Below are 72,089 nucleotides of genomic sequence, written 5' to 3'. Positions count from 1 at the left end.
GGATCGATCCCAGATCGACCGCGCATCAATCGAACACTTTACCACTGGGCTACGTCCCGCCCTTATAATGGAGTGATATACGAGTCTGTGACGTTAAAACCTGGAAATACCCTCTAAAATAGACTGGAGCTCGTCTCTCTATAACCATTACCTCTCAGACTTACGTGCGTTTTTAAAACCTGGAATACCCTCTAAAATAGACTGGAGCTCGTCTCTCTATAACCATTACCTCTCAGACTTACGTGCGTTTTTAAAACCTGGAATACCCTCTAAAATAGACTGGAGCTCGTCTCTCTATAACCATTACCTCTCAGACTTACGTGCGTTTTTAAAACCTGGAAATACCCTCTAAAATAGACTGGAGCTCGTCTCTCTATAACCATTACCTCTCAGACTTACGTGCGTTTTTAAAACCTGGAATACCCTCTAAAATAGACTGGAGCTCGTCTCTCTATAACCATTACCTCTCAGACTTACGTGCGTTTTTAAAATTATGAAAAATTTATTTTGTGGCATTACAAACACCAGGATGACAATGAACACTTCGGATGTATGGGAGTGGATATTCTAAACAATACAATCTAAGTAATATCTGATTTTAATAATCAAAAATGGCTTTCATAGGGACAAATAAGTACTGGTATTTAAAAACTGACACTTTAAAAGAGACTCCTAATTTGTTGAGTCTACACTGATGTAGGTCTACAGCATTTATTTTAATGCAATATAATATATATCTATTGTGACTATATGAACTACATGCTTGTGACCCTAGCATTTTCAGTATGTGTGTGTGGGGAGGGGGTGTTACGGGAACCCCCTAGATCGTGTTCAAACAACACACCTTCATCGTATCCTATATTATCTTATATCATGACCTGCAATTTGCATTGTCCTATCTGTCTCTCTCGCTCTCGCTCTCTCTCTCTCTCTCTCTCTCTCTCTCTCTCTCTCTCTCTCTCTCTCTCTCTCTCTCTCTCTCTCTCTCTCTCTCTCTGCTTCCCTACTCTCTGTCTTTCCTTTCCTTCTTTCTTTTGTTTTTCCTGTCTGTTTGTCCGTCCGTCCGTCCGTCCGTGTTGTACATATTGTGTTTTCCTCACATTTCTTCTATTTGTTACATTAACGTAATTAAACATAATTGTATCTATGTCACATATCGGCATATATTCTGACGCAGTCCAGTCACTGCCAAATCCGTTTTGCTCCTTCTGATAGTGAAAAGATATCGAGAGTACCCAACACGTGTAACCGCTGTACCCTATTGATCTGTCTGGGCGTCCGATGACGTAGTCATCCAGCCGAAGTTGAATTGACGAAAGTTCTCTTATCACCTACATCAACAGTAACGTGCATCTCGACAGCGTAGCTCGTGTATATAAAGCAAAATGCGATTGTCTCAGTCAAATGTAAATCGGATTTATTGGACCAACAGAACTGTCAAATAGAAAGTTAAGGATTCTTTTTTTTGCAAGATGTTTGTTACGTCAGTACTAGTTTTTGTGGCAACGTTCCTGTTCTCGTGTTTTTACCGGTACGTATAACGTTTTTTGTTGTTGTTATTTTTATTTTTATTTTTTATTATTTATTAATTCATTCATATTCATTCATTTCTTTCTTTCTTTCTTTATTTATTTATGTTTGTTTTATTTGTTTGTTCACTTGCTATCATGTTTAATTATTTGCATCTGTCTATACAGGTATATAAAATTTGGTAATTACTACGTTTATCTGCACATTTTGCTGTGAATCTTTAACAATACATATCAAATCTTTTGACACAAAACTATAGCTTCTAGTATTTTTTTTGTTTGGAATTTCTGGCTTTGTGCAGAAATGGCGATTGCTTTGAATTACTTGAATACATCAAAATGTGTTGCTAAAGTGACACATACTTGCATCTAATATTAGTAATACTGACATTAAAAAAAAAATAGTTTCAAGAACATATTGGGGTTTTCACCTTCTCTTATTAATGATTAAATCTATTTGTTTTTAGCCATCGATGGAGAAGAATGCAAATATTCAACGACATGGGCGTACACGGACCTACCCCAAACTTCTTGTTTGGAAATCTACTGTCATTACGCAATATGGTAAGATTGAATTAATAATTCATGTTACTATTACCACTGATAATAATAATAATAATAATAATAATAAATAATAAATACATCAAAATAAATAAATCAATAAATGAAATAAATTAAAAAAAAAACCGGTTTAAAGGTTTTTAGTGGGGAGTGCAATTTCGAAGTTGGCTGTGTTTTGGGGGATTTGGTTTCATATAGGCCTACAAAGCACGATAGAGTTGCTGATACTTTTATTATATTATTTTAAAACTTGCACCTCTTCCATAGAAAAAGTTGCATCTGTCTCTGCTGCTGTTGCTACTACTACCACTTCTACCTTATGATTAGTACTCCTTTTTTTTTTGTTGCTAGTGTTTTGTTGTTTGGGGAATGTTTTCAAGAAGAAAACAAAACACCAAAAAACCTACTTAAGTTTCACAAATGTTGTCAAATTATATTAGTGAACTTGATACCTGGGCGGTGTGTAGAATGTGCTACATGAGTCTAGCTCTGTTAGAGATGCAGAAAACGTTCATCAGTGTTTATATTGGTATCGATAGCCAGAACCTCCTGCACACAAGCCATTGCCATTCACCCAATTCTCTGTTGACACGGCAAACAGGACGACATCTAATATTGAATCAGTTATATAGAAGGTTGTATCATCTTCCCTTCTTCATCCACAATACATTTGTGATATGTGCATGGAAGGCATGACCGTCGATACGACACCACCAGTCCTCTCCCATCCACCCCACAAAACAACCAAGAATGAAAGAAACAAAACAACTTTTAAACTGATAGAAAGACAAATTTAAGATATTCTAGAATGCATCTAGAAAAACATTATTTAAAATGTTTCGTGGGCTCAGGAGGGTGTGCAGGGAATTGATTGGGCTGTTCGGAAAAAACATTAAAAAAGAAAGAACATTTGCTTGATGTAGGTGGGTTCGACACCCAAAGCCCCCACCCCTCTGCATACGCGTCTGGCACTACGTCCGCTTTGCTGATTCACCCAAGTAGCTCTTGCTATGTTAAATATTTATGGATATGATACATTATAATTGTACATCTAATACAGTGTATTTACTTTTTATATTTTCAGGGTTTTCACAAGATATATCAAGTGTGGAACAAGATGTACGGAAAAACCTTTGGGTAAGACCAGTGGAATTTCTTGTGTTAATTTAACCATACTTTTTGTTGTTGTTGCTTAATGACAACAATTATTATACACATGTATTAACTTTCTATAAAACCAATGCAATTTTAAGATAACCATATCTTGTTTATTTGCTTAATGAGAACAATTATTATATAAATTATGTATATTTCTATAAAACTACATGTACTTCTAATTTTTGTTAAAACGGACTAATTAATTATATTAGGATCAAAACATGGGCGAGTACAATAGGCCTATTGTAATTTACAATTATTATGTACATTCATTCTCATACGTGTACTCAAGAACGACTTAATATATTGTTCTGGTTTTGTCTTTTCTCTGCAGTTACTTCGAAGGGCCGAGTCCAGTTTTGGTGACATCAGATGAGAAGATTCTACATCAAGTGTTTGTGAAACAGTTCAGCAAGTTCCACGCTAGAAAGGTAATCACACTATTCGACTATGTTCAGAAGGGCGACCATACTTGGGGAAAAGGGGGAGTTAGGAAACAATTTGACTGGTTTCCACCGTAGCCCCCATTCTGCACTCAGAGGAGGATGTGGGCCAATCGTGAGTCGTGGTGTGAGGCGACAGAAAAAGATACAAGGAAAGAAAAGAGGGGTGATTGGAATAGGGACTATTCCAGTGTTTTAAAGCCCTTCACCCTACTTGTTAGACAATATAAAATATTTCAAGTCAAAACGGCTTTTTAAAATCATTAATATACAAATCATTTACAACGTTTTATTTATAGTCCATCCCATTCTCATACAAAAATGTTGGCGGTTTTTTATAAATAATTTCAGTTTGGTTTGACATAAGAAGAAAAGTAAAAGTGTTTTGGAAATAACAATTTTTACAAACTATTTTTGAGTGTAGTTTAGAAATCAATCAGCTCAGAAATAAATAACTTGAAGTAAATTCCATAGTAGGAAAAAAAAAGGCGTTCCCTGTGGGAAATACTATAAATTATCGATTTTTGGCAAATCTAACGTGTTTCTGGTTAACCTGGAATTTTTTCTAGCTAAAAATTAATTTTATGCTAAACAAAAATGCACACACCTCGGTAACCAGGTTTAGTGACTTGAACATGATGAATGTTTATGCAGTATTATCCATTTCATCTGTTGCTACTCAAGCCAGGTGAGGTGCTTAATGTAATAACAGTAAAACAGTGTCCGTGTATTTTTAATTTATAATGTATTGCTGTTTTGCAGGTATTCCCAGTTCAGGTGGACCCGGACTATGATGAAAATGTTCACATGTTTTTCGCCCGCGGCGACCGATGGAAGCGACTGAGATCGATTGCCAACCCGGCGTTTAGTTCCGCCAAACTCAGAAAGGTCAGTAGGCCTACTTTGACAGTCCTAGTAAAATGTGCATGGTAATTAATTTTCGTGATTATATTTTAATAGTGGTTCAAACACATTGCCCTGGGTATACACCTCAGGTATCTAGGCTGTCTACTGAGGGCAAATGGTATGACATTAACAACAGATACTGCTATTAGTCGGTTTTGGTTTACGTTTCCTTGTGCATTGTTACGTGAGTCTCTCTATGTTAATTTACAGGCCTAAACAATGTCATGTTGAAACGTTCTAAATTTAATTAATTTTAATTTGTAATTAATTGTAATTGTAATTGTAATTTATTTTTTATTTTATTTTATTTTATTTTATTTTATTTTTAATATTAGGCCTATTACTCCCCCCCCCCCCCCCCCCCCCCCCCTTTACAAGAAAGTAGTTTATGGGAAGCCAAACATGTATTTGGTTCCTTGGAATTCTTGTTTATTTGACGAAATGATCTGATGTGTCAGACAAAACAAACACGCATATTCATGTTAATATGATTTATTTTACAGATGGTACCCATTTTGAATGACTGTTTTACTACATTGGTCGCAACGGTCAAGTCTACCAGCGACGCCGTGGCTGATGTTGATATTCGAGAGTAAGTAATCACAGTACATGATTATTTATATATATATATATATATATATATATATACAGTATATATATATATATATATATATATGATTTTTAAAAAGTGGGTTTAAAAAGAAAGGAAAAGTATTTTGAGGGGTTTTATTGTTGTCCTTCCTTGCATTCCACTTGCATACAATTTTAAATGTATTGTGTGGTTAGAAAAAGTAATGTAATCGAAAAAGAAAATTGTGCAACATTTTTCAGTATGCCCATACAATGTCATGTAGCTTCACAAAAGATGGGTGGGTAGTTAGGCCTATTACAAGTACAGGAAGTTTATTATATGTCGGTTTCACGTATACTATTAACGTTTCAAATTTCTATATACTTGTAGTTTATTTTGTATGTTTGATATACATTCATCTAGTAGACGGTTTAAACTAGTTATTAAATTACTCGCCTAATTTACCGGTCGTAAAATACGCCAGGCGCTTATAAATAAGCGTCTTTTTTCACACCCCCCCCCACCTTCCCCCACATTTTAATCTTTTTGTTTCTTTGTTTTGTTTGTTTTGTTTTAAAAGTGCATTATTTTTATTTTACAGTTTGTTTCAACGTCTCACGCTAGACACGATTTCTCGTTGTGGTTTTGGCTTGGACTCTAGGTCAATAGAAAACCTGGATGATTCTTTTTTCAAACACTGCAAAGGCGTTATTGCTGACACGACGAAACGTCCATGGTTGTTTTTGTTTGGATGTAAGTATAACGTTTAAACAAAACAAATATTCTCTAATTACTTTGCTCAAATAGCTGCGGACAGAGTGAATGAACTCTAACCTTGTAATCAAGTAAATAAAATTGTAACATACTTTGGGGGAGAGAGAGACGGAGAGAGAGAGAGAGAGAGAGAGAGAGAGAGAGAGAGAGAGAGAGAGAGAGAGAGAGAGAGAGAGAGAGAGAGAGAGATATGCTGAGCTTGGAAAATAATGGTTAAAATATGTTTTTAATAATTTCTTTTCAACATGTACTATTTTCATAGTAACCTGTGTCGCCACAAGGCATGCGTATTTATGTGTTACCTGTCTGATTATTTGCAGTTATCTTCCCGGCCCTGCACGCCCTGTGGATAGCCATCTACAAACTGCTGGGCTATCTCCAGTACAACCCTGTGTTCTGGCTGGAGAAACAGCTTGGGGATGTCATTCAGGACCGCAAAAACGAAAACTACGTGAGTAGCTTTATACTTAAATAAAACTCATCTACCTCATATGGTATATTATAAAATCATAATGTTTTGCATGTTTTCGAAGAATAGTCTTTCTGGACTTGGGTGGGGTCGGAGACTCCCATGATTCACACATGCACGCACGCGCACTCTCGATAGGGCCAACATGGAGAGTGTTGATGAGAGTTGGCAACATTATTCATCACCACTGGCTAAGTTATGTTTGCAGGGTGTATTGTCCAGTAAAGAATCTCCTTGGGGGTGGCTATCCTCCAATAGACGAGGAACCAGATAGAGATTCATGGAATCAACGACTATTTTGCCAAATGCCCATTCGACTTTGCATTAGGCAGACATTAAGTCTTGATAACGGATAACGGCTTTGTCATTCAAATTAATATAATGCTTTTCAGTGTTGTTGACAAACAAGACTCCTCACATTACACAAACGCAAACTTAATAAGGTCTACTTGACCAAAAACATGGGGCCAATGTCTCTTGGATTCTAACGCATTTCCTGTTGGAGGATCCACGGACATGCTTGCCTTTTAGAGTTTTGAGTGTGGTCTTATGGCACATAGTGATCTAATCATTGATACTGATTTTTGTTCTAATTATGTTTTCCAGCGAAGAGACGATCTGCTGCAACTTATGATTGACGCCAAGTTTGTAGACGAGAACTGCAACGTCATCCCGAAAGAACAAGTCACGAAGGAAATGATAATGAAAAAACTGACAAATGACGTAAGTTGTTTCATAGTTATGATTTTTTGCTCACCATTAGTGTGTAATATGTTTTGATAGTACTGTACAGTCAAATCTTCTATCAAAGCTACCCACATGTCCTACGATATTTAGCTTTTATGAGATCATGAGATCTGTATTCAGATGTGACAAGGAGCAAATGTGGGGTTTATTACCAGTCTCATATTGATTCGTCAATTATAATATTTATAATATTACTAGGTTGTGGTGGATTTTTTTCAAATAACATAAATCGTTATTGGGGATGAAGAACGTATTTGTCAAAGTACGTAACGTTTTCAAAACTATTTCTGTTTTATTCATAAAGTAAAATGCAGTCATTTTTCGGCCACATTGATTAACAGATGATATTTTTAAAATACAGTAAACCAAGGAAAGCAAAACGAAAACACAAAGTTAGAATCCAATACTGATAGCGATACTGAATAGAATGTTTCCTAAGAGGACTTATACTCATATCTCGTTTACTTATATCCTGGATTTTGCTTGTATATTTTAGGAAATCATTGCCCAGTCGTTTCTATTCATGCTGGCCGGCTTTGAGACGACAAGCACCACTCTGTCTTACGTGTTTTACGAATTGGCCACCAACCCGGACGTCCAGAAAAAACTCAGAGATGAGGTCGACCAACATTTCCCCACTAAGGTTTGTAGCACCAACATGCTTTTGTTAACGATAGTCTTCCAGTGTCCTGTAGTTTAAATTAACTTCAATCTGGGTTTTTTTTTACACACCTGCTGAAGAACACGGTGTTTTGGTATTACACTACGATCTCCATTGTATATGAGATATCGATATCAAATTGATAGCTCCATTGGAATGACTCAAACGCCAAAGCCATACCATTCTATGAAATTAGCATGACCAAACCTGATTGCTCTGTGACGTATAACTTGACACCAATTGCTATTAATAAGTTAAAAGTTATACATATAAGTTAAATACAAGCGCTGTAAATATATTTTTAATCGATGTTTGTATTTCTTTTAAACCTGGTTTTGAGGATATGTAAAAAAATCTTTTTTATTAAATTTGTATCCATTTCGCTTTCGCCTGCTAAATATGTTTTGAAACTGAAACAATAGGTAAGCAGTGGTATTTTGTAGAATTATCTATGCACTGTACGTACATATGCTTTTGATGATCTGAAACAACCAGTGTCTGATGGTTTCATTATTCTTACAGGATGATAAACCTTGCTATGACAGCGTCAGTAAGCTACAGTACCTGGATATGGTCATCTGTGAAACGCTGAGGAAGTACCCCTTGGCTAGTGGGTAAGTTGGTTTTCATGTCATACTTCCACTTTAATGTTAGGGTTGTCCAGAAATAGTGACAGGGTATGTTAGAAAAAGCACCTTTTTCAGAAATAACTGTTTGGACTAATATTTGGCTGGCATAAAAATAATAATTTGAATATCTCCCGCAAATGTCCAGGTCAAACTGGGTGGGATGCGGCATGGTGAGTTGCATAATTAGAAATAATTAGTAATAGTGAAAACATTTAGAATGCTCCAGACAGCATGAGTTGGGGGTAGCGGTGGGGGTGAGGGTGGGGAAATATGTACTGTGTATTTAAGTCGTTGTTATTAAAAATATGCATTTTATATAAAAATGTAATTAAAGCTGCTGTCACTAGTTAATAAGGAGTGTAAAGTATAGAAAACAACACAAGAAACGCTAATACTTTTATATTGTATATATTCATAATGTAATTAATTCGGAAAATAGACTGTCAGAATTGTTCTAAAATGCTCACAACACATTGCTAATTTTAATAAACACAAAACCTAATGTGATTGCAACTGAGAAATTGAAAATAACTTTAAAGAAAATTAAATTACTATTCGCGTACGATTCTTTATTGTTCAGTATATTAATATGTTCGGCTAATATACAATTTTACCGTTAATTTGCAAAATATTTACATTATATTATATTATGTCAATTTTTTTTCAAATCCAACGTGTTTCTGGCCGTCCTGGTGTTTGTAGTAGATCAAAATTATTTTTATGCGAAACAATTTAAAGGTATATACCCCAAAATTAAGGGCCATCAGCTTTTGAAAAAATGCACTATATATATATATATATATATATATATATATATATATATATATATATACCTGGTCGCTGTACTTTACAATGTGCATTGTTTGTATTTGCAGGGTGATCGCTCGGAAGTGCATGGAGACGTGTGAGGTGGAGGGCCTGATTATCCCTAAAGACACCATCGTCCAAGCTGACGTGTGGAGTCTGCACCGACGTCGTGACCTGTGGGGCGATGACGTCGAGAGTTTCAATCCTGAACGGTGAGTGTCATGTCTTCACCAGTATCCCATTTATAGAGGTCAACTAAATGACCTACTTTTAAAGGAAGATGCCTGACTAAAAACAGGTTATTTGTTATTTATTCATCTGGTTAAAGTCCATGCTTATATCCAGTTAAAGTACATGCTTATATCCGGTGAAAGTCATACTTATATCCGGTTAAAACTGTCCTGAGCACACATCCAGTGCCGTCTTATCGCATGGGCCCACTGGGCAGTTGCACGGAGGTCCCGCGATTTTAGGGGCCCTGGAATTCAATTTGAAGTACATTGCTTTGCCCGGAGGCCTCTGATATTTTTAAGACGGCCCTGCACACATCTCAGAGGCAATATGTTGGTGTATATTTTGGCCGTTCATTTTGGCTAATGTTAGGTTAATATTTAGCTAAATATTTAGCTAAATAATAATAATCATTTGGTAGCTGTTTTAAAAGATAGCGAACATTCTAGCTAAAAAGGAGCGATTTCGTACGACTGCCTATAAGTGGTACTAGTATTGCCATACGTGCAACTATCTTTAATTCTGAGGTTTGTGTTGTTCGAGCAAGTTTGCTTATATTTTAAAAAATCCTCCTCCTTTCTCATTGCAGATTTACCCCAGAGAAGAAACTCGAGCGACATCCGATGGCTTGGATGGCATTTGGCGGAGGTCCGCGGTCCTGCGCAGGTCTCCGTTTTGCGCTCTTGCAGATGAAGATGGTAACGGTGGAGCTTGTGAAAAATTTCATTCTCCTTCCCGCGAAGAATCTCGAGAAACCGCTCACACTCACAGAGGGAGCCACAGTCATTCCTAAATTTGGCATCAACCTGAATGTCATCAGTCGCGGCAAGTGAAGTCATTAAAGACGAACTAGATTCGTCAGACCTTTCTGGTGTCAAAAGAACTCTATGAACAGCAAACGTGGCAGGAAGGACGTACATGGGCATTGTCCACCCACCACGTGTTACAGAGGAAGGTGAATATGCGATGACGTCTGCTGTGGTACTGACTGGTCAATGATGATCACATCGGGAGTACCAAGTAGGAAAGAAACTGGTAGGCCCCTGTGTAAGTGTGCATACAGCAGTGTTGTGAGGGATAAGTATGTGAAAGGACAGGTATGTGAAGGGACAAGTATGTGAAGTGGCAAGTATGTGAAGGACTAGTATGTGAAGGACGAGTCTGTAAAGAACTGTAACCCAAGGACGGAGATGTAAAGGACTTGTGTGTGGAAAACATGTCTCCAAATAAATGACGAACAGCGCTATTTCATTGCTAGCAGAAAGACACGTGTCAGCACTTAGTATTTCTGCTACTATAACGACACACTGCTAACACTAAGTCTACACGGGATTTCAATATGGTGTGTAATAAACGCACGTGAATGTGAATCGTTCCAGAAAACAAGCACTCTTGACAGTCTTATTGGTGCTTTCACCTTTTAGTATTTCTACTGCTATGTAAAACATCTACTGGTCTTACATTATAATTCAATTAACAATATGAAAAGGTATTAAGGGCTTACTACTGCGCAGAAAACTTGTGGCTTTGCAGGCAACAAATAACGCGTGACAGTTTATGGTCAGTGACCAGTAACCATCGCTTCTAAGAAGCTAATTATCATATATTAATTTAAGTTTAAAAAAAAAGTAATTCAGAAATGTAAAGTATAAGTTAAACTTGGTGTTCTAACTGTGATAAGGGACGACTAATTAAAGTGTATCTTTAAGCATGGAATTTTATCCCTCTGCAGAAATCTAGGATATCAGTATTTGACCTTTCGGGACGGGACGTAGCCCAGTGATAAAGTGCTCGCTTGATGTGCGGTCTGTTTAGGATCGATCCCCGTCGGTGAGCCAATTGGGTTATTTCTTGTTCCAGAAACTGCACCACGACTTGTATATCAAAGGCTGTGGTGTGTGCTCTCCTGTCTGCGGAATGGTGCATATAAAAGATCCCTTGCTACTAATAGAAAAATGTAGCGGGTTTCCTCTTTAAGACTATATGTCAAAATTACCAAATGTTTGACATCCAATAGCCGATTATTAATAAACCACTGTGCTCTAGTGCTGTCGTTAAAACAAACACATTGCGAAAATAAACCCCAATCTGCATAAGAGCAGAATTCGTTTGACATTACTCACTGCCATATTGAAGCGGATTAACAGTAGAATTTCTCATTTCTAAAGAACACTAAGGCAATGGAACTCTAGATCTGAACAATGTGATAGTCATATTTGAGTAGTACCCTGTACTTTATAAAGTTCATTTACCATAATATAGAGAATTTGTTATACTCATGAATCATTTTTGTTATTGTAATAAAATAAAATGTTCATATTTAAAAATTTGCATTGTGGTTTGTGTTTTTAATAGTAGTAAATGTTGGACCCATTGAAGGTTTTCAGTTCCAACCAGTGCTCCACGATTAAGCTTTGAGAAGTTCATATAAAAGACCCTTTGGTGCTAACGGATACTGAACAATGAAATGTTTGAGTCCCAGAACAGATGTAACATACAACTTTGACCTCTAAAGAATACAGCCGGACCGGATGTAAATTTATTAATATGGAAAATACTGATCCTAGAGGGCGAAGGTTATATTCTCATACACAACAAACTCGTGCAGTAAATTAGTCTACATACACGACCCGTTGCTGTTGTTGCACACTTGGTCAATGTACTAGAATTAAAATGGCTATATAAAATAAATTATTAGTCTAAAACTGTCCTTTAAAAGCAAGCTAAAAAAGAAAATGTGTTGGAGGTGGGTACAGACATTTCAACCATTATCTTTGAAAAAAAACTGTTAAAGGGACATTCCCGAGTTTACTGCATTGTAAGATATTTCCGACTAATAAAATATTTTTACGATTAAACTTACATGTTAAATATATTTTCTTGTTTAGAATATCAGTGTCTGTATATTCAATGTGTTTCTGGTCGTCTTAATATTTGTAAGAAGCCCAAACTGGATTTTGTCTTCAAATAATTTCGTACGTACGAAAAAAACATTTTTAGGAAATAAAATGAAATTTAACTTAGTACAAATATTAGAACGACCAGAAACACGTTTAATATACAGTCACTAATATTTATGCAGAAAAATATATTTGACATGTAATTACAATCGTTAAAAAGTCTCTGTTAGTCGATAACATCTTTAAAATTGCAGAAAACTCAGGAATGTCCCTTTAATTGATCATGATCTTTTGCTGGTCAACATTGGATCGTGTGTGTGTGTATGTGTGTGTGTGTGTGTGTGTGTGTGCGTGCGCGCGCGCGCGTGTGTGTGTGTACGTCAGCGTGTGTGTGAATGTATGTATGCATGTGTGTGTTTATGTGTATGTGTATGTGTATGTGTGTGTATGTGTCTGTGTCTGTGTCTGTGTGTATGTGTATGTGTATGCGTTTGTGTGTGTATGTGTGTGTATCTCTATATATATGTGTGTGTGTTTATGTGTATGTGTATGTGTGTGTATGTGTCTGTCTGTGTCTGTGTGTATGTGTATGCGTATGCGTTTGTGTGTGTATGTGTGTGTATGTGTGTATATATATGTGTGTGTGTGTGTGTTTGTGTGTGTGCGCGTGTGTGTGTGAATGTGTGTGTGTGTGTGTGTGTGTGTGTTGGGGGGGGGGGGGGGGGTAAACCTATATCAATATTTGTACGCAACAGGTTATTCGCAAATAATAACCTCCGGGTGAGAGATAATGCTTTACAGTTATTGGCATTCTCCCTGAAGGTTATTGTTTGGGAGTACCCGTGTACGAGAAGGTTAAACTGAACAGATTTTCCTGTAAACAGTATATTTCCACACAATTACATTCGAATATGATGTCACCACAGGTGTCCCACAAACCACCTCTGAGTGGTATGCTGTTGGGAAGACCCTGTGTATTCCACCAGACCAATATGATTATATCTGTATTCTCATTGAGAATCAGGAACTTTATTAACGTTCCCTATTATTATCTGGGCGCAACTTAGCCCAGTGGTAAAGCGTTCGCCTGATGCGCGGTATTGGGCTATTTCTAATTCCAACCAGTGGATCACGTCTGGTATGTGTTATCAAAGGCCATGGTATGTGTTATCCTGTCTGTGGGATAGTGGATATAAAAGATCCCTTGCTATTAATGGAAACATGTAGCGGTTTCCTCTCTAAGACCAATGTCAAAAATGACCAAATCTTTGACATCCAAATTCCGATAAATAATAAATCAATGTGCTCTAGTGGAGTCGTTAAATAAAACAAAATTGTATTAATATTTATACATTCACGGTTCGGGCACTTCCATCCCAGGCACATCCAGTGACTATGTTTGGGACGGAATCATCGTTGGGATACGAAACATAATAAGTCGAGTAAAACCTTCCGTAACCTTGGAACAATTCTCAATCTGAATTTGTTTGTAATCAGGAAAGATTATCATGCTGCATGAAAGAAGCCATTAAAACCATCAATATACGTACCTTTTCTGTTTGAGCTACTACAGACACTACGATGAACCGAAACATATTAATTTGTCACACTTTATAATGGATTTTTTTTTTACCATTACAAATCAAAATTTGACGTCCAATAGCCGATTATAAGATGAAAAAATCAATGTGCTCTAGTGGCGTCGTTAAATAAAACAAACTTTACAAATCAAAATGACTGCCATATCAAAGGTGGTGATATGTTGTGTGTGGTCTGTGTGGAAATGTATACAAACATTGACATGTATTGACCATGGAATAACCTGAGTTATGTGAAGCAGAGTTTCGTACCCATGCTAAAATGCTTGAACCTTAGTTGAATATAAGCACTAACCAGCAGCTGCAAAACAATAGCAGTTCTGAGCAACAAGAACAGCATAAAAAAACAATAAGACAGCACAAAGCAGGCGTGTATGCATGGGGAGGGGTTTGAGGGACCGAAACTCCCTCCTTGCTCATGCAGTTGCTTTTTTCAATGTACTTTCCGGAGGAGCATGCCTCGAATCATCTATAACTTAGGTCATCACAGTCTAGACTCCCTCTCCCTGCTACGATTCCTGAACATATGCCTGACAAAGCCGTACGGGCTCCCTGTTTTTAGAGAGGACCGGGGGGGGGGGGGAGTAGGGGGCAGGTTGGGTTTTGCCCGAATTAAACGAAAATATCAGAATCTGGATAACAACGTTTATTCATATTTGCATTATTACCAAACAGCTACCGGTATACTGGGTTCCAAACGACTCACTAAGCATTTTTACATCGATTGCAACTAATACTGTGAGTAGAATGATGGAAATACATCGTGAAAAGTCTTCAGGCCTGATTATTTTTTATATGTCTCAATCATTTGTGTACGAATGCAATGCTTTGCTTCAATAGTGCGGGGGGGGGGGGGGGGCAATTGCACCTTCCGACCCCCCATCCCGTATGCTCATGTTACAGCTTTGCACATCTCAGTTGTAGAGATATAAATATGAATATTAAAAGCACCAATTCAATTGTAGGCAAACTATTTTTTGTTGGGTTTTGGCGTTTCTTTTTGTTTCTTTCTCGTGTTTTTTATTCTTGTTTTTAAAGGATAAACATTGCATTGACCTCTTTTTGTTCTAAACCACGTTTTAGTTTTAAAAGAATGCACTAAATAATTTAAATACTAATTGGATTCAGGTAAACATAAATATGTGAATATTTACAGTCGTTATCTAGCGTTTGTTTGATAACAATAATCATGTGCGTAAGTGAGTTATCTGCCATTGACGTCATTGTGGTGAATTAACGCAAAGATAACTGGGTATGACGCTAATGGATATACTAGTGGCGCACGTTTGCTTGACCCTGGGTCACCAGCACAGTAAGACAGTAGATGTTGCATTGCACTGGCGTTTGATATCATATCTTCTTATCAAACGGACATGCGGTATTATCAGGACCATCTCTTCTTGATTTGATGCTATGACGTTCGAAGGGGGTCCAAGCTCATTTTGCTGACGTAAATGCATGACTTGTGATATGTAGGTGAAGCTGGACACCCGATATGAGAGACAGGAGCATCCAGTCTAGTGTAGTTCATGAGAAACAATTTCAGTTCAAGGTGATTTTGCTGATGGAATACATATGAGACAGAAGAATGAAACAATAAGGATGTCCATGTCCACAGTCACGTTAAATACTAATGCATCAGAACTGACGTTTAAAAACTCGATCATATTAAAGCATGACTCACATTGTTATTTAATGATAAAATTTCGTGTGTTTTTTTTTGTGTTTTGTTTTAATTTAAAAAGAAAAGAAAAGGAAAAGTAATATTTCTGCAAACATCATTAACATAGTCATATAAACGTATCATATTGTTATTTAATGATAAAATTTCGTGTGTTTTTTTTTTTTTTTTTTTTAAATTTAAAAACAAAAGAAAAAGAAAAGTGATATTTCTGCAAACATCATTAACATAGTCATATAAACGTATCATATTTTGATAAAAATTGCCGTCCGGTATTTCTTTTTGTATTATTTTAAATGCAAAAAAAATATTATTAATCACTTTTCATTTGCAATGTAACTTTCCATTACCTAGCTCACAGTGCCATGACTTCGCTTTTCACAGTCTAGACCTCCCCCAAAAAACACCCCCACCCCCAAAAAACCAACAAAAAAACCCCAACCGCAACAACAACAAACAAACCCCCAACAATTTCGGCGATTATGGTAAAGTTATCTAAAAGATGGATGTCAGATGTTTGTACAGGGGCGCAATTTCAGTGCTTGTCATAGGCGCTATTTTCCATAGATACGCCACTGGATAAACACCATTCCAAACGATGCCGTTGATGGTCTTGGGTCAAGAGAGGTCGTTTAATCACTCTTCTAGATCTCAATCCTGCTTCTCGGAGTCGAATCCGAAGGTTTCTTGACGATAGCGGTTAATTTGGAAGCCACTGACTTCAGGGTATTGCTTGTTGAAAAGGGATCTCGCCTTACTAAACGTCGCAGATTCCGATCGTCCTGATCTTGAACGTTCTTCAACATGATTAGTTTGTCTGTGTTTTTGGACAAGTCTGCTAATTACCGAATGGTGAAACCCTAACTGACGACCAATGGCCTTACAAGACATACCGGTAGCGTGCATCCCTATAATTTGCCATCTTTTCCCTTCTGATATCTTTCGTCTTGCCATTGCCTGATATTAAAGTGTGAAAACCCACACAGAATGTGTTTTAATACCCCAAAATACTAAACTATTTCATACTGTATTTTGAGAAAAGCAACCAGCACGTTGTGCAATTGTAAATATAGGCGCGTTTTGATGACACAGAAAAAACAAATCAATTTTGTATTTTTGTTTATAAAAGGTTGTTTGTACCATATCATTTGAAGCCATTTCAATTTATAATAATAGTAAGATAATAATAGTAAGTCTTTTCTAAAAAGTATTGTTTAAGGTTTACTCTTGATTATGACTAATTGATCATTATATATTGCAATATTCATAAAAACTAAGGGGAATCTAGAATGAAAAATGTATTTATTTGACAATATTTATTTCGTGTGACACATCCTTCCCCAAAAATTTTAATGCAGGTTTTAGACCACTATCAATTTGTATAATCTTTACACGTACCACTATGTATGGTTGGATATAGGTCTTCCCACATATAACTCAGTGGCATCCTTGCTAGATGGAAGTATTTCAGACCTTCTGGGTTGGTTTTTTAATATCCTTAACCTGAGTATCAATCCCAACATCTGATTGAGTAGCTCCATACACACAACATATATATATATATATACCTCAGTTCAAGAGGTTCACAACAGTTCCATTCTTTAAGAATGGCAAGAACACTGCTGGTTTCATTAATAATTAACGAAACATTGGAACTACACGTGTGCCAAATGAATGTCACATCTATAATTTTGCAAAATTTACCTTTCTCTTTCTCTTACTCCTTAGATTTTTGTTGGTGACTTTGTGTATTGTTTCTCAATATGAGTGTCAAAGATAATGTCATCTTTTCTGGTGGAACCATCAGCCTTTCCCAAAACTATGGTGACAAATGTGTTTGAAATTGGTTTGTTTAATGCATAGATCAGGGCATAACCATCAAACATGTAAGGTAAGAAAACTGTCAGTCTACAAATTATCACTCTACGTAGCATTCCCTTTCCCAAGTAGTATCCCAGTTGATCATGCAGGATCAAAGTAACAATGTTTTTTTTGTTTTCTATTCAGTATTCTTTGGAACATGGGGTTACATTAGTTTGTAATTATGGGCTCATCATTGGAGATGGTTGATGATCCAAAAATGGCACATTCAGTTAGATAAGAAATTATGACGCAGCTATATATGCACACATTTTTATCCAAGCATGAAGCATATTCTCGAAATGTGGTTGAATTCAGACAGACACACAACACTATTAATGGTTTGGTATCTTGGTCACTCTAAAGACGAAGCTTTTGTACCATTTGGGTGGTCATCAAATACTGGACATACTTCACTTGAAACACACTGTCACGGATCGCAGTAGACATTGTGGATTTCCTGAACCAGTTGATAATTTGTATGGTGATACGGATTCATTAATAAAGCCAGGAAGGAGAGAAAGATCTGGATGTGTTTCCACCATCAAGAATACCTCGGTTACATTTGAAAAGAGTTAATTTCTAAACATACTTTTAAAGCATTCCATAATTTGACAGTAGTCTACCTCCTGCTTAAGGAGATTGGAAAAATAATTCAAATGTAGTACCAAAAAAAAAGCAGATATGTATTCCAGGATACACATGTACTGCAATCCAGTGCTGCTATATATCAGTCATTGTATGAAGCCGGTTAGTTATATGGCAATTGTTCATACTGAATGATAAGTTTAATCATAGAAACCAATTAAGGCATACCATTTTAATTGTTGCTAGAATAAACAGTGATATTGTCTTTAATTAGATAATAACATTATATCTTAAATATTAATGAAATTCAACAATTACCCCTCCCAAAATCCCCCCCCCCCCCCACCCCCACCCCCCCCCAAAACCCCCCAACAAAAACAAACAACAACAACAACAACAAAGAAACAAAACAAAACAAAAAAACAACAACAAACAAACAAACAAACCCAAAAACAAAACAAACAATAATAATAATTATAATAATAATAATTTTCCTTAATTTGTTCCAAATGACTTTAAATGATCTTAACATTACGGGGTACCTACCCTCTTCGTAAACCTTACACTATATAACATTAAGCATGTGTCCCCCATTTCTATCAAAACGTGCCTAAAATTGTATTTGCCTAGTCGTTTGGAAAGACAGATGGGATCTGTTTTAATCCCCAATAATATTATATGAAGCACATTTCATTTGATTCTACACCAAAACCAAAGATTAAACAAAACATATATAAATTTATATTTCATATTTTTATTCATAAACATCTTTCGAAAAATTAGTTAACTTAAAATAGCATTTGACTTTAATTCGCGTTGAGAAACAGTCAATTTAGTGAATACTTCTTTGTCTTTGGGTAGTGGCTGGCAGAGGAAACAATTTCGACATACTATTAAAAACATGCACATTCCAAGGTAACGCACAGGTTAATTTTTATAACTGCTATACCGATGCAAATTATAATAGCCTGTCAGTTTGTATGCATTGTAGAGCCAGTTATCTACATACAGCATCTGGAAGAATGTATTGCACGAAATTAGTATTCTAAAATAAATACATTTTTCGTTCCAGATTTCCAAGTTACATACAATATCTAGAAGAATGTATCGCACGAAATTAATACTGTAAAATAAATGCATTTTTTATTCCAGATTTCCCAGTTAACATGCAGATTATACTGACTAATTAGATACATATAATAATCAAAACTAAACCTTTAATAGCGCTTTCTGGAAAGAACATAGACTTACTGATAAACAAAATTAAACATTTCGATTTTGACCCCAACTAGCTTCTAAAAGAATACCTTAAAGTTCAAAGTGGCACGAGTACCTAACTTTACCATAAACCATACTCTACATAGATCTCAATAAATGTCAATTTAGCATGGGTACCTACCCTCACCATAAATCTTACCCTGCACAGATCTCAATAAGCATAGGTACCATTAATGTTTTGAAAGACATGTTTTAGATACTTATAAACACATTGTTTCGAGATAAATTGATTTTAATACCAACATTCCCCATAATATGCCGTGGCATGTGCTATCCTGTCCGTGGGATGGTGCATATAAAAGATCACTGGCCATTAATTGAAAAATGTAGTGAATTTCCTATCTAATGTAATCATGTCTATGAATAGTGAACCTCATGTAGCATATTTGTAAAAATCCCTACCCTCAAAGTTGTGACAAATGTAAGAACTTAATTTTCCCTAATTTGACCCTAAATGACCTTAAATGACCCCCAAAATGACCTTTAACGGTCACTTTTGCATGGGTACCTACCCTCACCATAAACCGCACCCTGTGCAGACCTCAGAAGGCATTGGCACCCATTTCTAACAAACCATGCCCTAAAGTGTGGACGTAACCTTTTCCTAAACATCTCCCCCTTTCGTTAAAATATGGATCTGCCTCTGAAATTTCAATCAGGAAGCACCCCTACTAGATGTGTAATATATATCTATCTATCTATATATATATATATATATATATAAACCAGTCATAATATGAACATTATTGATCAATATTATTGGAAAGAATTAAAAGAAACCAATGGTTTGTGTAACTTACAGCATATTATATATTCACAAACAATTACCTTCATTTGACCTTGAAAATGTAGGTAAAATTGACCAATTATGAAAGTCCAGCAAAACAAAATGGAAAGTTTGGATATTAAGCATCACAAAAAAACATTTTTAAAGAGTTTAACCTCCCCTATAATTGAAATTTGGAGTCTGTCCCGTGGACTGTTGTTTTGGGGAAGCGACAGATTAAAAGTATGCAAGTTCCCAATTAACGTACAGGTTTAGGCAAGTAAGAGTTACATATCTGAAATCTACACATATATTTCCATAAGAATCAATGTTCAAACCTTCCCGACTCTCCGACATAGATAAACCGACCTGGCTCCTGGACTAATTCTATAGCATCAACTCCTTGTAAGGATCTGCTTATGTATCGCTATAGTCCCTTGCAAACGACGATAAAATGTTTGGGTTTTGGGGGTGGTTTTTTTTTGCACTTATATTATAGGAAGGAAATGTTTTATTTCAGGACGCACTCAACGCATTTTATTTACGGTTATATGGCGTCGGACATATGATTAAGGACCACACAGATATTGAGAGAGGAAACCCGCTGTCGCCACTTCATGGGTTACTCTTTTCGATTAACAGCAAGGGATCTTTTATATGCACCATTCCACAGACAGGATAACACATACCACGGCCTTTGATATTCCATTATATTATAGTGCTCTCATCGCCAATATACAACTTCCCTTAAAAAAATCCTGAATCCGCAATGAGGTGAATGTGCTGCACAGCCAGCATTGTCCTATCTCTGGAAGGATGCACTACTGTTCTTAGAAATGAGTCTTATCAGGGACGTTGCTTGCGGGGGTGGGAGAGGAGGGCAGTCCCCCCCCCCTCCCCCTAAAAAAGTCGACAAACCCCCCCAAAACAAATCATGTTAAGTTTAAATACAAACGACATGACCAATTTACTGGTTATTGATACTGACGTTTTAAATATGTAATGTCCCTGAAATGGCTTCAAAATGGTATTTCAGAGCCTCTAGATTTAAAACTCGTAGTTTCTTGCGCCTTCGATCCAAGAATTCATCTGCCCCTCCCCCAACAAAAATTAAAAATGCCTAGCTACGACCCTGCTTATTTGCAAGCAAAACGCTTGGAAGTGAGTATGGTAACAGCTACAATACCAATACAACTTTTAATAGTTTTGTCATCCAGAGACTCGCAGAATGCATTCGTGTATGGAATCGTGGGGGAACTTCGAAGAAAGCATGAGCAATCTTCTCATAATATAGCTATAGAATCACTATTATATATTCATGCTATCTCTGGTCCAAATCCTGATAGGAGTGCTGGTGTGCGACTGTGTAATGGGGGGGGGGGGGGGGGGGGGGGGGGGGGTGTGCAATTTTATGGTCGGCTGAGTATTTCTGGGATAAACTTCTAAATTCTATAGCATATATAATGCAGGTTGTGTACTATAAAATGTTCTAGGAGAGCTTTAAAAAAAAAATCAAGTTATATTCTCTCCCTAGAACAATCCTGCACTTCCCCATTCAAACTTCTCTCCCAAACATAAATACGACTTGACTCCAACCTTCTCTTTAAGTGAACGGTAGCTGAAAGCTGCGCAGAGTTGACCTTTAATAACAAATATTGTTAATATGCCATGGAGATACATGTATTAATTAATGGGTTTAAAAAAAAAAAATGGTCATGGTCTGCCCAATTGCCATAGACAGCATGGACATTTAAATACTTTGCCATATCTTCCGTAGTACTGAGAGCTGAAACAAACTATTTAGGTTATGTGGTTTTACACTAGAACCCATCCTGTAAATAGGTGTATGAGCAACATATGGGATGGTGTATTAAGGAAATGTCACCTGCATTGTTTAATTTAACATGGAATTACCCAGTGCTAAATAACACACACAATTCAACACATTAATAAATTTATTGCAAATACAAATATTTAGTATAATAACATTGGAATATACAGATACATGTTATATACACATACATTGTTATAAATGAGATGTCCAGAGTGTAGTAAATAACATATTGTCTCTCCGTCAAAGTGGATTGTTTCAGGCTGTAAAAAGTTATTTTATTCAATTTAATACATTCTTCTTTAACACATTGTGGTGACTAAAGGACCTAACCACCCACACAGTATATCTCCAATATACTTGCATGAACACTACAACTGTCCTATTTTCTCTAAACACTTGGTTGCATCTTTAAGTTTGCCCACAAAATCCTGAAGTTGTTCCAGCGAACATGAAAACTGGATATCTTTGATTTCAGACGATTCTGGAACTTCTGTCTTTAAACACACAAGATACACTGGTTCATTAACCTTCTCCAAGTGGTTATTTTTAATATAGTAATCTAAACGCCAGTCGACATCTACAATATGCGGTGGGCTCCTACCAATACTTCCCAGAAGGATTTGAATGTACTGCTTCTGTGACATGAAGATGTTGTTGAAGGTATTAATTCTGTCTGGCGAAAACTTGCATTCTTCGAGGAGAGATCCAGTGGCTGCTGCTTCACAATCGTGTTTGGCGGCTTCCAGGATGGTCGTCACAAGACCACTGTACGCAGCCTTTAATGTCGCCTTGTCAACATCCTTGACCGCCGGGTCAGTCTCGGGGACGTCTCTGTGTTTAACGTCCAACACTCCTTGGCACGCCCGAGTAACCAAGACGTTAAAACATTTAGCAGGGATCCGCACATCATCTCCAGCGAGGGTGAGATTTTCTAACACACTGTTCGCCAGTTCCATCTTCAAAAGTCAAGTCTTCAATTCAAAATACAAAATTGATTCGCATGCCCCGCCCACTTCGCTCTAATTGTTTGTCTGTGCGTCAGATTTATCTGCGTTCTGAATTGTTTGAACAGTTCACTGTTTGTTTTAACAGCGCTCTGTCTATTGAACTGCTATGATCACAACACACTTTTGTGAGATGATTATCATGACAACAACACAAAATCAAAAAGAATCCTTCTCATGAACGATGTGGGTCTAAAATCCGGAAGTTTCAGAATGGAGAGAGTTATTTCCTCCAGTTAAAAAGAGCTAATTTCCGGTCAGTGCTGCTTTGGCTTGGGCTAAGGCAGTTGAAAGAGTTGCACTTTCGTTTTGGGAACAGTATTTACTGCACTGGTATATATATTTTTGTAATACGTTATACAATAAAAACGCCTCATAATGATTAAAAGATAGGTCTTATAAAATAGGAGTTGCCCTCAAATATATCCCCTACCGACATTGAACATTCGGCGATTCGCTGGCTTTTGTTTGGTCCTGTGTCTGGCTTGGAGACTTCGGAGATAATGTTCCAATGTACCAAATAAATTGTTATTGGGTTGTCAAATACCATTAAAGGGAGTAGATGAATGTTTTTATTAGGCAAGATAAGACAAGATATTTATTCAGTTATTGAGGCCACATGACCAAGATAACAATTGTGCGCTACGCGTGTACAAATTACAATACATGTAATGATGTATAATGATGATTATAATCAATTTAAACTGGCAGATTTCTTTTTAAAAACAAGGCTATTCCTTTAATACACTTTATATTTTGGGTAGAAATCAATAGATTAAATTTTTCTCTTGAAGGATTTACTATAAAGTATTCCGATATGAAATATTTCCTGCTCAAAGCATAATATTCTCGAAACCGGCGTGACGTCACACGGCCTAGTTACCGATCATACGGGTCTTTGGGAGTGAAGCAAAGCCTTAGTGATTACTAATTTACATAGAATAAAGTTACGTATTAACTTTTTACATGCCTTACATATTGTCATTTATTTTCTGTAGCTAACACATAGTTGCAATACGTCTTATGTGTATTATAACAGCTTGGGTTACCATATAAGAGAAACGAACAACGGGAATCTGAATTAGTATAATCTATATTTAGTACTGATGTGTTTCCGTGTACTTTGAATGTCGAGGGGACAGGGCAGGTTGGACAGAATATAATTTTTGTTGATGCAATTTTCAGGTAATGTTAATTATAAATTTTTACAATTTTGAAATGATAAGATAATTATTAATATAATAATTATGATGTGGGCTACAAAATATATAATTTGTATTTATAATAAAATTTGTATGCATGATTAAGTTAATTATTTTTATGATTTAATAATTATTTTATTTCCAAATAATATGTAATAATTAAACAATGGCAAAGTTGTTACTTTACAACTTCAAAATTGCAATAGTATTATTGTCATATCTTCTTATATAGATGTAATGGCAACAGTTATAATGTTCCACTGAATACATTCTTTTATTCTTAAAACAAAATACAGTTTTTTGAAATAATGAAATGCTTTTGATTTTTACAGATTGCAAAATTACCACATGATGTTGCCCTTCCTTACCGGTTGAATGCAGGCAAAAAAAAAAAAGAAATAATAAAATATAGCCATCCTCAGACCTTGACATCTAGGGAGAGCAATATCTCTCTCTACTTACCCATCACACCTGAGATTAGTTCAAGGAGAATAATATATAGTTCCCTTTGGCATGTGAATTTATATACATATAGTATCAATATGGTAATATTTTAAATTACCGCCCCCCCCCCCATAAACTACATTAGGGAGCAAATAATTAGTTCCCTCAGTTATTTTTATGTCGAGGTCTAAAACCTAATAAAACATAAGTGTTACCTCGTCGAACAAACATGCAAATGTTTTAATAATAGGGTTTAACCTGGTATATTTAGTAATAAAACAAAAACTTACCTGAGTAAATAATGGTTAATATATATATATATATATATATATATATATATATATATAATATTAGTGGTGTGTTATATCTAGTCACAATGGATATTGCAGATATTTTCTTGTTCAGTCTTGTGCTGTATTGGAATTGTTATTGCAGTTCAATTTAAGTAATATCTACAAAACTAATTTTTAATAGTATACAGCTGGAGAAAGGAGGCAAATATGGTTGTTAATAAACTGATCTATATCAGTATGGCTTCTACTAGACTACACATTTAACCTAAGTTGCTTTTAACCCGGGTTAAATTACCTCATGTAGATGCACTTATGTAGCATATTCAAGAAAAATATATGAATGAGATGGTTAAATGCTATATTCTCCATGTCAAACAGTGTTTTCAAAATGGAAAACAAATATCAGCTATGGCAATTAACCATTCATTTTATTGCAGGTAATTGCTAAAGCAGATTACACACACACACACACACACACACACACACACACACACACACACTGAACTGTAGAATACCATGAAATGACGTATATATGTAAAAAGGTAAGTCTATATATATATATATATATATATATATATATATATATATATATATATATATATATATATACTTAACTCCAAAAGAAACGCGAAAATTTTAAAATATTAAAAAACCCACATTTGAATAAACTATGTACAAATCGATTAAGTTGACCAATAGCCATCTTGTCAGCGTATCCAATTCCACATAACGCATGAAAAAAACGAGTACAGTGTGACGTCACGCATGTGCTGAAATTGACGACCAAAATCGATCTGGAATGCAAAACGGGTGGATCATGAAAGATGCGAATTGCACGTGAAACACTACCAGGCCTGGGTATAAAAGAAACGCCAGACAGCAATGTTCAACTCATTTTACGAGTAGCGATACAACGATGCCACGACTTAACGCTGATTCCAGACATAGAGCTTTGGGGAATTTGGAGGCCGGAATGGATGCCAGGCAGGTTGCACGTGCTTTCGGTGTCCATGTCTCGACAATCTACCGTCTCATAGACCGATTTCTACAGAACAACAACGTCGTCGACCGTCCACGTAGCGGCCGTCCCAGAGTGACGTCACAGTGCCAGGACCGTTACATCGTCCGAACTCGCATGCGTGATCGGTTCGTACCAGCCACCACAACAGCCCGGCAGACAGTGGGAACCCACAACCGCCCCGTTTCCTACACCACGGTACGACGTTGTCTGATCGCCATCCATCGTCGACCGTACATTGGACAACGTCTCACATAGCGACACCGCCTTGCACGACACAACTGGGCTGTTCTGCATCGACAGTGGCGGAACCGACAGTGGCAGAACATCGTCTTCTCCGACGAAAGCCGCTACTGCTTAGATAGGGCCGGCGGTCGTATGAGGGTGTGGAGGGGTCGAGGTGAGCGCTTCACAGATGCGTGTGTTATGGAGAGGGACCGTTGGGGAGGGCCTTCCGTCATGCTGTGGGGTGCCATATCCTGGGGACGTCGTGTACAACCTGTCATCTTCGACAACAACGGCCGAGGACGCAGCAGGGGCGTCACAGCACAGCGCTACATCGACGAAGTGCTCACGCCTGTGATGGTGCCTTTTTTCGCGGGTCACCGTCAGATGGTTTACCAGCACGACAACGCCAGGCCACACACGGCACGGGCCACCCAGGCATTCCTGGCACAGCACAACATCATCACAATGGACTGGCCAGCTTTAAGCCCGGATCTGAACCCCATCGAGCACTTGTGGGACGAGGTTCAGCGCATGATGAACCAACGCCCTGCTCCTGTGGTGACACAGCAGCAGCTCTGCCAGGCCGTCGTGGACACCTACAACAACGTGCCCAGGGCCTTCATCAGGAACCTCTTCCTCTCCATGGGTAGGAGGTGTGCGGCGGTCATGGCCAGCAATGGCGGACACACCCGCTATTAGTGGACATGTTTGAGTGGCATGTGACGCCATTGAAGAAGCGCCATGGCCTTGACATTTCAAATGACAATGCGACCTCGATTTTTAACATGTCAATAACATGAAATCTCATCTTTACGAATTGTTTAAGTTTTTCATAGAAACGATTATTTTAAGAACTTTGGGACGTATTTCAATGAGTGCACTCAAAACCTCCAATCTACGTATTCGCGTTTCTTTTGGAGTTAAGTATATATATATATATATATATATATATATATATATATATATATATATATATATATATATGAATATATTGTATGTATATATTGTATGTATGTATGTATACATATATATAGATATATACACAAACCACACATATATATATATATATATATATATATATATATATATATATATATATATATATATATATATATACTGAAACAAAGGCACACACACATTATTTACCCTCTGCACCAAAGTAAATACTAAACATGGAGGGGGGGGGGGGGTGTAACGACCTATATTTTCTACTGCAGGCCTGCTACAGACACATTTGCAAAAAAAATGAAAAATAATAATAATTAAAGTTTAAACAAGAATTTAGGCCTATATTATAATTATTATATGTGTGTAATTTAGCAGTATAAAACTTATTTTAAAATTAAAAAATAAATAAATAAGATGTAGTAGCTGTAGTATGGCAAAATAAATACAAGTATAGATAATATCCAAGCAACTAAGATTAAATGAAAAATAAAGACCACCCAAATTTAATGATAAAGGAATATACTCTTTATTCAAGAACTGGATGCATCGTTTTGTGGGGGGGGGGGGGGGGTGGGGGTGGGGGGGTGTTTCATGGAAGACGATGGAATTGTGTATTTTATTTACAGTATAATGTGGGATTTTTATCACTGCACATGCTTTAACCATTTTGTTTGCTAAATTAATCTCTATTGGTGTCAACAAGCAACAACATTAAAGTTAACATAGTCACATTCTGTGAGGGAAGCCATGGAATTCCATCAGGTTTGTCGGCGCCTAGTCTCTTCTTTTGGAAATTTGTAAAACGATATTTTTTTTAACATCATGTTATGGTTTATGCAGCCAACTGCACAACATGTTTTAGACATCGTGACCGTTAACTGTTGTAAATGATCGACCAAAGTTGCCTCATTTCACTATCAAACCATACGTAACTAAGGAAACGCTTCACCGCGTCACATGATAAACAATGGCGGCCAGGGGTCGAAGTACCCGTATGTTCGGTTCGGAGAATATGGACATACTAAAAGAAAATTGATATTCATCTTCCACTTGATTAAGATTACACTTTAAACAGATAGTTTCATTTCTTTCTATTACTGGATTATATCTGCTTTTCTGTACTTTAATTTATGTGACAAACACCTAAATTTAGAAAATTATCAAGAGATCTTTATATTGTGACATATAATATATACTTTTCTGTTTCTAAAAGAGATTTATAAGAAGAATATGCCTTTAAAAAATGAGAAGAGTTAATTTTATCACGCCAGTGTTCAAAATGAATGTCTTTACATCTCTGTACAAAGCTGGACATAAATAACTTGATAGTGCCACATTCTTGAGCAATCCAAACATAAGAAAACCCTGTTTGAAACAACAATGTTCTTACATGTGATGCCCAATTAATTTTACCAGTTTCATCATGACATTTCAACATATAACAAGCTTTGGGATATCTGGATGAATCCATATATAACAATTTACACCAATATTTTATACAACGGCTAAAGTATTTCACACACAAATGATCTCAACCTATTTCCCCAAGTACAGCATTTGGTGATACTCTCTTTGAAACTCCTAAAAACATTTAAAAAAAAAATTACTTTGTACTTTTTCAATTGATTCTCGGTAAGTAAATCCCCATATTTCAGAACCATATAATAAAATAGTATCAAATATATTCTGGATTATACTATATGATAATGTAGGGTATTTCTTGAATAAAGTAAAAATAGGAAAACAGACTTTTCTCGCTTGAATAGATAAAGTCTCACAAGCCTTTGACCATTAAAAACAAGAAGAGAATATTATACCAAGATACTTATAATATGACACAGTTGTTAATTGACAGCCCTTATAAAACCACTTCTCATTACGTCTTAAGTACCCACCATTTCTAAATATATTAGATTTATCAACATTATCTTCTAATCCCCGTTTTACACAAATCTTATTTAATACATCAAGCTTTTTTTCCAAACCTATTACTGTATCATCAATAAGTACACCAACATCAGCAAAAAGAAGCATTAGTATATCATTAATATTTTCATTCACAAAAATTCCTCTAAGATTACTATTATTCATCTCATTTATAAATTCATTAATAAAAATTATAAACATAATTATTAGCATAATAATAATAATAATAATAATAATAATAACGACTCATTTTTGTTTGCACTGGTTTCAACCTTTATTGTATCGTGAAAAACCGTGAACCAGGCTAACCCATAAACCGGTCTATTTACGTTTGCCTTGTTTTTAAGAAATCTGCATATGACAACATCAAAATATTTTTGTTGAATTAAAAAAACCTTCCCCAAAAACAAAGTGCACAAATGAGGAAAAAAGAAGTAGATATTTAAAATAGTTTTATGCATAGGGAAATAATTACACGACCGCCATTTTGCACTGTGCACACTGTTAAATGGCGTGTAACAGACCCAAATGAACAAAAGTTTTACACTGCTGTCATTGTCATAGTCTCGTCTGCTCAGATTCATTGCATAAGAATTTTGTTGACTTCATGTGATCTGCGTCACTCTTGAAACAATAGCCTGGTTTAATAGCTGAATAATGTCAACATTAAACTATGACATACATTTAATCTCTTCACAACAGAAAATGGCATGGATATTAACATTTGTTGGTTGATTTTGACAATCAAGTGAACAAGGTACAACATTATTTCATCACACTGATCGTACATTACAGTGTGTTTCTGCAGACACCATTTCCCGTTAATAGGCCGGCTCACGGTTACTTAAGGATATACTGCATAACAATAGCTGTCAACTGAATTGTACACCAAATAAAAGTGTATTTGTTTATTGGCAATGGATAATAGTATTTGCACAAATAATCAGTATCACCTCCAGCCCTTCCCGTATTAACATGTTGTAGGGGAGGGCTAGAGATGGATGTGTGTAATACTTCGGCAATCGTTGATGACCAAATGGTAGCCAGCTACTGTGACTATAATACACATTTGTTTCTTAAATTTAGTTTGATTATTCTCCAGTCCAGTGATGACATTAAACTTACATGTTCATAACCAGTACCATGCTATACCGAAGAAACCCGACGCCTCTATGTGAAACGAACCTGCCTTGTACTTTCTTGTGGTGACGTAGAGCAAAGTGTGTGCCCACGTTAGTACAACTCAGCAATATTCACAATAGATTATCGGCCAAAACAAAATCTATACCCATTAAACAGGATCTTAAAACTGTGTTTGTGTGGACATTATAATTGTTGTATGATCTAATACATTTAAATTCAAATTTTACAGTGCTCTAATACTTCAATATGTCGGTGAAAAATTCAAGTCACGTTTTGAGTCAACTACGGGCACTGATGAAGAACATGGCCTATGTGACAGAACCACTACAGGCCTACATTATACCGACTGGAGACTACCACCAGGTATACAAACATTTAAAAACAAAATTGCTATTAGTGAAACGGCCCACCAATGGCAATTTCAAGCCTACCCATGGCAGTTTTAAAAAAAAAGAAAAAGATTTTGAAGCAAATAAATAAGACTGTAAGGTTAAGTTGCTGTATGTAAACATATTTTAAATGTACTAATGTTGAATACTGCCAGATAATATACACAAGGCGTAAAAATGTTGATATCATTGAGGAGCTTTACTGGCTTTTTTGTGGTCTGTGATGCCCTCGACCTATGGCAATTTATATGTCAACAACGGCAATTGCTGTTGGTGCCAAGTTCAAGCCATGCTGTTAACTACAACTACATAATCAGGATTGAAGCTGAAAAAATATCCTACCATAATAATTTGGGGGATTAAAGGGGGATTATCCTGAGTGTTCAACCCTAGCAAGACTTCCATTTGTTATCACCAACAAAATAAATACACATCACACTTTTTTCCTTGTTTTTTTTTAGAAATCTGTCTTATTGTAACATTTTATATTTAAAGCATTATTATGGATAAATACAGTTGAAATGACCTTTTGGTTGATATATTTCAAATTACATTTGGTCTTTGGAAGAAATAATAAATTTGTATAACTGAAATTATTTTAAACACAAATCAGTAATGAGAACATTACAGTGTACAGAAATGCATTGGTTATAGAAATATGTAACTGTAATTTTAATACTGTAAAAATATTGTATTTGCCACAAAATGGCTACAAACTCAGGAAGGGCCCTTTAAGGAAAGGTAAAAGTACTAAATTCAATTTGACATATCCCAGCAAAACACATAGAGGAATATTTGCACGGGTTGAGATGGGGGAACGGAATAGGTCCACTGAGGGCAATTGATCCTGTGACCCGTCAGTCAAGTGGGCTACTACTGAGCTCCATCCCACCCACTAACCAAACAAAATGCTGAAAAACAGAGGTTAACGGTCGTTTGTTATAATTATAAAAATTGTTTAGAATATGCTTGTGGAGAAGGCGTTAACATGAACGTGCCGGAATTTATGCACAATGGGGTGGTGTGTTGGATTATAATATTATAGCAAAGCAAAGGTTCTAAGGGGGTTCGAGTCATACTCCCTCAGAAAATATATTTTTAAAAAAGAAAATTTGTTTGATTTGCTGGGTTTTTTTTCAGCTGCTAGGAAATCATATTTGTTGGCATCCTAAGATAAAAATGTGTTTATTTGTACATGGATGTAATACAGTAATTATGTACGTGTATGTATGTATGTATGTATGTATGTATGTATGTTTAATATATTTGTGTTTTCAGAGTGAATATGTTGCCCCCTGTGACCATCGACGAGCCTTTGTGTCGGGATTTACTGGGTCAGCAGGTGTGTATAATTAAAATTAGTTGGTACAGTAGTTCATTTAACACAAGTTATTATCTAAAGACTTCTCAGGATGTGATATGAATCATATTTGACTGAAAATGTGAAGATTTAGATTTTATTTTCTATTATACCCCCTTCTCACTTGAACGATTTTCTACGCGATTTCTGTGCGACTACCAAATCGTACAGGGTGTACAGGAGTCATACGGCAGTATGTTGATGATTTGCACAGGTTGTGTAATTCGGATGGGTTGCATGCTGGTGCAAGTTTTTTCAAATGTTGAAAATTTCCATACGGCTGCTGCACAGTTCACATTGGTCACATGGGGGTTGCACAGCAGTCGCACGGCAATATGTTAGATCGCACGGGAATCTGAAAAGAGCCGAGCCGCGCGACTCCCAGCGGACCCCCTGCGACTCTCCTGTGACATCAGTCAGACTGCCGTGCAACCTGTGCGAATCTCATGCAAGCATATGCGAGCCTGATGCAGAAAGGCAGTCGCATGGAAGTTGCACAAGTGAGACTGCGTGGGGAAAAAAACTAGGTAATTCATACGGGAATCGCACAAGTGAGACTACGTGGGGAAAAAACTAGGTAATTTATACGGGAATCGCACAGCTGTATTTTTAGTCGGACTGCAGTTGTACAACAAATCGTTCAAGTGAGAACTGGGCTTTAACTTTCATCAATGTCTACTGGCACATCATTTACCTTTTGTAAGTTTGTTACATTGTAACATGATTATTACTAACATAATTTTCAACATTTTCACGAGCCGTACAAACCGTATTGGGGGTGGGGGGTGGGGGGGTGGGCAGCACACACTTTTTTTTTATCAAAATGAAAAATGTCGATCAACATTTTTCATTTGGAGATATACACTTTTAGGGGGGGGGAGGGGGGTGGTCAAAAGTGTACGGTTTGTATGCTCTTGAAAATGTTGAAAATTATGGACAGCCCCTAACAGATCCTTTTTGATCAATTAAATTACACATTAAAGATATTTTCCTGTTTAGAATATGACGATCTTTATAAACAAGGTGTTTGTTGTCATCCCAGTGTTTATGGTAGCACAAACCAGATTTGAAGAAGTAACTGCTATAAGCATTAGCATCCTGCTGCAAACACATTGGATACACAGACACTGATATTGTGAACAAGAAAATTTATTTCATTCCAAAAAGGCTCTGTTAAACAGAAACATGTTACAAAACTTTGTTTAAATTTTTTTGTTTGTTTAACAACACCACTAGAGCACATTGATTTTATTGATCAGTGTTTATTGGATGTCAATTTTTTAGTAATTTTGACATGTAGTCTTAGAGAGGAAACCTGCTGCATTTTTCCATTAGTAGCAAGGTATATTTTATATGCACCATCCTACAGACAGGATAGCACATACCACAGCCATTAATATACCAGTGGTCATGCACTGGCTGGAATGAGAAATAAAGCCAATGGGCCCACCTACGTGTACAGGGATCGATCCTAAACTGACCGTGCATCAAGCAAGCACTTTACCACTGGGTACGTCCTGCCCCCAGAACATCTTACAAAGACTGCTTGAAATAAGCACTTGTCCGTTTGTCCTAACAAGTGAAAATGTGCATATATAGACAAACAAGTTTTATCTAAATGCTTGTCGTATGGACAAGTTAAAATTTTCAGTGCAAGTGAGAACTCGTTTTGAGCAGTAAAAAACATCGTCCCTGCACTTAAATGAAACACACCATTTATTTGGACAAGTGAAAATATTGGCAAACAAGTAGTTATCTAGATGTACTTGTCTAGTGGACTAGTGAACAGTTTTGCTTATTTGTATCACTGTTTAATGTGTTGTTCACTGCATGACAAGAATGTGCTGTACTTTTCTTATAAACCATTTTAAATGTGGATTCTTTCAGGTACGGCTGTGATAACAGACAAAAAGGCGGCTCTGTGGACAGATGGACGGTATTACTTACAGGCAGAAAAACAGCTGGATAATAACTGGATTCTTATGAAGGATGGTATGATTTGTTACTACCCACTCTGAACTACATTTTTAATACATTTTTCGTGAAATTTGTAACCGATCACAAGTCCACGACATGTTCCAGAAATGCGACCTTTCAGTCAATGACCAAAACGCTAATTGTAGTACTACAGATAGTGAGATATTATCTGTATCAAGGTTACAACAATTTGCGACCTTTCAGTCAATGACCAATAATTACTAAAACACTAATTGTAGTACTACCCATCATGAGATATTATCTGTATCAAGGCTACCACAATTTGTAATTTTTACAACAGAGAACGGCAACAACTGCACTTCTACACGTAACTGCATTGTTATTACAGATAGCGTTGTTACTACAGATAGCATTGTTATTACAGATAATGTTGTTACCACAGATAGCATTGTTACTACAGATAATGTTACCACAGATAGCATTGTTACTACAAATAGTGTTGTTATTACTACAGATAGCGTTACCACAGATAGCATTGTTACCACAGATAGCGTAGTTACCACAGATAGCATTTTTACCACAGATAGCATTGTTACCACAGATAGTGTTGTACAGATAGCGTTGTTACCACAGATAGCATTGTACAGATAGCGTTGTAACCACAGATAGCATTGTTACCACAGATAGCGTTGTTACTACAGATAGCGTTGTTACCACAGATAGTGTTGTTACCACAGATAGCGTTGTACAGATAGCATTGTTACCACAGATAGCATTACCACAGATAGCATTGTTACCACAGATAGCATTGTACAGATAGTGTTGTTACCACAGATAGCATTGTTACCACAGATAGCGTTGTACAGATAGCATTGTTACCACAGGTAGCGTTGTTACCACACATAGCATTGTTACCACAGATAGCGTTGTTACCACAGATAGCGTTGTTGCCACAGATGGCATTGTTACCACAGACAGCGTTGTTACCACAGATAGCTACCACAGATAGCGTTGCTACCACAGATAGCTACCACAGATAGCGTTGTTACCACAGATAGCTACCACAGATAGCGTTGTTACCACAGATAGCTACCACAGATAGCGTTGTTGCCACAGATGGCATTGTTACCACAGATAGCGTTACTGCAGATCGCTGTCACTCGATCCCCATTGGTGGACCCATTGGGCTATTTCTCGTTCGAGCCAGTGCTCCACAACTGGTGTAACAAAGGATGTGGTATATACTATCCTGTTTGTGGGATGGTGCATATAAAAGATCCATTGCTAATCGAAAAGAGTAGCCCATGAAGTGGCGACCGCAGGTTTCCTCTCTCAATATCTGTGTGGTCTTAACCATATGTCTGATGCCATATAACCGTCAATAAAATGTGCTGAGTGCGTCGTTAAATAAAACATTTCCTTCCTTTCCTTTACATTATTTTTATGTTCATCGAGAAATTAACAAACTCACGTTGCTACGGCTGGACTAATTTGTTATGCTGTTAAGTAGTAATGAATGTAATGAAAATTTAATTAAATGATATTTACTGTAATTACATATATGGAATTTTTATTTGTCAATGTGAAATCTGTTTTCAGGACTAACAGATACACCCACACAAGCTGCATGGCTTAGTAAGGTATGTGCACATTTGTGTATTCACTTAATAGATTGATTGAGCATATTCTAAATTCAAGTTATGATGTGTATAAAACGAATATAGTACTGGTCTCAAACAAGTTTGATAATTTATTTTTCATTAAAAAGGAAAGAAATGATTGTTTATTTAATGATACCCCAGCACATTGCTTAATCAGTGGCTATTACCTGTCAATATATGGTAACTGTAATCCTGGATGTAGCAAATTAAGAGTAGAAAATCACAGCTGACATTTTGAATACAGTTGTTACAGATTAGCATAAATGTGTGGGTTTTTTTAATGTTTTATGCCAGGATAGCGCATTCCAAGGCCTTTGTTAAACTGGTCATCATACTATTTTCTTTATGTCCTTACTTATTTGTGTACTAATTAATCATGCAATCATATATATCCAATCTGTTTATATTATTTTGTGTACCTATTTTCATTACGGTAAGTCTTCAGGTATTTGTATTTATATATTTTTTTGTTTTATTCTAAAGCAATTGTTTTATTTTAATTAATTATTGAAGACAGATTTTATGTTATGAGGATGCATGAAATACACAATACCATGTTTAATTACATTTCTTACACACCTGTTGGTGAGAACATCATTAGTTATTTTTGATAAGACATATAGTGTTAACACATATATGTGCAATAACATTTTAAAGCCATATGACTGGCTGTTCCTAGGTGATGACCAGGTCACCAATGCCATACCACCAATGAAAAAAAAAAAGCACAGTTGAATCAATCACTCTGTGATGTACAAGTTAACCTGAAATTGACTTGTCTGTGATGCACAAGTTAACCTGAAATTGACTTGCCTGTGATGGACAAGTTAACCTGAAATTGACTTGCCTGTGATGCACAAGTTAACCTGAAATTGACTTGTCTGTGATGCACAAGTTAACCTGAAATTGACTTGTCTGTGATGTACAAATTAACTATAAGCACTAGGGCTGTATATAGGTTTTAGTTGGAAAAGGCATTTAAATATATTTAAAAACGTTTCTGAAGATATGTAAGAAATAGAATACTACATTCATGTCTAAAAATGCTTTCGCACAGTCTAACGACTGCTCATGTAATATTCTCTTAGTGTGAAGTGTTTATTATTTTAAAACTAGTCCACTTGTATTTTGTAGATTCTGCCTGTTGCCAGTAAAGTGGGCGTTGATCCATTTCTACTTTCTGTCGGTGAGTGCTTTATAACAGAATTAAATGATTTTAGGAAATTTAAACTAAAACGCTTTTGTTAATTAACCATTATGTTAATTTTTGTTAAAAAAAACCCAACATTTTGATAGGGTAAAAAGGTATTTGTATTGATTGATGTATTCATATTTTTATTTGCTGTTTGGGTTTTCACGATTTGTAGTTCAAGGGAGACAACTCTTCAGAACTTCGGAAATGCACAATGTGGATTGATATGGTTCAGCTCTATTATTTTTTTTAAAATCTTACATTAAAATTTGTTGGATAAACATGTATATTCATATATAATGGACAAAGTTAATTCTCACACTTTGTAGGATTATAACAGAATTTAATTTAGTTTATTTTATTTCATTATTTCACAGAGTTCGACAAATCCGCTAGCCCGACGCCCGTGGCTAGTGGTTTTTAAGTTTGGGCTAGTGAGAAACGCAAAACCACTAGCCCGCAATGCTAGTGGTTTCCACCACCCCTCCTTATCGCTCGATCGTGGGTGTTTTTTGTGTTTTTTTCTTTTTCTCTCGGTTGAAATTTCGTTAATAAATTTGATTGTGACGTTTGTCATCGAATAATGTCAACAACGCAGTCAGTATATAATAATAATCCACTTGAACTAGGTCTGCAAACTGCAGTAACATGCTATCTCTACATCGCCAGTTACAGCATGCATTGTTTACTTTTCCCTTTCAAGTTTCTGGCACAGGAAATAAGTCTAATGACATGCGTGTTTAGATTAGTTGGACACATCACGTGGTAGTTAATCTCGCACATATGTTTTAGGCTAAGAACTTGGAAATCACCAATTGCGACGACAGGTTAATCTCAATCAAGTAAACCCCAGTCATGCTTTGAATTTCAGTGTTTGTTTTATTTACCTTTTTTTTCTTCTAATATAACACTTCACTGACAACAATTTACTTTAATGGTAACCGCACATGCAATGACTCTGCTTGGCCTATTAACGTGTAGCGGTCTGGATAATGCGTCACAGCTGCCGATACAAGATGATACCTTTTTGGTTCATCAATTAACAACGGATTAGATGTCGCCGTTAAATTCTTTTGATATCGGTCTAACACAGGATAATGCCCTGTATTTGAGCAATTGACATCACCATTCCTGGCGACATAAATAGTAGAGCCCTAAATGTAGGGCCCTACCGAATACACTGAAACATCTATTACTGTGTGTCACACTGTCGTACCCTCATTTAAATTTAATTATTTTGATAGTGGATTTAGATAGCAACCATGAGTTTGCTCAATTATTTTGTCCCAGGGGGGAGGCAAAAGCGAAAACGTAACAATGACGATGGATCACACTTGACAAAAAAACAAACGTACAACACGCCAAAAAACTGAAAGTTATAACATGATTTAAGTGTTTGTTTTATTTTACTGTTATACTCGTAAATGTGTAATGTTACAAAAATTATATAAAAATCCAGTTATAATTGATCAGGAATTTGGGCTAGTGCTTGATCTTGGTGGGCTAGTGGTTTTCACAAACCCACTAGCCCTGTGGCTAGTGACTTTTCAAAATATTTGTCATACTCTGTATTTCATTTTATTTAAAATATTTTTTCACATGTATGCAGAGAGATGGAAACCATTAGCCAAAGAGTTGAAATCAAATGGACATGTCCTGATACCAGTGACAGAAAACTTGGTAGACCTGATGTGGAAGGATCGGCCGGAACCTCCAAATAATCCACTTATTGTTCTATCACAAAAATATACAGGTAAGTCTTTTGTTTTTATTATTCCACTGACTCTACCTCTAGTTTCAAGAAAGTGCAAAATGTTTTCTCGGCATTTAACCATTAATTTACTCATTAGGCCTACTAATAACATATTGCTTAAATTCATTGGGGTTCCAGCCAGTGCAGCACGACTGGTATATCAAAGGCTGTGGTATATGCTGTCCTGTCTGTGGAATGATGTATATGAAAGATTCCTTGCTACTAATGTAGCAGGTTTCCTCTCTAAGAGCCGATGATTAATAAATCAATGTGCTCTAGTGGTAGTGGGGATGGGACGTAGCCCAGTGGTAAAGTGCTTGCTCAATGCGCGGTCGGTCTGGGATCTATCCCCGTTGGTGGGCCCATTATTTCTCGTTCCAGCCAGTGCTCCTCAACTGGTATAACAAAGGCTGTGGTATGTATTACCCTATCTGTGGGATGGTGCATATAAAAGATCCCTTGCTGTTAATCGAAAAAGAGTAGCCCATGAAGTGGCGACAGCGGGTTTCCTTTCTCATTATCTGTGTGGTCCTTAACCATATGTCTGAGGCTATATAACTGTAAATAAAATGTGTTGAGTGCGTGCGTCTTTAAATAAAACAATTCTTTCTTTCTAGTGGTATCGTTAAACAAAGCAAACTTTAACAAACTTTAAATTCCTGGGGGGGTGGGGGGGTGGGGGGGGTCCATGGCCCTCCCCAATGAAACCTTTTTTACAAAAAACCTATTAAATTTGATAAAATCACATATTTGCAAACACACATACATAGTGTGGGTTGGCCCCTCCATCAATATGGGTTGGCCCCCAATATAAAATTCTGGCTACGCTAGTACTTAATTGAACTCTTCTTTTAACTTTTTTTTCTTTTTACTTCCTGCTGTTAACCATATACAGGTATATATATATATATTTTCAAAAAGACACTAAGTGCATAATTTAAATATAATAAATTACATGATGTTAATTATTTTAGGACTGAGCTGGCAGGACAAAGTGAAGAAAGTGCGAGACAAGATGCACACAAAGGACGTGGGGGCCATCGTTATTACAGCCCTCGACGAGGTGGCCTGTTAGTAAATCACAATGTTTTTATTTTCCATTTTTATTAAATAATTGCAAATTAAAAATTTATTAGAATAAGAAAAAGGATTTTAAAAAAAGGAGTGAAAATAAATAACTGACCTTTCACAGCAAGGGAGTGGGATGTAGCCCAGTGGTAATGTGTTCACTTGATGCCTGGTGGGTCTAGTATCAATCCTCATCCAGGGCTCACACTGGAAAGAATTCTGGTTTAGCCAATTTTCAGATATAATATAGTATCTTCTTGAAAATTATTAAAATGTGGTTGATTTAAGGAATATTTTATTAGCCAAAGACTAAATGTTGTAGCCACTTTGTATAAAAATTAGCAATTGGCTAATTTGGACTTGTACAGGGTGAGCTCTGCTCGTTGGTGGGCCTATTGGGCTATTTCTCGTTCCAGCCAGTGCACCAGAACTGCTATATCAAAGGCTGTGGTATGTGCTCTCCTGTCATTGGGATGGTGCATATAAAAGATCCCTTGCTACTAATGGAAAAATTTAGCAGGTTTTCTCTAAGACTATACGTCAAAATTACCAAATGTTCGACATCCAATAGTCGATCTTTAAACAATCAGTGTGCTCTAGTGGTGTTGTTAAACAAAACATACTTTTACAACAAAACCAGGGTTTGACAAATCCACTAGCCGTCGGTCCCAGTTAGTGAAAATTTCGTCTAGTAGAAATTATCAACTGTATTGTTATAATCTACTCGATTCCAGTTAGTGAATATTTGGTCTAGTAGAAATTAGCAACTGTATTGTTATAATCTACTCGGTCCCAGTTAGTGAATATTTGTTCTAGTAGAAATTATCAACTCTTGTTATAATCTACTCTGTCCCAATTAGTGAATATTTAGTCTAGTAGAAATTATCAACTCTTGTTATAATATACTTGGTCCCAGTTAGTGAATATTTGGTCTAGTAAAAATTATTGTTATAAATACTGAAATCCACTGAAAGCGCACCTGTCAAATTTGTAGTATTACATAATATTACATTTATCTGATTTTGTATAACTACTATTATATTTGTGTGAAAATGCATGTACGAGGTCCACTTTGGATATTCTTGCCTCATAGCCGTGGCTTTCCTCATAATCTGTACATGTGTCGCAATAAAGTTGAGTCTTGTGTTGAATATTTTCAGGGTTATTCAACCTCCGAGGGTCTGACATTGAGTACAACCCAGTCTTCTATGCGTACGCTATGGTTACGTTTGATGGAGTTTAGTAAGTATTTGATGTCATTGATGGTGGGGGTGGGACATAGCTTAGTGGTAAAGCACTCGTTTGATGCGCGGTTGGTCTGGGATCGATCCCCGCCGGTGGGCCAATTGGGCTATTTCTCGTTCCAGCCAGTGTACCACGACTGGTATGTACTACCCTATCTGTGGGATGGTGCATATAAAAGATCGCTTGCTGCTAATCGAAAAGAGTAGCCCATAAAGTGGCCACAGTGGGTTTCCTCAATATCTGTGTGGTCCTTAACCATACGTCGGATGCCATATAACCGTAAATAACATGTGTTGAGTGCATTGTTAAATAAAGGATTTCCTTCCTTCCTTCACTGGTGGTTTTCCCATTCAGACGAATACCTGACCAGTGTGTCAACGGCAGTGAGAGGCAATATCTTATACAAAAAATATACGCTGGCATCAGTTGATCTCCTCTCTTTGTTTTCAGTTTCTGTGTTGTTGTTTTGTCTGGAGTTGTTTTTGGTAGTTTTTGTAAGGATAAGCAGGGCGACATTTAGCCCATTGGTAAAGTGCTGCCTGGTTGGTCAATGATTGATTCCTGTTGATGGGCCCATTGGGCTATTTCTCATTCTATCCAGTGCACCATGACTGGTATATCAAAGGTCATGGTATGTAATATCCTGTCTGTGGGATGGTGCATATAAACGATACGTTGCTACTAATGAAAAAGTGTATTTGATATGTTAAAATAGTCAGTGCATGTGTACACTTGACCTGGATCAGTCGGTAGCCAGTGCCCCACACCTGGTATATCAAAGGCCTTGGTATGTGCTGTCTTGTCTGTGGGTAAAGTGCATATAAAAGATCTTTTGCTACCAATGGAAAAATGTGGATTTCCTCTCTAAGACTTTGTGTGGAAAATCCCACATTTTTTACATCCAATAGCCGATGATTAATAAATCAGTGTGCTCTAGTGGTGTCATTAAACCAAACAAACTAACTATGAAGGGTAAGCTGACTGTCCCATTTCCTTTATGTTCTCTGAGGTCTTTAGACTCGTTTTGCTATCTGTCACCATCTCAGTCCTTGTCCCTCTATTCAAGAATATACATGTAACTTGTCTTATGGTAATCCGGGTTTCACTCTTTCTTTCTGTCATTAGTTCTTGTACAAGTTGTCGAAGAAGTCTGACAGTTACTGTGTTTGACTCCCATGGATTTTGATTAAGATTTCAATGAGGTATCAGTAAGCACATATATATATATATATATATCTTGGTGGTTTTTTTTCATAAATTAAAATTATTAAATAAACTTAAAACAGATTGTTTATCATTAAATATTTTGTTTTCAGCTTGTTCATTGATGAGAGTAAGCTGGATAACAGTGTGAACAGCCATCTGTGTGTTGGTGCAACGTTATCCACAGACAGTGAAATCACTGTGGAGATCCACCCATACGAAGACGTCAACAGTTTCATCACATGTCACGCGGAAGTAACTGACAGAAAGATTTGGGTTAGTTCCTCAAATTATTATTCTTATCTTTTTATTCACAACCAGGCCTGGTGCTTATACAACTTTTAAAATCTAGACTCAATACTAATAGAGTCTGAGACAGTAACGTCATGGCAACGCCATACAAATTGTATGTGTGACATCATTAGAAATTGAGTCGGGACTCTAATAAACGTTTTATAAGCACAGGCCCTGCAGTTACATACTATACTGACATCCAAAAGAAACTTTACAAGGCTTGAAATTGTATTATAGAAAACCAACAAACGGTACAGTGGGTTATGAAAGTATCATGAATTTCAACATCTAAACGTCACAATGCACTTCTTTGTGATACATGCAAAGTGTCTGTAAGGTGATTTCTAAATTGGGTTGGTCTTTTGGATGTCGTAATGGTTGCTTGTATTATATACTTCCATGAATATTAAATAGTTTCATGCATGTTAATAATTGCTTAAATATTGAATAGTGTCAAGAATATTAAAATGATGCATGTATATGAGCATTAAATATGGCATTTCATAGTTATTTAAATCTAAAATAGTGCCATGAATATTAATTAGTTAAATAAATACATATTAAATGGTTTAAATGAAAATTTATGGGAATATTATATTGATTTTTTAAATTTTATTTACAAAACCAAATTTTTAACAAAGGTTTAAAATGGCTGAAGTTATATTTTAAGTAATGATTTGTATTTTATTTTTCAGATCAGTGAAAAATCTAGTTACGGAATTACTAATTTGATACCAAAAGTGAGTACATGTGCATAACCTGTATGTCTACCAAATCCAGTTATTGTAGTGGGGTGTACATTGTTACCTTTTCAACTGAAGGTGTACTTGCATAACCTGCTACTGTAAAACTTGCTCATGAAGAAAACAAGGTATGTGTGATTAACTACACACAACATATATTAGTACAAATACTAGTGTTAGGAATCGGTTGGAATTTCATCATCGATCATCCGTTATAATTGGTTTGCACCAGCCTACCAACTTTCAATTATGCAATCAGTTATGAAGAGAAGGATTAGAATTATAGGACCTATTGTCATGTTCAATCTACAAATAATTTCTTATTATACGGTTAATAAAAGGTAGCTACCACATGTTGTTTATACTACAGAGAGTGAGAGAAGAAACCCGCCGCTGGCACATAGATTACTCTGATTTGCAGTAAGACATTTCCATAGACAGAACCGCATTAGCTTTTGCCTTTCTCGAGATAAACTGAAAAATCTTACCTCTAACCTAGGGCAGTTTTTACCATGTCCTCTGAACTGGCCTGAACATCCCAGCAGCCAATCAGCTGGCTATTATCTTCCAAATTGTGTCATGGGCATCCTGTTCATGGGCATCCTGTTCATGGGCATCCTGTTCATGTGGCATCCTGTTCATGTGGCATCCTGTTCATGTGCTAGCTACTATCTTCTTTCTCCTTTGCTTTGACAGTCCAGACATGTTTTCATTTAATTTGCAGTTTATCCATGTCATCTTGTGTTTAGTGTTTATTATGGACACATCTTTAGTGGTGAAAAATGACTGTTTCAAGCAAACAAATGAAAAACATGTTAAATTGAAATGAACTGAATAATATTATGTGTTTGGCAATTTATCATATTTTAATCACAGTGTGTGATATACATGTTAAATTGAAATGAAATTAATATTATTATGTGTTTGGGAATTTATCATATTTTAATCACAGTGTGTGATATACATGTTAAATTGAAATGAAATTAATATTATTATGTGTTTGGCAATTTATCATATTTTAATCACAGTATGTGATATACATGTTAAATTGAAATGAACTGAATAATATTATGTGTTTGGCAATTTATCATATTTTAATCACAGTGTGTGATATACATGTTAAATTGAAATGAAATTAATATTATTATGTGTTTGGGAGTTGATCATATTTTAATCACAGTGTGTGATATATAAAGGTGACTATGCCTTTTTTCATAGCCTGTCCGGTTGACTCAGACATCAGCAGTTGCTGTGCTCAAGTGTGTGAAGAATGAGACGGAGATCAAGGGAGCTAAGAAAGCTCACGTGTGTATTATAGTTGTCTTTGGTGGATGCTTTACCCAGTTCACGTTACTGTATACTCATAATGTAGTTGTAGGCACACACCTGCATGCTGGTCATCACATAGTCATACTCACTTTATGTCTGTCTCTGTCTCATACTTACTTTATGTCTGTCTCTGTCTCATGCTCTCTTTATGTCTCTCATGCTCACTGTATGTCTGTCACTGTCTCATACTCACTTTATGTCTGTCTCTGTCTCATATTCACTGTATGTCTCACTGTCTCATACTCACTTTGTCTGTCTCTGTCTCATACTCACTTTATGTCTGTCTCATGCTCACTTTATGTCTGTCTCTGTCTCATGCTCACTTTATGTCTGTCTCTGTCTCATACTCACTTTATGTATATTTCTGTCTCATACTCACTGTATGTCTGTCACTGTCTCATACTCACTTTATGTCTGTCTCTGTCTCATGCTCACTTTATGTCTGTCTGTCTCATGCTCACTTTATCTCCGTCTCATACTCACTTATCTGTCTCTGTATCATACTCACTTATCTGTCTCTGTCTCATACTCACTTTATGTCTCTCAAAGGGTTTCGATGCCATATAACCGTAAACAAAATGTGTTGAGTGTGTCGTTAAATAAACCATTTCCTTCCTCTCAAAGGGGCAGGATGTTACCTAGTGGTAAAGTGCTTGTTTAATGCGTGGTCTGTTTGGGATCGATCCCCGTTAGTGGGCCCATGTGGCTATTTCTCTCTCCAGCCAGTGCACCACGACTGGTACATGTACATCAAAGGCCGTGGTATGTGCTATCCTGTCTATGAGATAGTGCACATAAAAGATCCCTTACTGCTAATCAAAAAGAGTAGCCCATGAAGTGGTGACAGTGGGTTTTCTCTCTCAGTATGTGTGGTCCTTAACCATATGTCCGACCCCATATAACCATAAATAAAATGTGTTGAATGTGTTGTTAAATAAACCATTTCCTTCCTTCCTGTCTCTCTCACTCTGAGGTGGGATTTAGCTCAGTTGGTTGAGCTCTTGCCTAAGGTGGTTATGTCACAGGAATGAACCACCTCTGTTGATCCATTCCACTGATTGGGGTTTTTCCCGTTCCAACCATTGCACCATATCTGCTTTCCTATCTGTGGGAAAGTGCATATAAGACATCCCTTGTTTCATTAGGAAAAATGTAGCAGGTTTCTTCTGATTACTATGAGTCAGAATTACCAAATGTTTGACATACATTAGCTGATGATTATTTAATCAATGTGCTCTAGTGGTGTCATTAAAACAAATTGTGTCTTAATATATATTCGTGTGCCTTTTCTTCTCTCCCATCCCTTCCCTCCCATCTCTTCCCTCTATGTCTGTATGTCTCTTTGTCTCTTTGTCTCTTTTTGTTTGTCTCTGTGCTCCATCTCGCTCAGTCTCTGTCTCTATCTCTATATATACTGAACAAAAAAAGAAACTTCCGATTTGTACATATAGTATTTGTTGTGTTAAAGAATTCATTGTGTAAGGAAATTATATAAGTAGTATTAGCCTTGAGCTGTATTATCAGGATTCATGAATTTTATCGATTATTTTTGCACTGTTAATCGTCGACAATGTGAAATTCAATTTGCACGTGCATGCATGGTTCGACATGTCCCGTGTAGTATTCGGTCAATTTGTTTTACTTGTCTTACTGACATTGTTGTCAAGTGAACGAAAACGCTTCAAAATTTGTAAAAAAAAAAAAAAAGAATACCCAGTAATTTACGCGAACAGGCGATTGGCATGCTTAATGCTGGCATGTCGACACAAGACGTTGCAAGGCATGTTGGGAGTTCTAGTCGAGCGATATGAAATCTTTGCTTTAGATTTCGAACGACAGGAAGCACCAACGACTTGCCACGTCGTGGACGCCCGTGTGTTACAACATGTGGTCAGGACCTCTATATCATGAACACGCATTTGCGCAATCGATTCCAAACTACCATTGCTACTGCTGCTAACACACCTGGGCTTCATAATAACCGAATCAGTGGGCAAACTGTTCGTAATCGTCTGCGGGAGAACGGTTTACATGCACAACGTCCTTAAGTCGGATGCGTTTTAGTGCAACGTCATTGTCTTAATTGGGCATGTGTATACACTCGTTGGATACGGTGACGCTGGAATACCGTTCTTTTTCCGGATGAATCCAGATTTTCTTTACAACGTGGTGATGGCAGGGTGCGTGTCTACCGTAGGAGAAATGAATGCTATGCTGACTGTTGTGTTCTTGAACGAGATCGTTTCGGGAGTGGGGGTTGTGTCATGGCCACTAGTTGTCATTGATGGCAATTTAAATGCTCAACGTTACCACGATGACATTCTCACTCATCACGTCATTCCTCTGTTCCATAACAACGCCAACATCTCGATTTTTCAGCATGATAATGCCACCTCTTATACAGCTAGAGACACTGTAAATTTTCTTAGGACAAATAACATTGATTTCTTTGATGACTGGCCCGCTAAAAGTCCTGATCTCAACCCCATCGAGCATGTCTGGGATAGTCTGGACAGACGATTGAGGCGTCGTCCCAACCCACCCGCTAACGTCAACGAACTTCGTCAAGCGCTCATTCAGGAATGGAACAATATTCCCCAGGCAGAAATCAACACTTTAGTCAATTCTATGCGCCTGCGATGCACTGCAGTGGTCAATTCAAGAGGTGGTCATACCCGTTATTAAGTGGGTGTTGTTGTTTTTTTAACCCCTACCACACTTGGTCAAAATTTCTCCCAGTTTCTGTTAACCTATGGCCATGATTTTTGCACCAAACGATGCATCATGGAACACTCTTTAAACGCATATATAACAATTATTCCCCCGGTTTGTTTTCATCAAGTTATGTTCAAGCAAAGTTAGCGGAAGTTTCTTATTTTGTTCAGTATATTTATTTATCCTGCAACCACCATTTCTACTGACAGAATACGATGATGGATAAATCAAAGTCATATCTGTATAGTAGCAGGAAATGACTTTTGATGTCACGCATGTGACGTCTCACGCATAGGTACATTACAAAATCGCTCATTGGACTTCTAGGTCATTGTTCAGTGTAGCTGAAATAACATAAATAATAAGTTATCCCGTTAATTTTTATGGTCTGCAGGCTGAATGAGAAATTCTGCTTGGCAGTGCCTCGTGGAATTTCCCATTCTTACCTTTGCAGGATAAAGCTGATATCCGACGTCATTAACTAGTTATTATCTCTCTCTTTATATATATATATATATCTATATATCTATATATCTACCTCTCTTTCCCCTTCTCTCTCTCTCCCATACTGTCATACACTAACACAAATACATGTATACACACATACATCCACAATCACATGCATATAGCACATAGTATCCACAAATACTGTTGCATCCAAAAGTATTGTTCTAAATTGAGATTTTGTTTTAATTTAACAGGTCAAAGATGCGGTAGCGATGTGTGAGTTCATGCACTGGTTAGAGAACGAGGTAAGCATTGTTCAGAATACTGTAATTATGCATCCTTGCAGTTACAGTATCTTAGATTGGAGTATATCCACCTTAAAATACCGGCCTTTCTAATTTACAAATTATTAAAACAAAAACCTATTTTGTAACCTTTTAGGATGCAAATATCAAGCTTTGTGCTTGGTAAGTATTATATGGAATTGTTGATTGTTTAAAATGTTTGACATCCACCTCTGGTGATTAATGAATCAATGTACTCTAGTGGTGTCATTAAACAAAACAAACTTTGATTGGTTGTTTAGACCCTGCTATGTAGAATGTGTGGGTTTTTTAGGTGCCCTGCCAAAGATATTAAAATGTGTTGTTCTTTCAGGTGCCCAAGGGGACAGTGACTGAAATTTCTGCAGCAGATAAAGTGGCTAAACTTAGGAGGTGTGTTTTGTCTTGAGAATTAAATAATTTATTAATATGGAAAGTGAAATAATGTTATAAATATTGTTATTGATGTAATGTTTGATATATTAGTATTATCATCTCTTTCTCCCATCCTCTCTGTCTCTCTATCTTTATAGATCTTATCTGTTTGTCTCCCTTTAGCTCTCTGTCTCTGTCTCTGTCTGTCTCTCTCTCTCTCTCTGTCTGTCTCTGTCTTTGTCTCTTTCTCCTCTCTCTCTCTCTCTCTCTCTCTCTCTCTCTCTCTCTCTCTCTCTCTCTCTCTCTCTCTCTCTGTCTATGTCTCTCTCTGTCTGTCTCTCTGCCTGCCTCTGTCTCTGTCTGTCTGTCTCTCTGTCTCTGTCTCTCTCTGTTTCTGTCTCTCTGTATATCTGTCTCTCTCTCTCTCTGTATCTGTCTCTCTCTCTCTCTCTCTCTCTCTCTCTCTCTCTCTTCTGTCTCTCTGTATATCTGTCTCTCTCTCTCTCTCTGTATCTGTCTCTCTCTCTCTCTCTCTCTCTCTCTCTCTCTCTCTCTCTCTCTCTCTCTCTCTCTCTCTCTCTCTCTCTCTCTCTCTCTCTCTCTCTCTCTCTCTCTCTCTCTCTCTCTCTCTCTCTCTCTCTCTCTCTCTCTATGTCTCTCTTCATCTCTCTCTCTCTCTCTCTCTCTCTCTCTCTCTCTCTCTCTCTCTCTCTCTCTCTCTCTCTCTCTCTCTCTCTCTCTCTCTCTCTCTCTCTCTCACACACACACACTAATATACCTTTCTTTCTCCCTATTCCTCCTTTCCTTCCCCATTCTGATTTATATTTATTTAAGTGGTTACCAGCATAAAAATACATTTTATGAAATATTTCGAAAACCATTGCTTTAATGCTAGTTCTGTGTTTCAGTCAGCAAGATGAGTTCATGAGCCTCAGCTTTGACACCATCTCCAGTATTGGGGCTGATGCTGCAATAATACATTACAAGTGAGTGAGTTACTCGAAAATGTCATTTAGTCATTCAGCCAGTGCTATAATGTGGACAAGTCAAGTGGCATATTTGTGTGGGGGATGTCTAGTATACACTTTAATAGATTTTTCTCTCTTCTGTCAAAGGTAAAGTATCATGTGTATATGAGACTGTGTGATCTGTAGGGTTAGGGTGCTACAGCAAATCCACAAATTTGGGCAAAAATGATAGAGATATTAAGATAAAATGAGCTGGCCTGAAACCTTTTCACCATGCATGTATTCTCATCATTCTAGTTGTAATTCATGTAAAAATGTGATATGATTCGTTTGTAACCCTATATAGCTGTTTGGCAGTAATGCTAATATGAATAAATGTTATCTAGATTATGGCATTTTCATTTAATTCTGACAAAAATCAGCTTGCTCACTACAAAAAAGTGAGCCTGTATGTTTATGTAAAGTATTATATGTTAGTTCTTTTGGTCATAACTGTTAGTGTATAGCCATGAATAGGATAACTACTGTACCAGTATTTGATATAACAATAATATATATATATATATATATTTGTTTAACATTTTAAATATGAGTATTTGGTGTTTTATGTTGTTCAGAATATTTGTCACCCTTATATCTTTTGCAAGCTGAAATTAAAGATTTTGTTTTGTATTGTTTACATACTTTTCGAAAATAAACTATTTTTGTGTTAATTACTTAAAATGACATGTATGATGAATTTCTACTGGCAAGGGGCAAAGCATTCGCTTGATACGTGGTCGGTCTAGGATCGGTCCCCGTCGGTGGACCCATTGGGCTATTTCTCGTTTCAGCCAGTGCTCCACAATTGGTGTAACAAAAGCCGTGGAATGTGCTATCCTGTCTATTCTGATGGTGCATATGAAAGATCCCTTGCTGCTAATCGAAAAGAGTAGCCCATGAAGTGGTGACAGCGGGTTTCCTCCCTCAATATCTCTGTAGTCCTTAACCATATGTCCGACACCATATAACCGTAAATAAAATGTGTTGAGTGCGTCGTTAAATAAAACATTTGAGCAAAAAACATTTCCCTAAAAAACATTCTTGACAGATTCCTTAACAAAATTATAAGTAAACTAAAATGTCTCTTTCTTTGTATCCCAATGGCATATTCTGTTTCCATCCAACCTTTTCTCATTACCTTTCAACTCCTTTTGTAATTAAATTATCATATGTCCTGTTTTGGGGAGAAGTGCAGATAAAAGATCACTTGTCACTAATTCAGAAGCGAATCAATTGTGGTAAAAATACAAAAAATTACAAAGGAATGCTTGTTTACCACTTCAGCACATTTTACACTTGATGTATTTCCATTGTCTGTCTGCTGTGAACTACAGATCTGGTAGGAGATAGCATGCACCATATTGTGACACTGCCAGTCTCACCAGACCCAGACCCAGCTTTGGTGTATTATGGACTTTATTTGTATGTTGTTGTTTTTTTGGTGGTTTTTTTCTCAGACCAACACCCGAGAGTGACAAACCCATAACTACAGATCAGATCTACCTCTGTGACTCTGGTGCCCAGTACAAGTAAGATATAGTTATTACTCTTGGAATAAGAACAGATATGGCTTTACAGAACCGTAGAATTTCACAGAAAAAGGACAAAGAAAATGGCTCTTTTTTTATTCTCCCAGTGCCTCAGTGTGTTTAGTGTTAGTCCATTAGATGAATATTCTGGAGGCTGAGAACTCATTGTTGACTTCACTAGACAGGTTTTTGGGCTTGATGTTAAATAAATGTGATGGGTTAGGATCAGATTGAAACCAGTCAAATTACTCATGAGTACTCACCCTCCTGAACACACCACAGGTTAAACAAGAGGAAGACGAATTCCTTTCTTTTCCCTCATTACCATGCCCGTTTTTCAGAATACTAATAACCAACAATATTTAGAAATAGGAAAAAAAATGAAAGAAATTCTCTTTTGAGGAAAATGAAGTTTTTCTCAATACATGTATGTCCAAAACATTTGCAGACATATTCTTAGGGTGGGGTGGAGTGTTATCAAATTCACTTGTTGGTACATGTATTTTTTGCTCTTACAGTAACAAAACTATTGCTGTGATGATACGATTATAATGTTTTATGGAGTAAAAAATATCTATATATTGATGAGGACTGGGGTCAGTGTTTATTTTTTGTGTTTCATAAAGCATATTGGTCGTATCACTGTGCCATTATTGTTTTATTAAATTAATCAGTTTAGTAAAAAAAATATAAATACACAAAATATATAAAAACAACTGAATATCATGTAGTATATGAAGCACAGATATTTTGCACTATGACATCATTCATGAATCGTTACAGCCAGTGCACCATGACTTGTATATTAAAGGTCATGATATATGCTATCCTGTCAGTGAGATGGTGCATCTAATGAACAAATTCAGCAGGTTTCCTCTCTAAGACTATATGGTAAAATTACCAAATGTTTGACATCCAATAGTCGATGATTAATAAACCAATATGCTCTAGTGGTGTCGTTAAATAAAACAAAGTTTTTCATTCATAAAACACATCTTTATCTATAAAATGCTATAATTTCCAAATTCTGTCAGTCAAACCAATAGTGCTTATTGGTAAGTGCCAAGGGGAATCCCCACATTATTTATTGGTTCAAAAAACCATAAAGCAGTGCAACATGATCTGAAATGGAAACCCAAGTGACGTAAAATCGAAATATATGTAGAATATGCTTGGTGTAATAATGTTTGTAGTGGTGTTTTTGTATTGTTAAAAGACTCAGCTTGTGTTGATATTTCTGTTCATACAAATCAATATTTTCAGGAATGTTTGGTCAAAGTTAAATACATTTGATTTTTTTTTCAGGGATGGTACTACGGACATAACAAGGACAATACATTTGGGAACTCCATCAAAATATGAACAGGTATAATACGATTTATAGTTTTTAACAGATTAATATTTTTAGTCCCCTATCGGTCTTGTGGTGCATAGGTCATAGGATCAAACATCCTCGACAGACCAATTACACCAGCCAGTGCACCATGAATGGTACATCAAAGGCCATGGTATGTGCTCTCCTGTCTATAGGATGGTGCACATAAAAGATCCCTTGCTGCTAATCGAAAAGAGTAGCCCATGAAGTGGTGACAGCGGGTTTCCTCTCTCACTATCTATTTGGTCCTTAACCATATGTCCGACGCCATATAACCATAAATAAAATGTGTTGAGTGCATTGTCAAATAAAACATTTCCTTTCTTCAACAGACCAATTAGGTTACCCCTTCCCCATCACAACAGTGTCAATAACTGGTATATCAAATACTGCACTGGTATGTGCTGGACTGGCCTCAGTGGCGTCGTGGTTAGGCCATCGGTCAACAGGTTGGGCGGTACTGGGTTCGGATCCCAGTCGAGGCATGGGATTTTTAATCCAGATACCGACTCCAAACCCTGAGTGAGTGCTCCGCAAGGCTCAGTGGGTAGGTGTAAACCACTTGCACCAACCAGTGATCCATAACTGGTTCAGCAAAGGCCATGGTTTGTGCTATCCTGCCTGTGGGAAAGAGTAGCCCATGAAGTGGCGACAGCGGGTTTCCTCTCAAAATCTGTGTGGTTCTTAACCATATGTCTGACGTCATATAACTGTAAATAAAATGTGTTGAGTACGTCATTAAATAAAACATTTCTTTCTTTCTTTTTTTGGTATGTGCTGTCCTGTCTATGGAAAAGTGAATATATAAAAGAACCCTTGCTGCTAATGGAAAATATTTTGTGGGTTTCTTCTGAAGATTATGTGTCAGAATTACCAAATGGTTGACACCCAGTAGATGATGAATAATAAAGCAATGTGCTCTAGTGGTATCGTTAAACATAACAAACTACCTTTCTCCTCAGTAGACTTGGTGTGGGTTTAAACAAATTATGCTGCTTCAACAGGCTACTTAAAAAAAGATAGAGAGAAAAAATTAGTTGATATATTAATTAACTTGGCATTATTTTCATCATCAATTTATGGTAAGGATAGTAAAGCCTTACTGATCCTATTAATATATATTTCAGGAATGCTTTACCCGTGTTTTGAAAGGCCACATCAAACTGTCAACAACAGTTTTTCCAAATGGTATCAAAGGTAAGTAAACATGTATTATCTTAAAATTTTGGCTTTTATAGTGTATAATTTTTAGGATTTAATTTCTAATTTTCATAAACTTATATGGTTATTAGTCCCCTACAGAACCAACTGGTTTCATGTCTGTCCGTCCGTCTGTCCTCGATATAGTTTTTCGGACATTGTTTATAGAATGCCTTAAGATATTAATCTGAAATTTGGTATTTAACTTTATCAAGTACTGTTACAGATTGCATTTGACATTCATGGCGATTTACTTATTTTTGACAGAGTTATGGCCCTTGTACTTAGAATATACAAAAATTTGTTTTCCACACATTTTGTTCAAAATTCCTTAAGATATTGAGCTGACATTTTGTGTATTGCTTTATCAAATACTGTTGCATTTCAAGTTTGAATTTTATAGCGAAATCCCCATTTTTGGCAGAGTTATGGCATTGAACTTAGGAGATATGAATATTTGTTGGGACCGGTAGGGAACATCTATTGCTTCAGCAGTACTCAGAATGCTTCTTTCCAAATAGCTGTGGCTAGAAAATGGCTGGAGTTCACTGGGTGAGCATTTAACGGTTACCAAATAAGCCTGTGGAGAGGGGATGGAATTGGTTTCCTTTAAAATATATTTTGAAAAGAACTATTTGGTGTGTTGAATAACATGATTTCCCATTACCTAATTCTTGAATGCACCCTTCAAATCACAACCTTAACATAAAACTAAACACATAATTATTCATAATCCACTAAAAAGAAATTATATTTTATCTAGCTTTTATGTACCTGATGTGCCCACACAATAACATTTGGAATTAATCCTGTTAATATTAGATGGGATTTTACAAGCATCTTTTGAGGGAAATGTAGATTTTTTTGGTGTCTGTATCAGATGTTTTGAAGAAGATTTGGAATTGTTTCCATTGTCTAATTACCTGTATGTGGTACTTCCAGGTCACAATCTGGACTCACTGGCAAGAACTGCATTGTGGGACGTTGGTTTGGAATATCTACATGGCACTGGGCATGGTGTTGGCTCTTTTCTGAATGTCCATGAAGGTAGAAATACATGACCAGTTTACTAGTTGGCTGACAACAGTAACCATTATGACCTCTTTTGTGTTTTGTCTTTTCTTAATGTAATTTTTATTGTTTTTTAGGAACATATATGTCAAGCTATAGAATTTAAATAGATCATTAAAATTGCTTTCTTTTCAGATTTTTCTTAAATTTTGAAAAGTTGAATTTAGTTTTTCTAAAAAACATATTTTTGGACATAACCAATTCTGGGTGTAAGCCTTTATAATGCTGTTAAAATAAATCATCATTTACTAACTGGTAAAGGAAGATTGCTAAATTAATGGACAGCAACCTTCTTTTTTTTTACTTTTTTTTTAAATTAACCTTTTTTTTTCTCTTTTTTTAAATTAACAGAGAAATTTGGCTGAATTGTGTAATGGGTCATGACGAATTCCCTTGGGTCAACATTTTCATTGGCTTTTGATATTATACAAATGGTATGCCAAATGCTGTGGTATGTGCTATCCTGTCTGTTGGAAAATGCCTATAAAAGCACCCTTTCTGTTAATCCATAATAAAAATAGCTGCTTAGCAGTTTCTTCTCTAATTGTCTTGACAAAGCACCACAATTCATCTTATGTTAGACAATAGCCACTGATAACCAACATGCTGTGATGTCCATAAATCAACATTCCTTTCCTTTATTTTTGCAGGTCCCTGTGGTATTAGTCCGAAGGTTTCTGCTGGTGAAATTCCACTGGAGGCAGGAATGATCTTGTCGGATGGTAAAGAAAACTATAGTTTGTCCCACTGGAAACACCTTATTTCATCCTATGGAATTTACTACAAGTTATTTATTTATGAGCCAGTTAATTGTTTTGTAAATTGCACACAAAAATAGTATATTTTTGTTATTTCTAAAACATTTTTACTTTTTTTCTTACGTCAAACCAAACTGAAATTATTTACCAAAAAAAACTTTTTGTAGAAGGATGGGATATACTATATTTTCTGGGATGAGTCCTTTTGTATATAATTTGTCTGAGAAAAAACTCGATAAAATGAATCCTTGGAGTGAGTGTGAGAAAAAACAAATACAATGTACATGTACAATAGGACGAGTCTCAGAAATATGTTTAGTGCAATTAGTCCTACAACTTTGCCCAGTGGTAAAGAGCTCGCTTGATGCATGGTCGGTTTGGGATCGATCCCCGTCAGTGGGCCCATTCAGCTATTTCTTGCTCCAGCCAGTGCACCACGACTGATACATCAAAGGCTGTGGTATGTGCTATCCTGTCTATGGTATGGTGCATACAAAAGATTACTTGCTGCTAATCGAAAAGAGTAGTCCATGAAGTGGTGACATCAGGTTTCCTCTCAATATCTGTGTGGTCTTTAATCATATGACCAACGCCATATAATTGTAAATAAAATGTGTTGAGTGCATCGTTAAATAAATCATTACCTTCCTTCAACTTTAGTATAATTACTGAATAAAATTCATTGTATCTTATGTTTATAATGTCACATTGCTGTTCTCAGCTGATATATGTTATGCCACAAGTATTGTTTAACGTGCACAGCAGGTTGTGTCTTAACACCTGAACAACAAACAAATCAAAAAAGCATTTTACCGTTTAGCTACATGTGTGCTAGATTTGTTGCTTGCACCTTTACAGCAGCTGATTGCTATCATATTCCTGCTGTGTTTGAACAAACTGACTACCAGGGCTCGAACTGAATGACAGCAAAGACGGCAATTGCTGTCGGTTGAGATATACAAATGTAAATTGCCATGTGTTGGGAACATAACTGATGGCACTTTTGTGCCATTGGATATAAATTACTGCCATCGGTAAAACTTCTCAACAACAGCAAAATGACTATATATGGTGTACATTATATGCTAGTATTTAACATTTGTACATTTGAAATATGTCTACATGCAACAAAATAACCTTTCATCTACAAGACAGTTAAAAAAAAAAAGTTATACATGACAAATTCTTTAGTTCGACTATACTTTGCAACAGTTCTAAGTTACAGTGAATACTGGAAACTAAAAAAGCAGTTTTAAATCCTTGATATAGTAGCAAAGAGGATTTAATAAAGTTATATAGAGAGAATAACATGTTACCAGCTTTACCGTGTGATGGTAAGAATTTGAGGGGGGAGGTTCTCCATTAACCTATCCATCCTAAACAGGATAAATCGATATCTTGTGTCATTAATCAGTTGGTTCTTTTATTCTGCAATCCACAGATAGTTTTTAAAATCAGATTTCATATTTTTTGCATCAAGTACATGTAGACTGGATTTGATCTTAAATACTGAAACATTTATCATTATTTAAGTATAGCATAGAGTTTTCAGCTTTTACAAGGTTATTGCAACTGATAGGAGTGGCCTATATGGCAGCAGCTGTCTCTCTCTCCCCTCTGTCAGTCTCTCTCTCTCCCCTCTGTCAGTCTGTCTTTCTCTCTCTGTCTGTCTCTCTGTCTCTGTCTCTGTCTCTGTATGTCTGTCAGTCTGTCTTTCTCTCTCTGTCTCTCTGTCTCTGTCTCTGTCTCTGTCTCTCTGTCTCTCTCTCTCTGAATAACTGTAGTTTTAATGTGCTGAGGTGTTGTTAAACAAATATGCCTTTCCTTGTTTACAGAGCCTGGCTATTACGAAAACGAAAAGTTTGGAGTGAGGATAGAGAACTGTGTTCTTGTCGTCAAAACAGAGACCAAGGTAAGCTTAGAGCAGATATCAAGATGGCATACACTGTAGGGTTCCCTCCAGTGCAGATTGGAATGGCATTTTATTTATACTTATTTTCGTGATTATATCCAATTTAAGGTTCAAGTATGCCATCCTGAGCACACACCTCAGTATACAACAATGACCAAGAAATTCATTCAGTGCATTTCTTTTGTTTCAGGTTTTCCTCACAATGCTAAACTAGCCAATTGTGCATGAAGCTGTAATTTTCAACAATGTACATTTGTACTATTTAATTTCGTAAATGTCTTATTCCTAATGTTTTTTTATTATTTAACTTGTCATCTACAGGTATTTGCCAAAATTAATTTTTAAGATTTTTTTTTTTTCAAATCATCCTCTCTAATTTAACTTAATATAAATGCAGAATGTTTATTCATAATTTGTGACCAGGGGTAAATTCATCAAGCCATTTGAAGCCAATGCCTGCTAGACCAGAATGACAAGTTGAAAATGTTTAGCGAAAAATGGCTTGCTGAATTTGCCCCTGGTCACAAATTATGAATAAACATTCTGCATTTATAGTGTTACGTTAAATTAGAGAGGATGATTTGAAAAAAAAAAATCTTAAAAATTAATCTTGGCAAATATCTAGTATTCGGTTAGGTTTAAGATGAACATGTCCTATAACAGCCTTTGTCTGCTTTCAGTATAATTTTCAAAAGCGAGGTTTTCTCACGTTTGAGCCACTAACACTCGTCCCAATGCAGACCAAGATGATAGACCCATCTTTACTAACCCAGCAAGAGGTAAGCTTGGTTGACAGATATATTAACAACTGAAAATTTAAGATTAACAGTTTAAGCTTGTTTTGTTTAACGACACCATTAGAACACATTGATACCTGTATATTAATCATCAGCTATTGAATGTCAGACAGTTGATAATTTGGATATAGCCTTAGAGGAAACTGCTACATTTTTCCATTAGCAGTGAGAGATCTTTTCCATGAAACTGCTATAAATTTCTAGGCAACCAGAAATTTATTATTTAGTGGTAAAATGTGTCGGTAGCTAATTATATTTTATCCCCCAAGGGCAATTTTAAAGTTAACAGGGCACCTTTTCACTCTCTCCCCTCACTTGATATGGTCTTAATAATAGCCAGCATAGCGTTTGTAACATTACTGCTTATTAAAAATCTGTCTTCAAACACTGCTTTCATTACAGATTGACTGGTTGAACGATTATCACGACACGTGTCTGCAGCTAGTCGGTGAGGAACTGAAATCCCAGGGCAAAACCCAAGTCCTCAAGTGGCTCAAGGCTAACACACAATCACTTGGATGATAGCAACAAATGTATCAAATGAAAGACATAACTGTTTTTATCCATTAACGTCATTTTTACGACCAAAGTAGATGTGAACATTGTTTTATCTCTGTGATAAAACTTTAATTTTTTATGTATGTGCAAGACTATGTATAATGAGAATAGTTTGAGAAAGTAGAACGTGGCTATAAAATCATGAATGATAATTATTAGTTTATGTTTTTTTTTAAACTGAAAAATATTTCAGTCATTAAAATAAGCAGAACAAAAGTTAAGAGTAGCCCCGTTCGACAAATCCACTAGCCAGTCCTTGATTTTTGAAAATTATAGGCGAGTGGAAAATTGCACACCTCAGTATGCTAAGGCAAGTGAAAAATCACTCTCTAAAATAAATAAAATAGGCAGTGTAGCTCTCTGATTGGATTTTGACTGGTACGTCTACAAAATTGTCTATTAAACCAGTATTTCCCGATTTGTTCAACAAAGAGAAATACCATTTTAACGACTGCATGGAAGCCACTGTCATGTTTTTAATATTAAATTTGTTTCAATAAAAGGACCTTCCTATCAGCTAAATGAGCTATGAAAACTGTTGATTTTTGTGAACAGTAGAAATAAATATACCTATTTTACGTGCGCCGTTTGTTCAGTGTAACGTGCACCGTTTTACACACTCGTCAAACTGAAATTACTTGCGCTGTACGAATGCGATCGCACCCGTCACCTTAAAAAGCAAGGTCACACTAGCCCGTGGTCCCTGCTAGTGAATTTTTGGATTGGGCTAGTGGAAATCATCAACTGTATTACTATAATACATAGGGCACTAGCCAAAGCCTTTGTGATGGCTAGTAACTTTCTCAAACATTTGTCATACTCTGGGGTAGGCAGTCGGGGCAGATTTGTGGAAACTCATCCAGTTAACCGGGAACATTTTGTTCAGCTTCGCGTTGCGATTCACTACGCAAGTTGATTTCAGAAATCGCTACACAATTTTAAAACCTTAAACAGTAGTTGTTAATCAGTGTTAATTTGACTAGAAATACTGCTAATCAAGATTTTTACAGCAAATATTCCCTGGTTACCATGGAGCACCGTAGATACAAAACTCATGGCAGTGATTTGGTGTCTTTTACCCATATCTGAAAGTTTTATATTTGGGTTTGTTTTCGTCTTTTCATTCATAACTTGGTTATATGGGGAAAGACAGAAGTAGATATCATGTGAATCCGGATCAAAAATCAAGAACAAAAGAACCTTTCATGCATTAATTACCTCTGTCTACACTGGATTGGGATTTGACTGAACGACGGGCTGCTTAATTAGTTGAACAATGATTGTCAATTGCCACGTAGTCAGGACGCCATCGCAAGATCAAATGCAAAATGTAATCGCACTCATGTGAAGTTTACTCTTATTGCGGTATAGATCAATCGGATTAATATTAGTGTGTGTGTTGATACCTAACTGATTTCACATTTGCTATTTAAATAAATAGAATATTTGTTTATTCGATATAGTTCATTCAGTCAATGTGACACTTGTTAAAACAACGAACTCTGTGTGCTATTTGATGTGTATTAAATCTATAAAAAAATTTGTCGATCATTCAAGAACCATAACTCTGGATGAACTCTGTCTAAAACGATCCTCTATGTAAACCGGACTGTTTCGACGGTACGAAGTGAGTCCGGTTTAGACAAGAGTCCACTGTACATTGTTGATACAGACAAGGTCACTGTTGACAAAATATGCACAAGCTTTTAACCCTAATTTGTCCTTTGTTCTGATAGTTGATTGTAAACTGCATGAGCGGTTCCATAACATGTTCGTCCCTCCATACCATAATAAAATATAATTATAAATTTAATTTTCTTTTTAGTTTAAATGTTTGTTGACTCTGAAGTCTACTGTTAGGGCTGGGAATCCCTAAAATGTGCTCAAACATATTAAATGTCAATTAGTCATTTAACAAAAAAAAGAAAAAGAAAAAGAGATCAATGACTGTACAGTTAATGATACCAATATATAAATTGACATACCATTTGAGCTAGAAATTACACTTCTTGATCTAGTCTCAGATGGGTGATGGTAGGTGGGTAAAATGAGTGGAGTTGTTCAATTAAAAGGACATACCCTAGTTTTAGCCCATGGAAATGCACACTAAGTTTAATCTACAAACCTGTAACATATTTGGATAAAGTTACAACTGAGTGAAATATGAGTCTGTGACTTTGAAATGGTGAAATACCCTCTAAAAATAGACTAAAACTCGACTTCATAACCGTTACTTCTCAGACGCATGTCATTTTTAAAAATATGAAATGCTTTTTGTTATATTAAAAATAGCAGGATCACCAAAAACATTTTGAATGTATGGAAATGGATAATATAAACAATAAAATCTCAGTAGAGTATGATTTCAGTTATCAAAAATGGCTCTTATAGTAAAAAATATGTCTTGGTGTTTAAAAACTAGGGTATGTCTCTTTAAACATATGGGTATGAAAAGAAGCTGCTACCAGGCTGTGAACCTACTACCTACCATTCCTAAAGGTTAGTGACCAGTTTTGATTCAGTAACCATTGTAAATTTATACTTCACTAAGGTCACACAATCCACAAAGATAATCAAGTCAAACAGGCAGGAAAATTCTAGTCTGCTTCCTATGCCTAGCTGAGTTTACTCCCAAGTCTTGAACTGGAACCAGGCAAAAATGCTGCATAAAACACACCCTATGCTTTCTGATAATAGTTTCACAAGCGGGGCCTGTATTTTCAAATGTCTCTTAGCATTACAAAATCGTAAAACCATTGTAGGCTGTGATATCACTATAGCATACGCTGTAGTGACATCATGGCCTATGATGGTTTTACGATTTCGTAGTGTTAAGATAGCTTCGAAAATATGGGCCCAGGTTTCACTTTACATCTTTTTTTTGACAGTATACATGTATCTTATGCAGATATTGAGAATTCTTGATTTTCAGAAGGGATAATAATACATGTATGAATCTTATGCTTCTACCCACATCTTGTTTAGTCTCCCACGTTGCTGTTCAAAATGTTGCATTATGAGTCTAATTTTGAGACTTAAGTTTTAGAACTGCTTCTCAATTTTCAACATTTGTTTCAGTCATGAAATTTGAAAAGCAAAGGTTGCTTCCCACTCAACAAAATGAATTAAATATATATATATATATATATATATTAAGCAGTGTTTAATTTAGCAGCTGTTATCCATTCATTAATTTACAAAGTTGAATGTATGCATATTCAATATATTACATAACAAATTCACCAACAATCTAAAGAATTACCTGTGCTCATTTATGTGTAATTTAGTTTCAGCAGTTGTGTATATGTAGTAATTTACAATAACCTTGATCAGTTAGTCATGATTACTGACCACCTTAAAGCTTTTATGCTTATATGAGCGTTTAGCCATGATAACTGACCACCTTAAAGCACATAGGCCTATATGAGCGTTTAGCCATGATTACTGACCACCTTAAAGCACATAGGCCTATATGAGCGTTTAGCCATGATTACTGACCACCTTAAAGCTTTTATGCTTATACGAGCGTTTAGCCATGATAACTGACCACCTTAAAGCACATAGGCCTATATGAGCGTTTAGCCATGATAACTGACCACCTTAAAGCACATAGGCCTATATGAGCGTTTAGCCATGATTACTGACCACCTTAAAGCACATAGGCCTATATGAGCGTTTAGCCATGATTACTGACCACCTTAAAGCACATAGGCCTATATGAGCGTTTAGCCATGATAACTGACCACCTTAAAGCACATAGGCCTATATGAGCGTTTAGCCATGATTACTGACCACCTTAAAGCACATAGGCCTATATGAGCGTTTAGCCATGATTACTGACCACCTTAAAGCACATAGGCCTATATGAGCGTTTAGCCATGATTACTGACCACCTTAAAGCACATAGGCCTATATGAGCGTTTAGCCATGATAACTGACCACCTTAAAGCACATAGGCCTATATGAGCGTTTAACCATGATTACTGACCACCTTAAAGCACATAGGCCTATATGAGCGTTTAGCCATGATAACTGACCACCTTAAAGCACATAGGCCTATATGAGCGTTTAGCCATGATTACTGACCACCTTAAAGCACATAGGCCTATATGAGCGTTTAGCCATGATTACCGACCACCTTAAAGCACATAGGCCTATATGAGCGTTTAGCCATGATTACCGACCACCTTAAAGCACATAGGCCTATATGAGCGTTTAGCCATGATAACCGACCACCTTAAAGCACATAGGCCTATATGAGCGTTTAACCATAATTACTGACCACCTTAAAGCACATAGGCCTATATGAGCGTTTAGCCATAATTACTGACCACCTTAAAGCACATAGGCCTATATGAGCGTTTAACCATAATTACTGACCACCTTAAAGCATTTATGCCTGTATAAGCATTCAGCCATGATTACTGACCTCCTTAAAGCATGTAGGCCTGTATGAGCATTTAGCCATGATTACTGACCACCTTAAATCATGTAGGCCTGTATGAGTGTTTAGCCATGATTACTGACCACCTTAAATCATGTAGGCCTGTATGAGTGTTTAGCCATGATTACTGACCACCTTAAATCATGTAGGCCTGTAGGAGTATTTAGCCATGATTACTGACCACCTTAAATCATGTAGGCCTGTAGGAGTGTTTAGCCATGATTACTGACCACCTTAAAGCATGTAGGCCTATATGAGTGTTTAGCCATGATGACTGACCACCTTAAAGTATGTAGGCCTGTATATCATGGTTATAACTGACACCAAGTCTATTGCCAAGTTCACAATGATGGTTTATATGCATGTAAAACTGATCAAGCTCTGGGCCTGAGCTTATAAAACTCAAGACTCAAATCTGTAATGATGTCGAGGGCGTGATGTAGTCTAGTGATAAAGCACTTGCCTGATGTGCAGCCATTCTAGGATCAAACCCCATCGGTGGACCATTGTGTTACTTCTCAATCCAGACAGTGCACCACAACTGGTATATCAAAGGTCATGGTATGTGCTATCCTGTCTGTGGAATGGTACATACATGTATATAGAAGATCCCTTACTACTAATGGAAGAAGTTAGTGGCCAATCAAGGCTGTTATGTAATAAATAGACCATATGTCAAAATTACTAAATGTCTGACATCCAATAGCCAATGATTAATTAATCAGTGTGCTCTAGTGGTGTTGCTAAACAAAACAAACATTAACTTTAACTCTAATGATGTCGCACATATTCAATTTGTATGGAGTTACCATGACATAAGAGTTTCTGACGGTTTTCACAGCAGTACAACAAAAATGCATCAATCTTATTTGCTGTGTGAACACTACAATGATTTAACTAAAATGCATTGCATGATGACAACACTTTTATAACTATTTCAGTGTGAATGGCTTGAAATAATGTAAAAATGCACTGCCATACCAGCATTCACATTGAATGTGATGAAACACTGATTTTCATTGACCGAAGTCCAGAAATTAGTTGGATTATATTCAGTGTGAACATAGCATAGTGTAGTTAAGTGTTAATTCAGTTAAACGTTTATTTTGTTTAACAAATCCACAGAAGCACACTAATTTATTAATCAGCTGCTATTGGATGTGAAACATTTGGAAATTCGTTTTATGTCTTAGAGGAAACCAGCTACATTTTCCCCCATTAGCAGCATCCTATAGACAGGATAGCACATACCTTGACCTTTGATACACCAGTCTTGGTGCACCGGTTGGGATAGGAAAAAATGAAATCGGACAATGGGTCTATCTAGGTAGTTCAACCCTACAATGCAAGCACATCATGTAGGCATGTGTTCCACCGAGCTACATGTAAATCCTGCCCCTATTTTGTGTTAGGTGTAACACGATTTAATTTTCTCAAGCTTTTCATTTTATATCAAAAGATCAATTAAACTGGTTTAGTTTAAAGCACAGTTTTTCCTTGTTATTGTTATGTTACAATATTAATACTATTAATTTTTTTTTATCTTGCTGATCTCATTTAGTTTGTGAAAATAGCCAGTAAATTTGATGTAGTCTGGATGTTATTTCTTGTAACCCATTTTTGGGTTATTGTAGATACATCAATAAATGATCACATTTTTCTGGGTTTTGCATGTTTTGTTTATCATATTGAATCAGTTTCAAAAAAAATCTGAAAAACAAAACAAGATGGAATTGTTAATTTGTGTTTAGTAGTCCGGGTAATACATTAATCCCTGTATAGAGATACCGAGTGTAAATCAAGGCAGTACTTGGGGTTAAACAAAAAACACCAAAAACAACTAGTGGTTGGGAAGACATATTGTTAAAAATCTACTCTAGCATAATTTCTTGTATTATCGAACAATTTTTAAGTAACTAAAGCCAACATTTGTGGCTCCAGATGTTATATCATAATTTAAGCTATTTTAATTTGAAAATGTTCACACGCCCTCACAAATGTCTAGCTCTTAGCTACAGATTTCTTCCATATATAGTTCCCACCTTGAGAAAAAAGCTACAACCCTGTAAATTGAAAAATGATGACATGTGTACATGCATGTATCTCACAGAAATAAGCACTTGTCCGTTTGTTCTGACAAGTGAAAATCTGCTCGGACAAGCAAAATGTACCTCAATGGTTGTCCAGGGGACGAGTGAAAATGTTCAGTTCAGTTTCATTTTAAGCAATCAAAACATTTGAATAAACCTTAAAACAAATATTGACAGACAAGTAGATTTCTAGATGTACTTGTCCGGTGGACTAGTGAAAATTTCTGCTTTTCTCTATCACTGTCTCAATACCCATGATCATATTAAACTGCATACAACTTATAAGCCTACTCTGGAAATGTTTCCAAGCTCAATACAGTGATCACCAGGGCTAGCTCTGGGTGAGCAAAACAATTCGCCAAATTGTCTATTAAACTTTAAAAATTGCAGAAACTGTCACTTATTTTCTAAAAAATGTCAATTATCACATGAAATTATTTTGCCAAACTAAAATAAAATTTGCCAACTGCTTTAAAAATTCACCAATTGGCGAGTGCCACAGCTAGCCCTGATCACAATCTGTTTTAATGAAAACCAAAAGAAAAATCAAGATAGATCTTTTAATTAACAGCAAACAACAGTAATAAATAATATTTAAAAATAATTTAGTGTATATTTTATACAAATCATTTACTTTGCAATAGATTCCATGAATCAGAACATCAAACAATATTTGCAAAAAATGATTAGTTTTCAATGTTTACACTTGTAAACACACTCGAACACATGTACATACGTGCACTCTTCAACATACACCACACTTGCATAAATCGGACACTGGAATGTAAACTATATATACATGAGATCGATGTCTTAATACACCCCATTATTTTCATTTAAAAATATAGATTAACCATTATCTAGTTATTTTTTTATTTATAAACATGTTATTTAAATCTATTTGAAACAGTTAAGAAAATTTCAAATAATTTAACAACATATAAGAACATCAAACAGTATTGCATGATACATAGAAATAAAAGTATTTTTGAGCAAGAAAACTAATCAAACAAACAAAAGCCAAACAACAAAAGTGACTGCATTCAACAGGAAAACACGTTCAACGGCAAAATTAATAACATTCCTTAAAGTTGAACTATGAACTACAATTGGCCAATACATTACGCTATTAGCAATACAACTGATGACAGTCGTTGTTTTTAATTAAAGCCAATTACAATTTGTGTGAGTGTTCTAAGGCAGATGGTGTGGTGTCTGTACAATTCATTATAACGATAACTCGAGCTTATCTGGCATGACTACCCTACTTCTTATGTGTATGTGAGTCATCTAACAATTGCATGCTTGTAGTTTTATTTTATAACTGTTAGGTCGAAAACAACTTACATACACATATTATAGGATATATAAGACTGCATACCCGAACTAGACCACGAGTACATGGTTGGGGGTTGGACTGTTGATAGCTAAATTGGGCACTGATGCTATGCAAATAATGACAAGTTTTAGTTCAGGTGTAAGTGGTTGGGTGTGTGCAACATTAAGCTATAACTGAACTGAGAGCTCTCATCTTCAGGTCTTGGTCTAAGGGCATACCGACTCTCCTAAATCACATCTTGATGATTCTGCAAGTCTTGTTTATTGTGATCAACCAGTCCTTAATTGGACAGAACTTCATTATTTCTTCTTTTTTTTTAAATAAGAAAATGATGTGTTACAAGACAGGCAGGAATTTTAGCAGGGGGGTCACTGGCAAGAGAAGTTTATGTGGGGGGAAAGAGGGGTCGAGACATTCTCTCCTGGAAAATATATTGGAAAAAAAAGAAGAAAAAGGCTCAAGCAGGGAGGTTTTGACCCCCAAAACCCTCCTCTTGCACATGCAAGATTAGTTACAAGATTTCCACACATACATGTAAACTGATACCAGTGCATACCTCTCCATCTTGGCATACACATTGTTGTAAATGTACAGTCATATTATAATCCGGAATCAGAACTGTGATGCTTATTGCAAATAGATATGAAATACTATCATGTCCCTTGTGTAATATCATCAACAAATCACAGGATTGTTATTAAGCATTCCAATATGGCCACCAAAGTTGACACAAACAAAATCATCAGTTCAGGGTTTTTTTTTAAATAATTGTCAAAAAATTAGGTAGTAAAACTAAAATGTAAAGATAGTAAATATTGTTTCCCTTTAAATGTTGGACAAAACAATGAAGCACCCATGCATATCATTTAGAATATTTAACAAAATTACTAAAAGCAACAAGCTTAAAGACCTCCAATGACATTATGCATACATGTACAAGTATGCTGATACTAGTCAGGGCCAGTTCTGGGCAAGCAGAGCATTTCTCCAAATTATACTTTTAAAATTGCACAAATACACACTGTCAGATATTTTTCAGCAAATTAACAATAATCCCATGAATTTATTTTGACAAACTGAAGTAAAATTTGTTAGTTACTCTTAGCAACTGGTGAATTTGGCTAATGACAGCTACTCATGCCATTTTTCATCTTCGCAAGCCAAAGTACCATTCCATCTGGTACACTGTAGTGATGGGTATTGCAGAAATGTTTGTATTGCGATATACTGCAATACAGGAACCTGAATTGTGATATTTACCATGCTATATTTTGTGAAAATCAATTCTCAATTACTAAAATTCCTAAAATTGCTTTAATTTCATATCTATGCTATTGTTTCTTAAACTGGAAGTTTTTCTTTGAAAATACAATACTTATGCACTAACACACGTTGAGCAATATACCGGTATGCTACAAAAATATTGCAATACTTATTGGTCAAAATTTATATTGCAGTATACCAGTTATACCGCACATCTCTAGTATACTATGTTTTATACCTTGATATAGTTACCTGCATAGACCAATCTGAACTATTAGCACACTCTATGGGAAATAAATTTGAAACAACAATCATGTCCCTTACATAATATCACCACTGACCAATCACAATGTGCTTAACAACTGACAAGAAAGAAATGTTGCTTCCACCATCTTCAATGATATATGTGCACAGTTAAAAATGTAATTCAATACCTCTGATAATTGTAAATACGAGGAATATCAAGATAAATATGGATCTTCATTGTCTTTTGGTCAAATTATTGTGGCAAACATGGCACATTTCCATGGAACTGGCAATGTTTTTTTTATACAAGCAAAGAAATATGCTACTATGCCAAGGTACAAAATACGTATACTAGAGATAATTTAATATACTAATTATATGAAAGAAGGAAGGAAATGTTTTATTTAACGATGTACTCAACACATTTTATTTACGGTTATATGGCGTCAGACATATGATTAAGGAACACACAGATATAGAGAGAGGAAACCCGCTGTCACCACTTCTGGGGCTACTCCTTTTGATTAGCAGCAAGGGATCTTTTATCTGCACCATCCCACAGACAGGATAGTACAAACCTCGGCCTTTGTTACATCAGTTGTGGAGCACTGGCTGGAACGAGAAATAGCCGAATGGGGCCACTGACGGGGATTGTGATATGAAAGAAGGCAAAGTAGCATTTTCATATGCAGTATAATATAGATATGATGTCCTGACATCGTACCTAACTTTTAAGTTTGGAAATTCTCTTTTCAAATAAAACTGTCATTAAAACCCCTAAAACATAAGTAAATTGGCAATAAAAAGATATTTTTAATATGCTTAAGACTGTTAACTTTAAGCTATAATAAAAAGTTAGTTTAAAAGATAATCTTGAAATTTTCACACCTATGGACCACATATCATGGAATGGCCAATATAGGGAATGGTACCTTGGCTTGCGAAAATGTGCCGAGAGTTTATATGAATAACTCTGTTACAAACATGTTGACAACCATATTGTCAACCATATTGAATTGACTATTTGGAAATGATGAGTTGTCTCAATGCACAATATGATTATTGCATGGTTGGGATGTTCCCACTCAACAGAAACGGGCAGTGGTAGCTCTTGGGTTGCGGAAATTCCATCTCTGCTTCAGTCACTGCTGTGTGATTCTGGGAAATCATCAGTGAAGTGTTCATCACCAGTTATCAGTCTGTGTGATGAAGAAATGAATGGAGGAGGACTGGGACTGCGTATCGGTGCGGAAGTTCCCAACAGTATGTACTCCAAACCCTGAAAGAGTAAAAAAAAAGTTAAAGTTTGTTTTGTTTAATAACACCACTAGAGCACATTGATATATTAATGATCGGCCATTCGATGTCAAACATTTCGTAATTTTGACATATAGTCTTAGAGAGGAAACCCGCTACATTTTTCCATTAGTAGCAAGAGATATTTTATATGCACTACCCCACAGACTGGATAGCACATACCACAGCCTTTGATATACCAGTCGTGGTGCAATGACTGGAATGAGAAATAATTCAATGGGCCCACCGACGGGGATCGATCCCAAACAGACTGCACATCAAGCGGGCACTTTAACACTGGGTTATGTCCTGCCCCCTGAAAGAATCGTCACTAATATTAATTAACATATATTATTATTGTTATTACTAGATACATAAGGTGTAAAAATACAGGTATGTCACCATATGATATATATGGTATCTCAATATATGGGTCACAATAAGGTGCATATTGTGATACTTAATGTCACTAACCTTAGTTATTAGATCATTAAAATATGTATTACAACATCTTTATAATTCTTACTTAAAAGTGTTCTAGAAAAGTTAATTTTTTTTACTTGCAATGTGTTTACGGTTGTCTTTATGTTTTATACAAAACAGAAAATGTTAGTATCTTGGAAATTAGAATCAGTGATTTTAGAATTTTATGTGTTACCATTATCGCAAAACAGCTGCCCTAAATTGATGCATTGTGTCCTTCTACTATACACATGTGCACATCATTACATGTAGTTCTATCATATACATAGATCTCAGTTTTCACAAAGACTGTATTCTGCAGTCATAATAAAACCAGATTCGAATCGTTTAGTGTTCAGTACAATACCTTCCAGTGATCTGGTTTGACAATGATCTGATTGTCACGGAGATCAAATTTGGTGAGGCGAGCCAGATCAAGAATGACATCATCGGGAACCTCCCACACCTGGTTCCCCCTCATCAAGCAGAATGGTCAGCGCCGGCAGGTCCAAGACTGACCCCGGAACCTCACTGAAATGATTGTGGTTCAAATCCAGGTAGGTCAGCTTGCTCAAGCTGTTCAAATCTAACGTGAGATTTCGAAAATTGTTCTTAGCCAGACACAGCCACGTGATGTTGGTGAGATTCACGAACTCTTTGGGCAATGCGCAGAGATGGTTGTTTCGCAGACTGAGTTTCCTCAAGTTGGTGAGAAACCCGACCTCTGCGGGAAGACTCTCGAGCTGGCAGTCGACGAGCCACAGTTGCATCAGTCTGCTGAGTGAGCCAATCTCAGCTGGGAGGACTCCCAGCGGGTTGTGACACACACTGAGGTACAGCAGCGTTGATATGCCGCCGATGCCTGAAGGCAGCATTGTCAGCTGGTTGTTGTCGAGGACAAGCTCCTCCAGTCTCGGCAGCATGGTCAGCTCCGACGGAGACACCAGCAGCTTGTTGTTGTTGAGGGACAGCTTGCGGACGTTCTTCAGTTTGCCAATCTCGCCCGTCATGATTGTTAGCCCCCTGTGGCTGAGGTTGACAACCTTGTCACCTCTAGCTGCTGCATCTTTTACTATCTGGTCCACCTCCCACAGATCCATTCTCGAGCACGCTCAGGCAGCGGCACGGGTCATATTAACTATACGTAGATTTGACAGCTTGTGGGATCATTGTTAAAATTCAAAGGAATGCATCAGGATGTGGATCTGGAAATAAAATAAATGTAAGATATAGAAAAAGGAAACAAAGGATATTTGTTTAATGACACCTTGAGCACATTTCAAACTATGACTATTAATTTTTTATTTCAAGATAGACAAAAAGAGAAAATTAACTCCAACCATACAGACTGCTCTTACCTATAAAGCAGCTACGAATATTTTATATACACTAATTTTGCCAAACACGGACAGTATATTGTCAATTGAGAGCCAGAAGGATGTAAGTGCATCAAAATTCATTTTTAAAAATCTGAGATAATGGAGGAAAACTGTTTTTTCTTAATCAGTAGTTAAGATGTTGAATTTGTTTTAATGATAATGAAAGCTGAACGTATTTACAATTTCTTTGTATATTTGCATTATTTATAGCATATACAATATTTTAGTTATTTATTTAAATAGTGGTAGTTACGACAATTATTCATGATATATATTGAATTAATTGTGTCATATACGACCAACAGTATATTAAGTTAAATTTGAATCTTTATTCTGAAAGAACCATGACTTCTAAAACATTTCAGTTTTGCAAATCACATTTATTAAAAAAAAGGACAAAGTTTGGAAATAGAAAACATTTAGAAGCAAACATTCAAAAAGGAAAACAAGCAGAAGTACGTATTAATAAAATCACTGGTTAAACAAAATATTATGTTGATAAAAGTAGTTTTACTTTTGTTACCGTAATAATATGATAAATAAAATCACCAATTGAACAAAATAATAATGTGAAAAAAAACTACTCTGACTTGTGAAATCCTTGTTTTCTTTGACCCACCCCTGATTGTGTGTGACCTTATCTGGTGGTATGGCCACTGTTTGATGATGGTGCATCAGAATCAGATGACATGTCCATACAAAACCTTCTCTTTTTTTGAGGAAAGTATTCATTCCAGATGAGTCATCAGAAAAGCTGATGTCATGTTGTGTGCAGTATTATTTCTGTGTTCTTTGCACCATGCTAATAGTTCCTTGTTCAGCTGCCTTAGTGTGTACTTCACTAGTTTCAAGAATACCTGGTTTATCAGCTAGTGAATCAGAAAACCAGAATAGTTAAGCAAACTGAAGCTAGCATTCTCTAATGAAGAAACTACATGTATGTTTAGAGTCTTATTGGTTTGGGAAACACCGGGTTCAAGTGAAGCTCATTCAAAGGATATAGCGTTGAATCCAGTCAGTTCGCCCCCAGTTTGACCTGTTCGCCCCATGTACCAGTTCGCTCCCTAGTCGATTTGCCCCCAACTGTTTGCTTGTTCACCCCCAACTATTTGTTAGTTCGCCCCAAAC

At 36.3% G+C, this 72,089-nt stretch overlaps 4 protein-coding genes across 6 annotated transcripts; 2 read left to right on the top strand and 2 right to left on the bottom strand.

Annotated features, from left to right (window-relative positions):
- The first annotated feature begins 2,012 nt into the window (after nt 1–2,012).
- LOC121383810 (cytochrome P450 3A24-like) lies at nt 2,013–10,319 on the top strand. The gene is made up of 12 exons (XM_041513908.1): nt 2,013–2,093; nt 3,175–3,227; nt 3,583–3,679; nt 4,454–4,579; nt 5,101–5,189; nt 5,770–5,921; nt 6,263–6,393; nt 7,018–7,134; nt 7,655–7,801; nt 8,342–8,433; nt 9,324–9,467; nt 10,076–10,319. The coding sequence occupies exons 1-12, from the start codon at nt 2,013–2,015 to the stop codon at nt 10,317–10,319; spliced, it is 1,473 nt and encodes a 490-aa protein (XP_041369842.1).
- An 11,779-nt stretch (nt 10,320–22,098) lies between these two features.
- Nucleotides 22,099–23,180, bottom strand: LOC121383212 (COMM domain-containing protein 3-like). Its single transcript, XM_041513096.1, has one exon. The coding sequence runs from the start codon at nt 22,945–22,947 to the stop codon at nt 22,360–22,362; it is 588 nt and encodes a 195-aa protein (XP_041369030.1). The 5' UTR covers nt 22,948–23,180; the 3' UTR covers nt 22,099–22,359.
- Nucleotides 23,181–23,234: 54 nt separating this feature from the next.
- On the top strand, nt 23,235–60,255 carry LOC121383211 (xaa-Pro aminopeptidase 1-like). 3 transcript variants are annotated; one of them, XM_041513092.1, is made up of 23 exons: nt 23,235–23,328; nt 30,427–30,560; nt 31,865–31,928; nt 33,834–33,938; nt 35,484–35,524; nt 36,680–36,731; nt 38,347–38,490; nt 39,465–39,560; nt 40,719–40,800; nt 42,120–42,282; nt 42,996–43,040; nt 44,262–44,348; nt 47,789–47,839; nt 48,192–48,250; nt 49,141–49,218; nt 50,700–50,771; nt 52,077–52,137; nt 53,274–53,343; nt 54,289–54,393; nt 55,068–55,139; nt 57,011–57,087; nt 57,768–57,866; nt 58,287–60,255. In XM_041513092.1, exons 2-23 carry the CDS (start codon nt 30,444–30,446, stop codon nt 58,404–58,406), a joined length of 1,860 nt encoding a protein of 619 aa, XP_041369026.1. In that variant the 5' UTR covers nt 23,235–23,328; nt 30,427–30,443; the 3' UTR covers nt 58,407–60,255. The 3 variants fall into 3 exon arrangements, with proteins under 3 accessions (XP_041369026.1, XP_041369028.1, XP_041369027.1); XM_041513094.1 differs by lacking the exon at nt 23,235–23,328 and adding an exon at nt 24,120–24,180; XM_041513093.1 differs by lacking the exon at nt 23,235–23,328 and having other exon boundaries at nt 29,716–30,560.
- An 8,099-nt stretch (nt 60,256–68,354) lies between these two features.
- On the bottom strand, nt 68,355–70,781 carry LOC121384181 (leucine-rich repeat-containing protein 40-like). The gene is given in 3 exon segments (XM_041514449.1): nt 68,355–69,103; nt 69,950–70,066; nt 70,068–70,781. Coding segments are annotated over 3 exon segments (873 nt in total). The 5' UTR covers nt 70,683–70,781; the 3' UTR covers nt 68,355–68,962.
- Nucleotides 70,782–72,089: the final 1,308 nt, after the last annotated feature.

The sequence above is a fragment of the Gigantopelta aegis genome, chromosome 10, assembly GCF_016097555.1.
Source record: "Gigantopelta aegis isolate Gae_Host chromosome 10, Gae_host_genome, whole genome shotgun sequence".
In the NCBI taxonomy this organism is placed as follows: domain Eukaryota; kingdom Metazoa; phylum Mollusca; class Gastropoda; order Neomphalida; family Peltospiridae; genus Gigantopelta; species Gigantopelta aegis.
Note: the sequence above shows the minus strand (reverse complement) of the source record. Positions and strands in the feature narration are given on the sequence as shown.

Coding starts and splice junctions, on each gene's coding strand:
- LOC121383810 (XM_041513908.1), top strand. CDS start 2,013: ATGCAAATATTCAACGACATGGGCGTACACGGACCTACCCCAAACTTC. Junction 5,922..6,262: donor ATGGTTGTTTTTGTTTGGAT/GTAAGTATAACG, acceptor GATTATTTGCAG/TTATCTTCCCGGCCCTGCAC. Junction 7,802..8,341: donor ACCAACATTTCCCCACTAAG/GTTTGTAGCACC, acceptor TTATTCTTACAG/GATGATAAACCTTGCTATGA.
- LOC121383211 (XM_041513092.1), top strand. CDS start 30,444: ATGTCGGTGAAAAATTCAAGTCACGTTTTGAGTCAACTACGGGCACTG. Junction 39,561..40,718: donor AGCCCTCGACGAGGTGGCCT/GTTAGTAAATCA, acceptor GAATATTTTCAG/GGTTATTCAACCTCCGAGGG. Junction 42,283..42,995: donor TAACTGACAGAAAGATTTGG/GTTAGTTCCTCA, acceptor TTTATTTTTCAG/ATCAGTGAAAAATCTAGTTA.
- LOC121383212 (XM_041513096.1), bottom strand. CDS start 22,947: ATGGAACTGGCGAACAGTGTGTTAGAAAATCTCACCCTCGCTGGAGAT.